Source organism: Populus euphratica, unplaced genomic scaffold (genome assembly GCF_000495115.2).
Source record: "Populus euphratica unplaced genomic scaffold, PopEup_1.0 scaffold85.1, whole genome shotgun sequence".
Lineage (NCBI taxonomy): Eukaryota > Viridiplantae > Streptophyta > Magnoliopsida > Malpighiales > Salicaceae > Populus > Populus euphratica.
This window is the reverse complement of record NW_011499898.1, coordinates 597,055-659,105: the sequence shown is the minus strand read 5'-3', so window position 1 is coordinate 659,105 and position 62,051 is coordinate 597,055. Positions and strand designations below refer to the sequence as shown.

Sequence of the window (62,051 nt, the reverse complement as noted above, 5' to 3'; positions counted from 1 at the left end):
TTGTATAACACTTGGTACAACAAATGCTTGGCACGTTCATAGCCCGTACTGTATGGTATAACTGACACCTGAGCTATGAAAGGAACTTGATTTGTTGTTAACATAAGTTATAATCATGAATGCTTGATGAGATTTACAAGTATTAGCATTAATCGAATAAGATAACTAATGTGATCATGTTAACAATTTATAATTTGATTGGAACTTTCTTTGTGTGTGGTTTCTAATTGAATAATAAGAGTTTATACTATACTTATTTGACATACCATTATTGGAACCTCTAATCTTGACATTTGTTATTATCATTGTTTAATCCTTACATTAATCTTACATGTCAAAGTTCTCTTTTTCTTCTCCTTCTTTTTTTATTATTATTATTATTGTCGTCATGGTTGTTGTTATTGTTATTATTGTTATTGTTGTTGTATTATTATCATCTATAATTTATACAATTAACCTTCCTGTGGTTCGGCCCCGGTCTTGCCGGGTTATTTATTACTTCAACACTCCTGCACTTGGGAGATGACATTAATCTTTTAGTCGTGTCAATGATGTCTATAGATACTTTTACTTCTCTCTTGAATGGCAACCTTGATGACTCATATAGGAATTCCTTCACTATAGGAATATCTTTCAATTCTAGTTCTCCCTTCCATTAATCTAAGATATAGGTTACACATCCTTTTTTTAACATTTTTTATGTTGTCATGACTGAGATTAAATAATTCGATACCATATTCATTTCTTCTCTAGAAACTATCGACACTCTATTTAAAGCTCGTAAGGTTATAAAATTAGCAAAATAGTGTATTCAAGCTTGGTGGATACACCGGTCTATCCAAAAATTTACATCAAAATCTTGTAATTGTAAAGTTAATAAATTCATCCATGTTTCATACCTTTTTATTTCAACTAACACTCCTTGTAAAATAAAATCTATATCTATTGATTCCTCTAATGGTGTACCAATTACTAAACCCCTCTAATTTTTCTAGTTGTACATTTGATTTCTTCACAAATTTATTATATAAAAATGAATAAAAACAATAATTTTCCAGTCAATAAAAACATAAACTACTTGATTACTTAATCATTGCCTACCTATACAATATTCAAAGTAACACAAACCTTCTCTTGACTTATATGGAAAAAGAAGGTGCTAACTCACATGCACTGTAATAGCCTATAATGCATTTAAGTGAGGCATCATATTAAAAGAAATCATGCTTTATCTTTCTTCATTTAACTTATTTTGGAATGAATTAAATATCAAAAAGATAATTCTTGAAGAACAAATTAAAAAAAGAAGAATGGAAGTGATATATTTCAAGATGTAAAACAAAATTAATCTCATAATTAAATTAATGATGGTTCCTTCATCACTATAATCACCCAAGTATTAAGTGACATTTTCGGGCTATGATTCAATATGCTTTTTATTAAAATTAATATTTTTTTTACTTCAATTTTTTTTAGTATTTTTAATTTTTTATGTGATGGTATTAAAAATAAATTATAAAATAAAAAAATATTATTTTAATATATTTTTAAATAAAAAATATTATATTTATAAACTTCTTTTTTGAACATGCGGACAAGGAAAAGAAAACTTGGGTTTTTGGGGATTTTGCTATCAGGCCGATTATCTCTTTATCATATGGCCAACCCAGCTTAATTAGTTGCGCGGTAAACCGGAACTCAAGGAAAGAGATTTATGTATATATTTCTTATATATATATATATATATATATATGTGTGTATGTACGATTTAAAAAGAGAAAGAGAAGGAAAAACAAAAAAACAGAAAAGGTGGTGGTTAGGAATAACGGAAATCGTGCCACAAGTCCCTGGAAGAGGAGAGAGAGAAGTAACAATGAAAGATAAGACAAGAACAATAAATAAAAATAATCTGTCTTAAAAAGGCAAGAGAATTTGAAGGAAAGGTCGTTAAACTTCAAAGTTTTTGAGACAGAGAGGGAAGGAGAGGGGATGAGAGGAGAAGGAGAAGGAGAAGGAGAAGAGGAGCGGGCATCCTTTACGCTTTTCCTTGGGATAGATGCTTTCTGCAAGCTAATATTCGTAATCCACAGAAATTTCTCACGTTTCCTGCACTTCATTCAATACCAGGTTCTTCTTTCTTTGTTTTTTGTCCCTCTTCCATTCGCTTCTTGGGTTTAGGATAAATAGATAGATAGGTAGATAGATTTCTTCTTTGAAGGTCCTGAGGAAGCACATTTTCAATGATTTCCCAATTTGAAGGAAATTAAATGAATTATATCATATGATTAGCAAATTGAGAATAGTTTGGGCTTGCTTCATCGATCTCTTCGCATGCATGTATGCATGCACGCACAAGGGGAAATAAGAAGAAGGATCTTGTTTATTACCGTCATAAAATCTCATAAATATTTTGTGAAAACCCATGCGATTTGAGAGGAACCCGACAATCCGTTAGGAAAAGGGGGGGAGAAAATAAAGCTATATATAATCATAAGGATAATGTCGAATTCGGTGGAGAATCCGCCGCCGGGTTCTTCATCGAACGAGTCTTTTCCTTTGCAAGCTGACACAAATTCCACCCTCAGTTTAGGCCCTTCACCTTCAGCTACTGATGGTAAAGAATCAGCGGCACTCGTTGATGTCACAGCTACACCACCGCCTAATTCTACTATTGTTGATTCCCCACAAACACCAGAACCATCTTCACCCCCACCCACCTCGAAATCTCCTCCTCCTCCTCCTCCTTCACCACCACCACCACCTCCCAAGTCCAACCATTCTCCACCTCCCAGCCCACCATTAGTCTCAAATTCAACTAAATCAAATTCGTCACCACCACTTAAAATATCTCCGCCACCAAACTCACCACCTCCATCACCTAATCCTCCTCCTACCCCTGCCAAGAAAGAGTCATCCTCTTCAGCCGTTCCATCCCCTCCTCCTCCTGCTACATCACCTCCCCCTGCTGGTAAATTTGTCCCGCCGCCTCTCTCTGGAGATGTACAACAATCTCCTCCTCCTCCAGCAGAATTCAAACCCTCTTTGTCTCCCCCCATTTCAAATGTGTCACCCAATAGCAATCCGTCAAATTCCGGGCGCGTTCCAACAGACTCTAGATTTCATAGTCCTCCCGTTCCAGGAGCCTCACCATCGGACCACCCATCATCGACTTCCACTAATGCAACAAATCACAATGTGCCCAGGACTCCACCAGCACCAGGAAATGAAAGTAACGAAGCTGAAGGCAAGACAATCATAGCTGCGGCTGTTGGGGCTGCAGTCACAGGTTTGTTTCTTCTAACACTAGTTGCGGCAATCTTTTTAGTTGTGAAGAGCAGAAAAAAACGGGTGGCCAATGCTTCTGGCCATTACATGCCTCCCAAAAGTTTTACTTTGAAAACAGGTAAAGTACTGTGCCTATTGTGATGCTTCTCATTGCTTAATTAGTATCTTATTGTGATTCATCTTTTTCTTTAATTTTTCCTTTTGAAGATGGATATCATTACGGACAGCAACAACAATCTGTGCGTCTCACTGGACCTGGAAGTCCCTCTTATCATTTGCAATCTGCACCCTCCGAAAGCCACGGAAGTCAAAGAGGGAATATGTACAATGGAGGGGGCCCTGATTCAGATGTTATTGGCACCGGTAAGACCTTTTTCAGCTACCATGAGCTGATGGAAATAACAGATGGATTTGCTCGTCAAAATATTATCGGTGAGGGTGGGTTTGGATGTGTTTACAAGGGGTGCATGGCAGATGGGAAGGTAGTGGCTGTCAAACAACTAAAGGCCGGTAGTGGACAGGGTGATCGGGAATTTAAGGCTGAAGTTGAAATTATCAGTCGTGTCCATCATCGACATTTGGTCTCTTTGGTGGGATATTGCATCTCTGACAATCAGCGCTTGCTCATCTACGAATTTGTTCCAAATAAGACTCTTGAGCATCATTTGCATGGTAAGGTGATTTTTCTTTTCCATTTTATAAATATTGATTTTAAGTATCCTTCTCCAGTGCTGCTTACTGGAACCTATGCTATGTGAGTGGTTATGTCCCTGATTTGTGCAAGCAGGAAAAGAATTGCCTGTGTTGGATTGGCCTAAAAGACTCAAAATTGCCATAGGATCTGCAAAGGGCTTGGCATATTTACATGAAGATTGTACGTATCCTATCCTTCTCCTCCTTAATTAACATAGGTTATGTGGTGTACTATTCCTCTCATATTTACTCAAAAACTTGTTTTCATCTTGTTGCTCAATCTGCATCTAGATCATGTTCTGAAAGTAACTAAATATACTGATAGTGAAATTCTTAAAAAAGAAGGTTAATTAAGTTTCCTGTGATCTAATTTTAGGTCATCCGAAAATTATTCACAGAGACATTAAGTCGGCGAACATTCTGTTGGATGATGCTTTCGAAGCGCAGGCAAGCCTACGACTTTCTATGTTGGATTCCCTTCAAAATGCGGTTTCTCTGTTAGCTCTGCATTGTTATTTGCGAGCTATTTCTTATGTGCAGGTTGCAGACTTTGGGCTTGCCAGACTAAATGACACTACTCAGACCCATGTGTCAACTCGAGTAATGGGGACATTTGGGTATGTTTACGGCAATATGTAATCTCCTTTCAGACTCCATGTCCTCTGTTCATGTGTTTACCTTCCTTACCTGTCCTTCATCTTCTCGATTTGGTGTAAATGACTAAACCCTCAACACCCTCAATGAACAAAATCTATCCTGGAATGTGGATCATAGTAGTAAAGCGAGATTCCCAATTATAAATGTTCCAAAGAAATAGAAAAAAATCATCCAAGTTTTGCCATCCAATCTATCACCTTCTTCCAAAACAAAATCTACAGTAATGGTGTTAATCATAACCCTATATTATTACGCAATTTGGTTTTCAGGTACTTGGCACCTGAGTATGCGTCAAGTGGAAAGCTAACAGATAGGTCTGATGTATTTTCATTTGGAGTTGTGCTTCTAGAACTGATAACCGGGCGCAAACCAGTTGATGCAAGTCAGCCTCTGGGGGATGAAAGCTTGGTTGAATGGGTATGAATTGGCATTGAAGCAAATGAAATGTATTATATATCAACCATCATCTGGCTATAATATGATATGGTTCATAAATCGAGCAAAATTTTTTAATACAAGCACTTAATTTCTTTCCCCATCTAAATGGTTTGCCTGTAAACAAGCCGACTTTATCTTGTCCATATCCATTTAGTTATGCCTTGAGCTAGACGACTTGCATATCCAAATTTTCTTCCCTGCAATCTACATATTCATTCAACAAATATATATACATATAGTTTTTTATGATTGTGGCAGGCTCGTCCACTCCTAATTCATGCACTTGAAACCGGTGAACTTGGTGAGCTGGTTGATACACGACTTGAAAAGCATTACGTGGAGAGTGAATTGTTCAGAATGGTTGAGACAGCCGCTGCTTGTGTTCGCCATTTGGCTCCAAAGCGACCGCGCATGATGCAGGTGATGATGATTATGCCTCTTGTCAAATTGTTTTTTCTTATATCTAATCTTGTCAGGAATATTCTTTATAGATGGAGAACAAAAATGAGCACAATTGCTTTTTGATTGTTAAATTTCCTGGAATACTCTTTTAGGTGGTGAGAGCATTAGATAGTGGAGGTGAATTGTCGGATCTCAGTAATGGTGTGAAATTTGGTCAGAGCACTGCATATGATTCAGGCCAGTACAATCAAGAGATTAGTAATTTCCGGAGGATGGCTCTTGTCAGTAATGGAAGCTCAGAATTTGACACTTTCAGTGGAGATTACTCTGCTAGAGACACATCCCGGGAACAACCAACTTCAGGTGATTACACAAGTAGCGATTCAGAAACTCGAGCCATGAACCGAACTGGCAGTTATGTTGGCCACCGGTTTAGATAAAGGTGACATGGCCAAACAGTAGATCTTCTTAAGATAATCTTTGTTTAGCACCACAGAAGGTTTATATCTCAAAGAACTTGCAGCTTATTTCGACAGACTTAATTAGCGTCGAGTTTTTTTCCCTACTCCTGTGAAATTTGACTGCAATGTTTAGCTACCTTAGAGGTGCAGTGAACTTTCAAGGACAGCTTGTAAAGTTCATCTTACTCGAAGCTTGTGTATTCACTAATGGGGTGTTACTCAAATGAGCACCCATGTCTGACTGATACCAGAACAAGATGGAAAAAAGTTTTGTTGCATTGCATATATATTTGCAAGAAACTTTTGCTTATGATGTAAATTTGAACATATTTTAACCTAAGCTACCCTTTTCTCTTGTACACTTTCTTTTTGTCTGGTATTTCTTTTTATTGTGGGCTGGTGTTTGGATTTAGTCACACATAGTTTCACAACATAATGTGAGAATCATGCAGGGCATGGTTACAATTACATGAAAAAGCTGAAATTGAGGATATAAAAGGATCGATTTCTTGGTTTCAGGCGTTGAAAATCTGTAAAAAGTACTTCCAGAATGGCTTCCCTAATCTTGCTTCTGTACAAGGTCCGGGTTGATGAAAATGTATGTACAAAAGAAGTTCCAATGAAGGTAAAGATAATAATGTTTCCGACAGATAGCTAATATTGATGTTAAACAAACGTTTAAACCTCATTGTTTTTTTTAGTATATCAATATAACAGCCCTGGCTGAATGGAGAAGCTGCCGACTTTCCCACTTTAAACTCTTCAAAATATGAAAGAAAAAGGAACTCCCTGATTCTCCTAAATTTGACTACCAAATGTCCGAATTAGGTTCCCTGTTAGCTCGATCAATGACTTCTTCAATGTCTTTGGATGAATGTCCTTATCCGCCTTGCAGGAGTAGATGCAAGTTAGTATAATTATCTACAATTATGCAAATAAATAAAGCAGAAAAAGAGAAATGGGGCTTCTAGCAGAGAACAGCTGAAATTCATCTTGTCATGGAAGTTTTTGCACTTGAAAATATTTTTGCAAATTCTTGTATTTTTGGTGAATTTATGTGGAAAACAAGCTTGTGTAGCTGAATTTATGTGGAACCCAGGTCTGAATTTTGATTCCAGCTGAATATCAGGATTCAGTGTTGTATCTTACCTCGACCTTGAGAATGTTCAGAACACTGCCATTAAATGTTGTAATATTGGCATCAAGGATTTGAAGCCCCAAAGAATGGATAGCTTCCATCAACCTCCCGAAACCTCCTTGCCTCTGTCCACAAAGGAACTTTAGCAGGAACTGTCTTTTGTTAATCTGGTCCACTTCTAATTGCACCTGGGAAAAGGTCAGTTAAGAAATTGATTGTCTCATGAAGCCTGTTAAACTTGAATGCTCAGCTTGTTTTGTCCAAAAATCTATGTGAATAATGATCTTAGGATTTGCAATAAAAACCGAACCAGGTTTAGAAAGCTCTCTATACCTCCGCCCCCTTCTTTTCTACAAAACCAGAAGAATCCTGGTTGATCTTAGAAGAAGACACGTGGTCTTCCTGAAAGATCTCCAGTTTTGAAGTCTTTAGTTCAATGTTGCTCGCTCTGCATTCCTCTTCTTCAGCATTCTTGATCTCATCCTGGAGGTTTTTCACCTCCTTTAGCAACTCTCCGATGTAATCAATTGCATCTCCAAGAATTGCAGCTTTATCCATCTGTAACATTTATAAAATGCAGAGTTACTCGAAGAAAGCATACAGCAACAACAACAGCAACAAAAACAACAGAGAATAGCTCTCTTCAGTAGCAGAAATATATCCAGCTATGTTAACCTTGGAAATCTTGGGGACCAAGGCACGCAGAGCAAATAAGCCAGTTTTAATCCTTGTCCTCCTGTTCCTTTCTGTGACGAGATTCTTAGATTTGTAGTCATCTCTTTCCGGCTTCCTCATAACTTTTGGAACTTTCTTGTTGCAATCTGCAGAACCTGCTCGTTGCTTCAGAATGTTCTCGTCGTGATTGGATTTTCCAACTGATAATTCCAAATGTCCATGTTGCGGCAGTTGACTCGCATTTGAAACAAATGATGGAGCTTCGTTTGAAGGATTGGAACCGCTAGATGATCCTTCAAAACTAATACAGTTACGGGGCTGCGTTAATGGGAGAAGAAACTGTGTCTGTGGAATTAGACTTAACAAGTGGCAGGAATGCGGCAAATTATCTTCAAGCAATGAATCAAGATGGTGGTCGTTGAAGCTCGAATTGGAATACCCATGATCAGTCACGGCTTCTTGTTTGACAGGGACATGGCAATGAGCTCTAAGAGATTCTATCATCTTCTCATCTTTTTTCATCTGAAAATATTGAATGACATTTTCACACATAAATCACATTAGCAGAAATTAATTTTCTATAGCAAAAAACCGAGTAAAAGACTTACATGCTTTGCTGCAAAAAGCTCAACAAGTCCACCAATTACTGGGATCAAGACTTGAGTTCCAGCTACTTCCTGAAGCAATGTTTTTCAAGTTACTATACAAAATGCTGTTAATAAATAACAAAACTATCACCCTAGTCATTGTCAAATCCTTTCAACTATGGGTTTAAAGCAATAAATGTATGGTTAAATTATCAATAAATTGTGGTTTTGCATATGATAGAAAGAAGCTAGTTTCTTACAAATGCCAGGAATTAATACTATATTATTGGAAACCAGAACAATTTTTTTCTTAACCAGAAATCGAGAGACTGAAGAAAAAACTCACACGTAGGGTATTAGAGTCATGAGTAGTGACCGTGGCATGGCATAACCATCTGGGCTCAGCTGATATCACCACCTCTCCATGAATCCTGTTTCTAGCAATTAGATGGTATTATGTTTGGCTAAAGTAACATAAATAAAAATAAATGTAGGAGTAGAGAAGAGAAGAGTACCCAGAATACAGAGGCATGGAAGAAGGGAACCGAGAAAGAGCCTCACAAGCCTTTGTTCTGACTGGATGCTTAAAGAAGACATCCTTACAAAGAGGACCCCGCCCAAATAGGTTGTCTTCTCCTCTGTCCCTTTCCACATTGAAGCCACCACCGCCACCGCAGCCACCGCAGCAGCAACCCACCCACTCAATAAACCTAAAAAGATAACAAAATCATCAATCAAACACTTTATATATAAACATCAATGTGCTGTTAATTTGTAGTGAGCACCTTGAAGGGTCATCGCCTAACTTCCATACAACACAGTAATCCCAAGCGTTGGAGTCAACAAGGGGTCTAAGCCGTTCCATTGCTCTGTTCAATCCTCTCATGTCTACCTCTAATTTTAGTATTCTGCCCTTTGCCTCAATGCTTATCAACTCTTTTCATGCATTCCTATATAGGAAAGGAAAATGCAGGCAGCGGCAATCCCTTTAATATTTATGCCAAAAAAAAAAAAAAAAGCACATGCTGTCGCTCCTAGCAGTCTAGTACACTCTGGGTGTAACAGACTGTATATATTTCTTTCGAATTTTGACACATTGCAGACGTGTACATTTCTTACTGGTTTATTCATGTTACTCATATAATTTTAAACCAATGCAAAACTGCCACGTCTCTGTTGTTATCTAGCATAGGTGTATTTACTTTTCTGGATTTACATTTTTTTTTTATTAGAAGTAGCAAATCTGTGACAGAGGGGGAATCTGATGCCTGCAGAGTGCAGAAAGCAGAGTACGGGCGGCAGCAGGCAGAGGCGACGGCAAGGACATGTCAGTTTTAACGGCCTAGCAGCAGAATCATCTTCGTCACCATCATCCTTCATAGTCAATTATAATTTTTCTCTCGATCATGTATGATAATTATGATATATTAACATCGCATTTCACTTTGGTTCAAATAGCTAAATGGACAAGATTTGCTGTATCTTGAAATCAAAATGGAAGAGCATGCATCTTGTACGTTTCTGCTATTGCTTATTGGCTTGGAGTCCCTGTTTGTGTAACTGCGCGTGGCTGCAATATTGCTACCAGGAGAGAGCCATGTTAACAGCAGCGATATTTTTTATGTAAACTTTATGTTTTGTCCCACAAAGATTCATCAATTTTGCAATTCTATCTCTATAGTTTTCAATTTAATAATGGTGTCCTTGTGGATTCTAAAGGGTTTTCCAAAAGATTTTTACCCTCACGGTGAAATAGCTTATAGAAAGCTCGCTTTTTTATCTTTTTTTTAGAGCTCATTTGGTTCGCTTTTTTATCTTTTTTTTAGACCTAATTTGGTATTTATTATAACAGTTAATTTTAAAAAAATTAAAAATACATTGAAATATTATTTTTTTATATCAGTATATCAAAATAATTTAAAAATATTAAAAAAATTAATTTCAAGTAAAAAAGATTTTTTTTCAAAAGGGTTTTGAAACCTAAAAACAAATATGCTCTTATACCTTTCTTACACCATTTTTTAACTGGGATCCTTATAAATATGATAAAACTTGAAAATTAAATTTAAAACCAGCTATTTAATGTTTAGGGATAACATAAAACTTTTTGATTGATACAAAGGGATTATTTAGAAATATTAGAAATCTATCTAATTTATATTAAATCTTAATCATTAGACTCAATTGAGATTTGAATATATATATATATATATATATAAAGAAATAGACTTCTACACTTTCTCATAAAAAAGAAAATAAATATGAAGATACTTACTATACTTACTATTGACTCCATCAAGGTTAATTTAAAACTCATGTAAGTGGGGTCATTTGATTACTCTTAATTAAAATATTTCATCATATCTCCTTTTCTTTCTTTCTTTCATTTTTTTTTTATAGAAACCAATATTTTATTGAGTTTTTTACTCATCTAAACTATAATCATGAGGTAACAAAATTATTCGCCAAGTAAGCTACGTACCATCAATAGAATAAAATCTCATGTCTGCTTCCCGGGGGTAGGGACAGAAAATAATCATTTTACCATTTTTTTTTAATGATTCTGTAAGATATTACTTTTGATCTTTGAAAATTATAAATCAGTCCCTTGAACCAAACATGTGTGTCTCTGAGGTGGGGGTGATAGTACCTCGTCCTCGTTTTCTTTTTCTTTTATATATATATATATATATTGCTGAGGTAGAAGTTCACATGTTAAATTTGATCTGCGAATTGATTTTATTGAAGGATGAAGTTACAGATTTCAGTTTTGTAAATTACAACAGAGGCTAAAGAGAACATATTACATGAATAATCAGGGAAAGTAACAAGCATTACTTTGACCTGTCACTCTCTTTTAACGTTTTCACTGATGCTTTTATGCTACAGGTGCTAAATTATTTCCATAAAACTTACTGGTCCTAGGATGTTTTCACCATGTTACTCTAGTGTCTGTGAACTTCCTCGGCCTGTAGTATTTCCGGTGGTACCAACGAACTTCCGTCACACCAAAGCACATGAAGGGAAGTTACAGCCACATCTAAGCTCGATAGACACTGCATTGTATGCTCTCGGTCCCATTTATATCCCCGTTCAGCGGATCATAATTTGTATCCGTGCCCAGGGATGCATTCACTGGGAGCGGCATCATTTGATTAACCACCAAATCATCAAGGCTATGCCTTTCATAGCTCATGAATGCCCCTAGAGCTCCAAGAAATCCTTCGTGCCGCAAAAACATTGCTTTTGCCTCACCTTTAGACCTGCCAAATTCAAAATAAAATAAAATGATTGGTGTATTTTCAATGCAGAGATCTGAAAGGAGAAAACATGAACTGGGAAGAGAAGGATAATATCACCAAACAATGATGAATTTGTTTTGGTTTTATCACGATGAATTTTGAATTAGTTGAGTGCATGGAATCTTTGGTAAGGTTTCATTGCATTTCACTTGTCATTTACCATGATTGATAATTTCTTTCACTTTCAATTACTAAGAATAGTTTTTTTTCTTTTGATGCTGTAAGCATATTTCGATAACAAGTTCCCTCTCCTTGCTTTCTAGCAAATCCCATATCATACAGGCTGGAAGGTGTTCATTATCAAGATATGAAGATCCACCTGAGAACTGCTCTACAGTCGCAAAAATCATTATGTTGTTGATAATGTGAACAATAAAATCCCAGATGATTACCAGAAGTGAACTGCAACGGCAATGGTGTCCATAGTATAAGAGTGACTCCGGATGAAAAATCCTCCAAAAAATATGCGCTTGAGCCCAAATCGAAGTGCGTTTAAGTAAGAGATCTGGGAGAAGAGGAGTAAAATGAGGCAATGAGATAACAAGAGTGCAGTAATTGAAAATAACCCAAGATATCTCTGTTAATTTAAGTGATCAATACTCAAGATCGATGACAATAAAACTTAGTGTGGCGTTTTAGCAACACAAACAAACTAAAAAAATGGCCAGTCTTAGAACAGAAGAAAAAAACACAGAGCAGAAAAATAATCAATTATGCCAAGCAGAGTTTTTGATATGTGCCATGTAAGGTCTTGAAAATTTTAAGTTTGGATATAGCTTGCAGCTCTCAAGTGTTCCATGCCCTTCTTAACAGCACTGTAAGGGACAGGAACCATCTTTGAGAATTAAATATCAAGGCAAGACGATTCCAGCTCCAAAAACCTTGGCCAATGGTTCTTATTTCTCCAAGCCATCTCAGTAAAAGGATAGAAAAGCTCTAAATCCGTAACAACCAATTGAGGTCTAGGGTTGTCAAAATGATTTGTTCAAAGAGTAAACAATACAAACAAAAAAGCTAAACAGTAAAATCTTACTGATAGAAATAGCATTTAATGCAGGGATGCCATTCCATGAGATAACGCTTAAATGGCAAGTACTAGCACCATACATCATTCGCCACATTAGTTTGCCAGAAATTTTTTGTATGTAAGAACTTTTAATTTGTTAAATTTCAAAACCATGCATCTCTTATAGCACACATCTTGACAACATACTATTCAATTTATAGCATACAACAGATCTGCCCTGCTGAAAGGTACCTGTCCAATATTATTGGAAATCATTCTTAGAAGAGACCACGAAATATCCTCAGGTTTATAATCTTCGAGTTCTTTACAGTGAGAAGTTGCCTTACCAAAGCTAGAAGCAATAGTTGTAGATGAGAGACCAATCTGTCATCATACCAAAGAACTGTGCAGTTAAATTATAAAGATTAAAAATCATTCTGAAAGCATGAAGCTGTTGTGACCCTGAACAGGCACTTCAACGCGATGTATGAAAATAGCTGAACTGGCAAAAAATAAACTTATAAATTAAAGAAAGGACTTGGATATACCTTTGAATAATCCATCCCACCATAGATATCCCCAACAAGTGTGTCTATAGCTTTGTTATCTCCCCGATGACTCAACTCCAGCAACTCATCAAAACTGAGAAAGGAAACACATCAGTGTCCACTAAATATGAAACAATGTATAAGGGAATTCATAATTGGCCAAAAATGAGGAAACGAATCAAACTACCTCTGGCATTTTGTTAATAACTTTCCCAAACCCCAAAAAGTTCCACCACCAACACTTGTTCCACTAACTCGCTCAAATTTTCCATCTCCATCCACCTGTATTAGAAGAAAGCTGAATTATTAGTTAATCTACAAAAAGGTTTTAGATACACAAAACAAAACATAAACGGATCTGATGCTGATATGGGTACCTTGATCATGCTAACTCCAGATCCAATATTAACAAGTAGATATGGATACAAATCATTATGGTTAATCTGCACAAATTCCTTCGAGCCATTCAGGTATGTAAAAGCTTCCTGATTGACTGCCTACTCAAAATAACAATCAGCATGCAGCTAGGATATTAGCGAAGTAAACAAGAAATGGAATAAAAAAAAATTGTTACAAGGCATGGAAGGAAAAAAAGACGGCATGGTAGGTAAGAAATTCCCTCCCTGAACATACACATGCACAAACAAGGGAAGTTTTCTTTTGGCTGAAGAGGGAAGAGAGGCACGGTTATAGAATGACAATTTCCAACTGCAAATGAACCCAAACAGGAGAGATTTTGAACCTCTTTCTTTTCTAAGATGTAGATGTGCATTTCAACAGTAACATAAGAATGCCACCTGCAATACCCTCTACCAAGAAGCCGGACCTAGGGCGAGATCTATTGCAATATTCTCAAACCTCAAGCATACATTTTCCTTGGATGGGGTTCATATTATCGCAACTTTCTAATATATGATAGAGTCAGCATAGGTCCAATGCGGCATGATATTTATTCTTCTGATAATTCAATACTTTCCAGAACTACCAATATTGGTGACAACAAACACATCATGCAAAAAATCTCCAAGTGATTGCATTGTTCAATTTTCTAAGATGTTGAAATCAGGAGCACATCCTTCCCCGGGTCTATAGCAACTAATACATAGCACTTACCGTGTTGCATCTATAACTTCTATCAAAAAGAAAAAGATCAACACAAACATTTATCTACAGTGCTTGACCAGTAGAAATGATCTTATGTACAAACCAAATGCTTGAGGGAATTGCAAGCAAGCTATTTGTTTTATGTGTATATACACTCAAGAATAATCAGAAACAGTGGGTTCTGATTAGACAAAGGGCAGGGGACTGTTATGCATGAGAAGCTTTTTTGATGTTTGAATGAAAGACAACAACTTGCTAATATTAAATGCATGCGACTATGTGGTGTTAGAATCCCACCTTAAGCAAAAAATTTGCTCCCGTCACAAGACAATCCATCTCATCTTCCTTCTCAAGAATAATGCCGAGCTTTTCTTTGAAAAGTTCAGAGAACTTGTATGCCCCACCACCTGTGGCCTTTCACATGGATTGTAACTAGTTAAATTTTAGCATGTTTAGTACCTCTTCTAAAACCCAAACTACCTTACAACATAACATGAATTGATCCAAAGTACAAAACACTAAACAATTCATTAGATTAAAAAAGTGTTTGATTCTCATGAGGGAATCAAAAACTTGAAGCTACCTCTAAAATACAACAGTTTAGCTTAATATGAAGTTATGTATGAAAGGCAATTTGTAAATTTTTTTTAAATTGCATTTTCTCTCAATAATTTTATGTTTATAACAATTATGAATTTTATTTTAATTTATGTAACAGATGACCTCTAGCGATTGAGCTTATTTCAAAGTCACAATTTGGCAACAAACAACAATTACTCCGACATCTCACCTTAATAAAGCTCATGCCATTGGTACAATTTTCTTGATGCTGGAAACCTGAGTTCACATTCATTTTGTAAGCAATTGCCGAAACCAGCCAAAAAGATCACATAATTGAGGAAATTATCAACATCAAGCAACTCCAAGGAAGAAGGCCTCTACTATGTAATGATCACAAATGAGTTACAATAGCCTGTTCAGAGCTCCCCTCAAGTTATTGCAAGTAGCGATTCGATTAAAGACCCATAAAATCAGTCCAATCACAGCGAACAATTCTCAAGATAGCAATAGTGCGATATATGTCTGTGTATGCAGAATTTGAGAAAATCCATCTGCATATGATGGCTTCCGCTCTTTATGCATTATCCCAAAAAGGTGTGTCAATGAAGTCAAATTACAAAAATGTGGCAACGTTGACAACCTAGCTTGGCCAAGCTAGCCCAAAAAATGCTTCAGGATATCTAATTACCGCATTAATGTACAAGACCACCAAGAGTTCAGAGCATAAAGAAACATATGCAAGCCAGGCCGAGTGTGAAAATAGCAGTTCAGCCTAAATCAAACTCAAAATCAGCCCTAAAATTTGCTAGAAATACAATACCATACCACACCGTTCTATCTTGAGTTTCAAGAAATGAGAAGGACAGAAAGAAAGAAACCACCGAGGATGGTCAATAGAGTGCACATACCACCACCAAGGAGAAGTTTGTTGGCACTAATAAACTGTAAGCAATCATTGATCTTGGCTGTCTCAAACATGGCAAAGTGAAGCCTTCCATTAACACCACTGGAAACTCCAACTTTATCCTTTGGTGGGTCCTCATCATCCCCAGAATTTCTCGAGAAATACACCAACTTGATTAGAGATCCTGCAAAGCAAGATCAACACTTTTTTGCTTTTGATTGATTGCAAAAGAAAGAAAGATAGAACATGATGATGATGATGTGTGTGTGTGTGTGTGTGTGTGTGTATAAGTACCTCCAATATCGAGGGCCAAGCGAGATATTTGAATTGGATTTGAATTCCCATCAATTTCAACCTCTCTGTTATGTTCCATCAAAGCAGTTTGTCTCCTCTCCCTCTCTATATCAGTTATGAAGGAATTATTGAACAGCTCTTTTAACTATTTTGTTGTTTCTGAGACTGATTCTTTGAAGCTAACGCATCACCTAACTAATGCTAGCAATACATTGGTAGTTTTCGGGACTGTGTTACAGTTGCCTTCAAAATAATATTTTTTTATTTTTTAAAATATATTTTTAATATTAATATAAAATTATAAACAAATTAATTTTTTAAAAAATAATAAAATTTCAAAAGTTTTTTATATGAAAAAACAAATACACTATGAGGTATTTGGTACTGTAATAACTTTTGTTATTATAATTTTTAAAAAATCATTTTATAAAAAATATTTATAATTGAGATTGGTTTGATATTTATATATATTTGATTAAAACTGTGATTAAAATTAAGGTTGGATAAAAAATAATTTAATATATTTGGTTAAAAATACTTTTCAAATTAAGATTATAAAGTAAATAAAATAAATATATATTAATATTAATTATTTTTAATTTAAATATTATAAATTTAACTACTATTATTATATCATGAAATAAATAATATTTTATATAAATTCATCCAATAATAATTATATTTTTCACTGTTTTTAGAGCGTGCAACAAAATCAGTAAAAATACTATTAAAAATAAAATTAGAATTACAATCAAATTTTATAAATGTTATATTCTCATGCAATCTCTTTCTAGTTTATCTAATGTTATTAAATAATATTAAACACTAATTTTTTAAATAAAATATAATTAAAAAATAAAAAAATTAATTTAATTTTTTTATTGAATTGAACCCAATCTAATATTTTTAGGTTTAGACCGAAGCTAGTCCAACTATAAATATTCAGCTAAATTGTGCATAGTAAATTAAATTTATTTTTTATTGTTCATTTTACAAAAATAAATAATATAAAGTAAATTAATTCATTGTATATTGAATTACAAAGAGCAAGCGGTGTGGAATGTAGAATTAATTCATTGTATATTGAATTACAAAGAGAATATGAGTTAATAAAAGGCAGCAATTTTTCATTTTAGCAAAACCAGTGGTATGAGTTAATTTTTAATAGGATACATTTCTAAATCAAAATTTAAATTTTTAATTAAATGATTATAAATTATAATTGGAATAACACACAGTTCTAACCACAATTCCAAACAAAATTTTTAAAAATAATGATAATAAATAGTTAGGGCTTGTTTGAAAGTATATTTACAGTTGTAATAAATAGTTAGGGCTTGTTTGAAAGTATGTTTACAGTTGTTTTTCAAATAGTTTTTCGTGCTAAAATATATAATAATAATTTTTTATTTTTTAAAAATTATTTTTTATATCAGCACATCAAAATGATTTAAAAATACTAAAATATATTAATTTGAAGTTAATAAAAAATAAAAAAATAAATTATTTTAGAAACACTTTTAAAATATAAAAACAAACCGGCTCTTAGTCTAGTATAAACAGGTAATAAGTTCGATACAAAATATAAAATTATTAATAATTTTAATATTTTATTTTTTTTATTAGGTTGACTTTCCCTTGGCCATGGATGAGACGAGATTACAATCAAAATTGTTATAAATTGAGAGGCTGTTGGTTGATTCAGCTTCATTTAATTAATCCAAAACTATACAGTTTTAAGATTTTTATTGTAAAAGTTACAATTAAAAAAATGTATATAAAAAAATCAAACTAAATTTTAAATAACTTAATTAGATTATAAATTAACTTATTAATCCAATTAAATCATCCTATACCAACTCTTATCTAGTTTATAATTATAAATAATTAAAGAAAAAAAATTAAAAGTTAGCTAAGTTAGTGAATGAGTTTTTTACATAATTTATTTTTTAAACCACACCATTTTAGATGTTAGTTCAATCAAATTCCTAATCAATTTGGGGGTTCTATATTATAGGGTTGTTCTAAGGTTTATGATTTTTTTTTTTTTTGGGGTCCATGTTCTAGGTAGTTCTAGGGTTTTTAATGACATAAATTATATCTTTATAACAAGCATCCAAACAAGTAGAATAACTTTAATTAATTTGTTAGGACGTCCCTCTACTTTCATAAATTTCTTAATAGATTATTCATCAATCATTTTTTTAATCAAAATCCTCATACGTGCTGTCCATCACTCAATCAAGTCCCCACCGTTTCGTCCAATTCAAGGTGCTGTTGACCTTGCGACATCCATTGCAAACGAGGTTTGACAGGTGATATTATTCATCCGCATATTCAAATGGTATTTTTTATATATATTTAAAAAGTGTTTTTAAAAAAATTTATTTTTTTATTTTAAATTTATTTTTTGTGTTTTTAAATAATTTTAATATGTTAATATTAAAAATAATTTTTAAAAATTAAAAAATATTATTTTAATATATTTTCAAGTAAAAAATACTCTAAAAAATAATCCCAACACCACTACTAATATACATAAGAAAAACAAATCGTAACCATCTAGATAGTGGCCAAGTGGTAAGGACTTGGGATCAAGGGGTTTGCTCCCTCTGTGGTCTCAGGTTCGAGTCCTTGGTTGCTCATATGATGGCCACTAGAGGTTTACATGGTCGTTAACTTCAGGGTCCGTGGGATTAGTCGTGGTGCGCACAAGCTGGCCCGGACACCCACGTTAATCTAAAAAAAAAAAAAACAAATTGTCGCAAACCAGTGCTTGGCCTAGCGATGGAAGGGGCTTGTCTCCTTCCACTGCACCTGGATTCGAGCCCTGGCGTGCACGCCTGTCACCTCCGCGGTGCCTTACATACCTACTGGGTTTGCAGGGTATTCAGTGGGCCGTGGGAATTAATTGTGATGCGCGCAAGCTCCCCGCATAAATCAAAAAAAAAAATCATCAATTGGTGACTTATTTTATTATATGTGTAATTGTACTAGTGAAACTCAAAGTTCAAGTGACGTGTTTTTAAACATATTTGGTTAGATTTAATATATTCATTTAAAAAATTCACATCTTATCTTAAATTTTAAATTAAATAAAAAAATATATTGACTTAATTTGAACCTAATTCCAATACAACTAGTCAACTTCATAAATTTTATTTAGAAAAATAAAATGACAATAAAAATTAACTGGAATTAATGGCAAATTAATCTATAACTTAGTAATCCAAACTTGATCTCATGTAACATATTCATTTATGAAATCCATCATTATAATTATATTTTAAATTAAATACAAAAAATTATAAAAAAAAATATTAAATTAATTTAAACTTGATTCAAATCCAACAGAATCAACTCAATTTTTTTTTTTATTGATGCTATTTTAATAAAAAAAATAAAAATAAAAATAAGCAAATTTAATTTAAAGATTCACTCTAAAATAATCCAAAACTTAGCAACCCAAACTTGTTAACATATTAATATCCAAACTGAATCTAATAACCATTATAGAAACAACTTTCAGTGTGAAGCAGGTAGAGTCATGTTGATCCGATTTCATAATTATCATGCCACTTCATAAAACCTGTGCACCTTCTCCTTCTTTGATTCTTCTTTACGGGCCAGAAACCCATGTTGCATGGGCTAGTATCCTGTTGGGCCAACCCAATTTAGTGCTATTTTCTTATGATATTTTATACAATATGCTCAATTTTCCATAATTAAATCCATATAAAACAGTACACAGAATATGTTTTACCATTAGATTGTGATTAGCTGCACAATTTCTGTTTCTGTTTTTATTTTTTAAAAGTGTTTTTGACTTGAAAAAATAATAAATTAATATTTTTTTAATGATTTTAATGTGTAATATTAAAAATAAAAAATTATTTTTAAATAAAAAATTATCATTAAAAAGCATACGTCATTTCAAACACTCTAAAATACACGTGCTGCTGCACACAGTTTCGGAAGGTTTACCTCTGATTATTATTATTATTATTATTATTATTATTATTTAAAATAGCATGGTGAGAGGGAAAATTTGCAAATAAATCAAGCTGGGATTTTTCAAAAAAAAAATAATACGCTTTTGTCGGTTCCGTTATTAAAAATAGCGCATCCAACAAATACTTTATTGATTGTTCAACACAATTTATTAAAATAATTTTTTTTTTTAAATTGCATCAATCCCATTAACACAACTTAAAAAAATTAAAAAGTTGATGCATGGATCTCAATCATAAAAGATTATTTATTTTTGTAATTGAAATCATATTTTATAAATTTTTTAATTAAAAATATTATTTTATATTTTTAGATATTTTAATATGTTGATATTAATTATTTTTTAAATATTTTTAAATAAAAATACTTTAAGAAATAACCATCACTATCCTCTTAAATACAGCGCCCAGCGGCTCTCTTTATAGATAACCTAAATTAAAATATATATATATATATATATATATTTTAATTTAGGTTATCTATAAATTGCGCCGCTGGGAGCTGCGTCATCTCTAAAATTGTTTCACTTTCCAAATTGTTTTTAAACATAATATTTACCTTCTTTTTTTTAACAAATGTGGTGCTGTGAAAAAATTCATTTTCATGCATAGCAATCAAATCACCGGGTCATGATACATTCATAGCCATTTGGACCGAAAGAGATGCCAAAATGATTATTATAAATGGTTTCTCTCTCCTCCTCTTTTTTTCTCAAATTTTCAGTAGCATTTATTTTTAAAATATTTAAAAAATATATATTTCTTATTTTTAAAAATTTATTTTTAATATTAATATATTAAAAATTAAAAATATTTTTTTATAAAACATCATTTAAATCGATTCCAAACATCACCTTGACCTAAATACAAAAACTCAAACCAAATAAGTTATGAGAATAAAAATGGAAAAGAAATATAGATTTTGTTTGTTTCATATATTTTTTGAAAAAATTATTTTTTAAATTTTTTTGTATTTATTTATTATTAAAAAATTGATCAATAAAAAATATTTTTCAATAAAAAAATCAAATTTAGTTTTAGAAAAGTATCTTTCTTTTATTTTAGGCAGAAAATATGTTTTAGAAAGTTGTTAAATTTTTTTAAAATATTATGTTATTTGCTAATTATATTAAATTTGTTTATCAAATTTTTGATTGTTATATATTTTATTTTGAATTGTTTTCAATTTCATCTCTTAGAATTTAATTTAATTTAATTTTTATATCAACTTTGATCATCATTTTTATGATTGTTATTTACTTTTCTCTTATTATTTTTTTATTAAAAATTTTTATTTATCAGATTTAATCCTGATTCTTTTGATTATTATTTATTTTATATGAAATAATTTATGAAATTATAATTTTTTTTTTAATTTTATCATCTTTTAACTTTTTTATATGTTAAATTTGATCTCCATTATTTTAATTTTTATTTACTTTATTTGAGATAATTTAATTATGAAATTAAGTTTTTTCAATTTCATTCTCATTTAAAATTTTGTTTTATACATTTTATTATTATTTTTTTAATTTTATCATCTTTTAACTTTTTTATATGTTAAATTTGATCTCCATTATTTTAATTGTTATTTACTTTATTTGAGATAATTTAATTATGAAATTAAATTTTTTCAATTTCATTCTCATTTAAAATTTTGTTTTATACATTTTGTTTTCATTATTTTAATGAAATTAAAAAATATTAATAAGTTATTTTTATTATTTTAATGAAATTAAAAAAATATTAATAAGTTATTTCCCAACTTATTTTTTATTATATAGCCAAATAATGAAAAATATTTTTCAATTTATTTTTCATAATACTGCCAAACATCATAAAATAATTTGTTTTTTAAAAATTTATCTAATGAAAAATATTTTTCAATTTATTTTTCGTAATACTGTTAAACATCATAAAATAATTCGCTTTTTAAAAATTTATTTTTCAAAAAAATTACTTAAAAAAATAATTTTCAATAACTAAATCTGGCCTAAAATGCTCCCATGTTGCAAAAACTTCGAATTTTTTTTTAATATCATTGTGGTAATGGTTATGGCTTTTATATTAATACATATTATCCTCGATTATTATTTACAAAAATGTACTTGAAAGAATGACCCTTGAAGCCGACAACATTTCCTAAATTTAAAGCTTGATTGATGGGGGGCTTCTTTTGCGTAACTCAAGATTGAAATTATATAGACTTCACAGTTTATCAAGAAGAAGAAGAGGATAGCTTCGTTATTAAAAGAGAAAGTACAAATTAGCTTCATTAAGACTTGAAGTTTAACCTTGGAAAATTAAAGAACAAGAAGAAGAGTAAGTAATAAAAGTAAGGGAGTCGCATTCTAATACTTGTTCTAGTGGTTCTAGTGGTGGAAAGGAGCTTGTTTCCTTCCATTGCACCTGGATTCGAATCCTGGCGTGTACGTCTGTCACCCCCGCGGTGCTTTACATAATAGCTTCGTTATTAAAAGAGAAAGTACAAATTAGCTTCATTAAGACTTGAAGTTTAACCTTGGAAAATTAAAGCACAAGAAGAAGAGTAAGTAATAAAAGTAAAGGAGTGCTAGTGCGTATATATGGTATAAAAGTTCAAATTACTGTAATACCTTTATATATTACCATGGTATCTTGCACAGTAGACGAAAATACTAAGGCGAAGTAGCCTGAAAAAGGTATATAATGAAAGACAAGATTGATTTTAAACTCTCTTAATTAAGAAGTTTTAAGCAGCAGATGGTGCAGGGACGTAGGATAAGGCAGGCTCAGGCATGGAAGACAAGATGGATGACCTCGAGAATGTTTCTTCTTCTGGAACTGAGTTTTCACCATTGAAATCGAGGGACTCATCATTATATATATCCCACCATTTTGCCACTAACATCTTGATGTCCTCTCTATCCATGTTAGCTTCCTTGCCGGTGAATCTCCAAGGTTTTGAACCCTATTTTTATTTTTTCAAGGATGGAAGAGAAAATTGAACCCAAATTAAGTATATATGTGCATAATAAATTAAAAATATAAGATAGTATTTGATGTTATTCAAAGAAGAAGACTACTTACAGCAGCACAGTAGTGAACCACTTTAACCTTCTCGACCTCCACGTTCTCAGGATGTCGCCATAACATGGCTAAAACCAGGTTGTAAAGCAGAGGGATTGGCTTGTATGTTTTTTGGAAAAACATATTTAAGAAATCCTGCCATATGATCCCCAAGCAAATCGGAAAAACATTAGAAATTAACAATTTTTTCTTGCTTCTCCCGAGTGTCAATCGATTAATCCATTTTTACTTTATTTTCATACGTGTGTGGTTAAATGCAGGTATGACTTACTTGCTCGGCAAAGGGGGTTGGTGGGGTGATCAGCAGTTTGTCAAGAAGGCTCTCATAAGTCAAACGACTAGGCTCAAATACAAACATCCCAGCATTGAAGTACAGGGGAGGAGGAGAGCCCATCTCAGCAGGCCATGTTATCTTGTCCGGGCACTGCTGGCAGTAGCCGACGGAGTATTGAGGGGAGTGGCTCCATGTTTTCTCACAGAAGCAGTCCATCACGGCGTAGAAGTAGCCATCTTGGGTGTCAAATAGATGGTCTATATTCTCGAACACTTGGATATCAGCATCCAAATATATCATCTTGCTGTACTCCTCAAACTGTGCATACAAGAAAATCGAGCAAGCATATATATAATTTTATACGACGATTGGGTACATAAACAACCATCTTTTGGCAACCGAACTTGTGTCGCCGGCCAAAAAAAAATAAATCATGCTTAGGTGACAAGATATTTGTCGCCTGAAATCATCTTAATGAATACAACCAATCAATATAATGCACTTTCTTAAAACTTTATTAGCATATTCATGATGAATTTTGTCATTGTAGAAAGAATTTGTTACCAAAAGCTATTGGGACATGGGCGACAAAATTGGTCACTTTGTTTTTCGTCACCAAAACCTTTGGTGATGAAAAACACTGCTTATGATGACAATAAAAAAAAATTCATGATAAAAAATATATCTCATCTATTTATGTCAATTTAATTATATAAATGAGAATTTACCATATAAATAAATGGTGGGTTTTGGGGATTCAAGCTCTGGTAAACATCATTTGATTATATATTTAGCTTGTTTAAAAAAAAATTATACACAAAAGTCACATCAATTCGAACATATTCCACATTTTCATTTGAGGTAAAAAGTGTCTATCTGTACTGTATAAATTAATACATAAATTATACTTATACGAAGTGTCATGGATTATATATATGCTTATAGAATTACGTTGATGCATGTTTAACTTACATTCCAAATTCGGAGCTTGGAGTAGTTGATCACGTAGTAGGCCATGGCAAACTGAATCTGGTTCTCAGGTGGATAAATAGGCTCGATCTCACGAACAATGCAACCTTGAGACCTCAAAATGTCACGGTGTTCCTCAGGCACATCCGGCAAGATTGCGACGACAAGAGGGTATGCACTCTTCACCTTGCGCAAACCCTTAGCCAACCCAACTACCCCTTTAACATAATCCCCGTTGCCGGCTAAAAATGTCACGTAGGCCCTCTTAGAATAGCCAGTGTTAACTGTGGAAACCTTCCCGGTACCCAAAATATTCCCATCTATAGGCACTCCTGGGGCCATATTAATGAAGATTTATTCAAGCTTGACGTAGACTATATATATATATACAGTACAAATTAGGTTATTTGGAATGTATAGAGAGTCTAAGAACAATGGTTTTGAGGATTGTTAGGAAAGTAAACCAGCAACGCTAAGGATGCTACTCCACCATCCTTTTTAGTCCCGAGTTCTTCAAGAGTGCTCGGGCCTCCTTAAATAGATCTAAAATTTAGTCTAAATTCATGCCAAATGAACTCCAAATGCAACTCCATAAGTCCTTTTCATGTTTACGAACCAGTATTGTTTTGTGCAATAGTATATGGTGGTATACAATTTTTCATGAATTGAAAAATGAATGAACACCGTTTTTTTGTAAAATTCACGTTCATAGCCTTATCATCACTAGCCTTATCATCAAAATGAACGGTTGAGTTCACAATATGTATTTGGTTGGGGTCGTCATCGATCATGATCAATTGGGTGATCGATGCCATTAAGAATGTCTTCGGATGTTGTAAAGACACCAATTCATTGGGAGTCATTTTCCACATGAAATTAAAATTAATTAATGGAGATCAATGGAAATGGAGTATGTAGTTGGTTTATGTGGGCCTTTCAGAGAGGAAGTTAAGCATGCAATGCCAAATTTTGGATGGTTCTACTATGTCAAATGGCAATCGAATTCCTTTGTGGAGTCCCAGGTAAGATACCTGGAATTAATTGGCTCAAGTTGAGCCATTTTGTATCTTGATGGTTTGGGTTTCATTTTGGTCAACTCAAAAATAATATAAAAAAATATTTAAAATTTTAATATTTCTATATAAACATTTGATGTGAATGGATGCTATAATTAAATAACTATCCCATATAAAAAAATAATAAACATCTCATATATATATATATATATATATAGTTATCTCATACATAAAAATTTAAAAATAATGCATATAAATTGAGGAGGTTATATACATAGTTATCACACATAAAAACATTAAAAAAAAAATTCATATGAATGATACATATCCCACATTAAAAAATTAAGAAACTTTCCATATAAATGGAGGCTATATATATATAGTTATATCATATAGAAAAGTTAAAAAAAAAAATTCATGTGAATATAGACAATAAATATAATTATCCCACATGAAAAGGTTAAAAAATATTTTATGAGAACATTGACTATAAAAAAAAATATAAGATTAGGTATTCAAAAATTAAATTTATATTTTTTAGATTTTTTAAAATATATATATAAATCAAGTTTTATTTAGATAACATTAAATCAATCAGGTTTTGAAGTCATCCATAAAACTAATTACAAACCTAAGTTTTGAACATTTAAAACTCAGCTATAAAAACTTGAGTTCTCAAGTGAACCTATGAAACTGTGCTAGCTTTATATATATGCTTTCGATAAGTTCATGCAAATGACTTGAAATTAATTATAGCAATGCATAAAGAAAAAATAAAATAAAAATAGAACTCAACTTTAACCCAAGTCCCAAAGATAGGAAAAGGGGTTTCCATTTGACTAATCGACACTTGTTTGCATCATGCTATTAAGATTTAGGGCTCATGTACCTTCACCATGAATGCAGTAAATTTTTTAGTAAGATCATGTAATTTTACTAAGGAATCAATTAGTGTGATTGGGACATAAGCTAGAGAAAAACAAAATTTACGAAAGATTATTGATTCAATATTTACCTTTGGAAAATCCCCTTTATCCCTTTTTTGGTAGAATAAAAAAAAATTCCATTTCCTTTTCTTTTTCTTATCTAATTTTAAACTTAAGAAAATCTTTTATTGTCTAATAATATTTTGATCTAGCAAGGAAAAACAATTTAGACTTTAAAGATATAATGTGATATTATTATCATCTTATTTTTAAGATATGGATTGTTAAAATATAAAGATTTTTTTGTGAATATATATAAATTTATATGTAAGTGTTATTTAAGAGTGTAGTAATAATTATGATTTAAAATATTTTTTTTGTTAAGAAATATATTAAAATAATATATTTTATTTTATTTTATTTTTATACTAACATATCAAAACGATATAAAAATATAAAAATTAATTTTAAATAAATTTTTTTTTTTTTTTAAATATAGCTTGAACTATATTTTTAAATATTATTCAAAACTTTTCAAGTTTTGACATGTTAAATTATTAAATTAGATATTTAAATTTAAATTTCATCTAAAAATCTAAACTTTGTAATGGATGATTTATATATTAATCTTTTATTATTTATTTATTTCACCTCAGATTTTGCTAATACAAACAAATATGATCGGAAATGAATATATATATATAAAAGAAGAAGTTCAAACTTTAAACCATTTATAAAGAATGATTATTTCTTTCTAATATCTATAACGCGGTGTATTATAGCATAAAAAATTAATTAGTTGGACTTATACAGGCTGTGAGAGGGAAATGGATCAATGTTGAATTACATATTTGATTTAAAACGAATCTCTTATATTTTCTAACATGTTGAAGATTTATTTTTTAAAATATTTTTTATATTAAAATAATATTTTTATTTTTAAAAATTTATTTTTAATATGAATACATAAAAATAATTTAAAAATTTCAAAAACTTTTAAAAATATACTCAGATCATAATGCCAAGGAAGGCGGAAAAGGAAGCATCAATCACGGTGCTGTTCTTCTTTGATTTTCTCCTCTGTTTGTGCTTCTGACAACATTATCTTCCATTGTACTCCTTGGAATGGATTTTAATTATCGGGCTCCACGCCACATCCATCCTTTCGATCCTGGATTTTTATTCTCTCTTTTACATTATTAATTGCAAGTGTAGAGAATAATATCTTGCATTTTCCACTTTGTGTCAAGCGTTTGATTAGTTTTTTATTTTAAAATATATTAAAATATGTTGTTTTTTTATTTTTAATATCAACATATTCAAATTATTGAAAAAAATTATGTTAATTTGATACTTTTTAAACAATAAATACTTTTAAAAAACATCTAAAAATAAAAATAAAAACACTATCCAAACAATAAGCGGCAGCAGAGAATCAATTGGGTTCCTGCTGACTTCGTTGAGTGTAAAGAGAATCAGGAGCCAAGGCAATGATCAGGGTAACTCCATTTGGGTTTTCATGCTTACCATATAAGTAAAGAAATGTGTAATATAGTGGAAAACAATGAGGAAAAAAGAAGAAGACAAGGATAACATTTGAATGTAGGGATCCATGTTATTTAAAAAAGAGAGAGTATATGTACATTTGTTTTTAGCATTTAAAATTCAACACAATTACTTCTAAGTGATGATATTTGTAATCCTAAATTTACAAAAAAATTATTCTAAATGGAAAAAATACAAAATAATAATTAAAATTAAACATACATATTTAATTGAAATTCAACAAAAAAATTAAAAAAATAACTAAAATTCAACAAAATAATGCAAATATTATTTCAATAACTAAAATTCAACACAATTATTAATTCCTAAAATTACTAAGATCACAAAAATGAAAAAAAATAATGCAGAAAAAAGAAAAAGAAAATGGAAAGAAAAATTCTTACCTTAATGATGTGTTTAATTTTGGTTCAAAATTAAAAAAAATAAAAGAAGAGAGATTATTAATAAAACCAAACAAAATATAAAGAAAAATGAAGAAAAACAATATACCTAGGGATGAAAAGAGAAGGGAATTATTGATTTTGACCAAGAAGGAGAAAGAGAAGAAAAGAGAAGAGAAAGAAAGAAAAAGAAACATGACTCTAAGAGAAGAAGAAAGAAGAAGATGAATCTCTGTTTATTCTGATTCTGATATTCTAATTTTTATTATTAATAAAATTATTGATGAAATATTAAATATTAGTATTTTTTAATATTTTTGTTATGATTTTGTTTGTAAAGTCAAATGAAGTTTTTGACTTGCATGAAAATTTTCAGAAAACCCTCCAAATATTACTGATTACTTTTTATTCTGTCAATGATTACATTGAGAAAAAAATAAATAATCAAAATATCATTGAGAAGTTAACAATGCTTAAAGTCATTAAAATATATTGATGGACACATTCTGTTAGTATTGCCGAATGTAATCAACATTATAAACAATGCTAGGAACAATGAGAACAGTTTTTATAGTCATTAGAATATATCAACAGATATATTTTATCAATATATCTATATATAATGTACAGTCTGTTAGTATTTTAATCGGTATAAAATGGTTTATTATTACAATATCTGGATCAAGAAACTTTTTATTTTTACAGCTCTTGTATAGATATCTAACATTTTATAATTACTAACTACTTTTTATTTTGTTGGTGATTAAATTGAGAAAAAAGTAAACAATCAAAATATCATTAATTATCAGCCCATTTAGAAGTTAACAATCCTTAAAATCATTGAAATATATTAACGGACACATTTTATCAGTATTGCCGCATGTAATCAACACTATGAACAATGTTAGGAAGAATGAGAACGGTTTCCATAATTATTGGAATATATCGATGGACATATTTTATTGGTATACCTATATATAATGTACAGTCTGTTAGTATTTCAATCGGTATAAAATGATTTATCATTACAATATCTGGATCAAGAAACTTTTTATTTTTACACCTCTTGTATGAATATTTAATATAACATTCCGCAATATGTCTCGAATTAGATAATGCATAATTAATAAAAATTTGAACCTCTTTATAATAATTCATCATTTGAATTTCAATACATCCATAAATGATAATCTATTATTTATATCAAATTTATATAAAATAATGATAATAACATGTATTAATTAACCACGTTAATTAAATAAATTTATAAAAATATTAGTTTAACTCAAATTTATTCAATTTAGTTTAATAATACTCTTAATTTTTTTATTATATATATATATATATATAATTTTTCATTTTTTTATTATATATATATATATATAATTTTCCATACATTTACCAAAAATTTTAACTCAATAATAAAATAAATAAAATATAAAATATACTCATTAAATAAATCATTGTTTATTTCATTCTTAAACTACCGTCATCCAAATTCCTAGTAGTTTTTAATCCAACTCAAACCCAATCCTGGTTCCTTCTTGATATTCAGAGTCAATTCCCACCAATCATCAGGTTAATCTAGGCTTGTTCCTTTTAGCTCTCAAAACCTGGTTTTGACCCCAGCCTTGTCTTGACTTGATTCCCAAAATGCTTCAAACCCAGTAATTACCCATCCTCAACATTCTAGATACTATCCTGAATATCTAGGTGTCCTAAACTCGGTTTTGATATGATTAAGATCTAAGTCCAGAATCATAGATTACTGGTGTAGAACAAGTCATGAAAACTATTTTTTTAAAGCTTTTGAAAACCTATTGTAAGTTTTTATTTTTTTAATTTATTAAAAACAAACAAGTTTTCTTATATTGTCTTATATCTAAAAAACAAAAAAAACAAAAAAACAAAAAAAAAACGAAACGATATTAAAACGTGCCTAGCATTTTCAGCTTTTCCTCCCAGATGGTCCCAAATTACGCGGATTGAAGATTGCAAGGAGATCAAGAGGGCGAGTGGAGACAAGCCCCTTCCACCGCTAGGCCAACCCACGCGCATAGATACTTGATAATGAAGGTGCTGCCCTTCTATTCCAGGTAATTCGAATGCGGTTCCCAGTCGATTGGCTCCGTTCGAAGAAAACAAGAAATCAAGATGATTCCGAAACCAAAAAGAAAAGTCGACGCTCAGCCTCTCATCAAAAGTGGTGAAATATCATCCATGCAGTGCTGTTTAGCCCCTCCACCATAAGATATCCGGCAAGTTCGTGTTCCAGACATTTTCCAGTATTTATTATACAAATTGTTGAAAAGGGCACTTTCCTGGTGTTTTTGAACGCCATCTGTCACACAAAAAAAAATAAAATAAAAATCATTTCATTTCAATTCAATTTAATTAATAATTTAAATTATTAGATAGATGGGTTATAAAATATAATTTATATTATTTTTTAATATATTTTTAAAGTGAAAGTCTTTTAAATTTGAAACTTATATATTTGTATTTTTTAATATATTTTTAAAGTGAAAGTTTGAAACTTATATATTTTTTTTATCAAATAAATAAAAATGATAAGATTTGAACTTGTGACTATTTGATTATTAAGACACTGATATCATGTCAAAAAATTATTTCAATCCAATAATTTAAACTATTAGGTAATGTTTTATAATATAATTTATATTATTTTTTAACACTATTTTTATTTTTTTAATATGAGTATTTGAACTAGTTTGTATATACCTTAATTAATTTCACGAGTTTCTAAAATTAACAATCATCTATGTTTATGTAAATTCAAGATTTGATCAATTAAATTTCACCATTCAGAATTAAATACTTATATGATTTGATAATTTTTTTGTTTTTTGAAATTCTTATCTTTTAAAATATAATTCATGAGTGTTCCATTACGGGTCATTTTCAACATCAATAAACTTTTGAATCCAAATAATATATAATATATTGTAACCACAAATGGAGAAGGGTTTTCGTGAACAATTATACATGTAAATAGATCATTTAATCAATAAAAGACAAGCAGGGAATCTTAAATCAAAATTCTAGAAGTAAAGAAGGGTTTTGACAGAGATTTCAAGTGTTATAATTCATGAGAAGGGGGGGGGGGGGAGCAAGAAAGGGAAATTATAATATGTTAATAACTCTTTCCTTTTTATCAATTTCATGCTTGTTTTTAATTTATATTGCTTTTTTTAAAATAAAAAGAAATAGAGAGGAGAAGTATTTTGGGGATAAAAACTATTAAAATAAAGACTGTCAACGTTGATCAAGGAGTTTTTTTTTTTAAGTAAGGATTGTTGATTTACTTTTTGATACTAGAATAATTATTTAAAATAAAATACAAGGACCAAGTAAATAACTAAGGCCTGAATCATTGTAGGCCCAAAAGCAAATCGCGTGCTTACCCAAAAATCAAGGACGCTAAAAGCCCTAAACCAAAGGCTTGAATCCCTCTAGGCCCAAAATAATGGCCCGAAGCCCTTCTTCTTGTCCTCTCGCATTCAGTACGCTGTGTCTACTCTCTCCCTCTTCTGAGTTCTGCCACAAGAAGAGAAGTCTTTTGCAAACCATGCTAGACGAGACCACCCAGGGATCCTACGCCAAAATTATAACCCACGCCACTCGCTTCCAATACTGCCTGACACAATAGTGTGTCAGCGTGCCCTCTTTTCTTGATCCAACGGACTGCATTGAGAAGAGAAATGAAGGGCAAGGATGTTGCCAGAAGTGTTGATAGGTAAGGTCTTTAGGGTTTCTGTCCACTGCCCACTTGTTATTAGCGTCGAAAGATAGAGAAGGAAGGGTTTTTGAGTAGAAGAAAATTGGGGCTTCACGAGAGAGAGGGTTTCAAGGATTATTCGCAAGGGTTTAAGAGAAATGGATACTGGAGTGAGGTTTCAAAGGAGGAAATCAGAAGTTATGGCAGAACAAAGACAAACCTTGGGTTTAGCAAGCAGATGCTGCCAGTTGCAAAGCAGGAGGATTTTAGCAGATCTTGTTTAGGTATAATTTCTAAAACCATGAGATCCATTCGGGTTCAAAGCTACATTACATTTTAGTTTCTGGCTTTGTTTTGGATTAATGGGAACAGTTAGTACGAATTATTTAAAAGACGGACTCACTATCTGCCTTTAGCTAGTTGTGCCTTGATTTCTTGTGCTTTGCTTGTAACTTCTGTATGTTTGTGTAATCATCTAAATTGCTTCATCACTCACCCTTATACTTGACTTCACTTGTTAAGTTTTTTATATGTTTCAACTTAAATGCAGAAACCTGTTGACACCTCCTTTTTGAATTTTGTGACTTGTTCGTAGGTTTAGTGTTAAGTTTTGACCGAAGTCAACTTAAATGAATTACAAACACTTTATGATTGATATACAATGGATATTCTGATGACCCTTGAGTGGTATCAGGATGCATCGAATGAATTCGCTGTCCTGTTGTTTTCTTTGTACTGATTTCTCGAGCTTAGCCTGTTAGTAATAAAATGCTTTTGTAGTTAGCCCTGAAGCATAGGAACCAAGAATGGCAACCTTTCTTGGAAAGGATGTTTAAGGGCGACATTAGATCTTCTCTTCACATAATCAAAATCCATGGACCATAGAAATTCTTAGTTGACCACTAGATTAGGTTTTACCTACGCTACCTTAAATTAGGGCGACCAAATCTACTTTAGTTTGTTGAGTGAGTCCCAGGTTGCAATATTGACATGCATCAACTTCCCTTTCCATTTGGATTTAGTTATCATCACAATTGCTACTTGGAAGGATTAAATCCCATCTGTCTTTCCTTCTTCCATGGGTTTTTGAAATTGTTAAGATTTATGTTCCAGGCTAGTAATTATTCACTCTTATAATACCCCATTCAGGCTTTCCATCATCGCGCAGAAAGGTGATCTTAGGTGCCCCCACTTTATTATTTTCTTTGGTTAATATTAAGAATAGAAGGAATGCTTTTTATAGCAGCAGCAACCTTATTATCAGATTGAATTAAATCTTTTAAGAAATTAATAGTAGGAACTGTGCTGTAGGTGTTTCAAGTTTCTCTGCAAGAAAGAGTTTTTTTTTTTTTTCCAGGACTGTGCAGAATTAATTTTGGGCTTGTTTAGTGAGGTTTGAGATTCGAATTCCAGAGAAGCTGTAATTCTTTAATAAGGAAATAACAGATTCAGGTTTGCCTGGGGTTTCAAATATGGACAGGCCTGGAAACTGATATTACAGTAAATTAGACCATTTGTACTTTTATTATTTGATGAGGTGTCTGGGAGATGGCTATATTGATTCCTTTATTGAGAGGGATTGTTTTAGTAATTTATATAGCAATTTTAGGGCTTTAGTGCAAGCTGAACCCACAGAAGTAAAACCTTTAGTTTGTGTTGTGGGGTTTTAACTTTCAAGAGAACTAATAAGCCTGAAATTGAGTAAGTACTTACTGATTTAGGAAGTTAGAGAAAATTGAGAAGGAGAGCGTTTAGGAAGGGAAGAAGAGCTACAAGCTTTGTTTGTGAATGATCCTCGTCAAGCTATTCCAATGATCAAAGTCCTTTGTATACAGTCACCTTGAAAATTTGAATATCCATTGAATATTTTATTTATTAAACATATATTAATCTTATTTATTAAACATATATTAATGAAGCACCAAATTTTACAGTGCAAAACAATCCATTATATATAGTAGCAAACCAGACATCCTCACACTCTAATATCTTACTATAGTAAATGCTTGTATACACTCTCACACAAAATAATTCTGCTAATTGCTAAAGGAGGATTCCTTAAAAACTCAATTGAGTAAATATAACTTTACCTAATAAGCTAATGGCGTGACAGGGGTTGGGAAATCATACCAACCACACAATTCAATACACCAATGGTTGACTGGTTGAGATCAACATGCATCATAATCTCTCTGAGGATGGTTGCCTGATGGCTTGCCAATCTGTAGGCAACTAATTGGAGGCATGGTAGGAGTTTTCAACTCTCCAAAAGTCTGCCAGCAGAACGGATCGTAGAGGTGATACTGTTTTTGTAGTGGCTTTAACTCTATGGTAGTTAGACTGACATCCATGCATGGTAGGGCATCACTGCAGGCAAAGTGTACAGGTTTTACTGTGTATGTCCCTCTTATGTTTTCATAGGTGATTCCTGATAGAGCTACTGCTGTCGTTTGGTTTTTGCATTTTCTTTTGTCGCAATAGAATTGATCAATCACAATTGGAAGTTGAACCTCAGAGACTTGAATGTTTGAGAACAGCACTCCCTGTACAGAGCCTGATCCACCCTGCAGATGTTATAGTTGAAATTGCATGTGAGTCACACCTTGAGCAACTTGGTTAAATTGGAAATACTGCAATCTAGTTTACGGAAACCTTGTAAGCTAAATACAAAATGGCTCCAGCAGTTGCTTGAACCAATGAACTTGGTAATATCATGTATACGAAAAGACAGAACATTATGTTTAGATGTTGAAAGAAACTCTTTCTGATTTTTAAGTTTCAGCGAGAATGTTCATTCTAGTTTCTAAAAGAGAGAAGGTGTCTCAGAAGCTTCTCATTCTGAAGCTTTTAATAGACAAGGGTGTGTGCAAGAATATTTAAAATATCGTGGACCTTTCGAAGCTGAAAGCTTCATTTTGATTGATATCTTTGTTAATTATATAATGTACTATCAGTCTGTGTGGCTTAAAATGTGTTTTGGTTTGTAAAACCCCTACAAATCAAATAGATTTCTGGTTGCAGTTAGCAAATTTTGAATAATATGGCATTGCAGATATTAAGAATACCTGCCATGTCTTGACTCTGACACCTGTCATTGTGCCATGCATAACAACATCTCGTACAGTGATATTTGAGACACAGGCTTTTGTATTATCTTTTCCCAGACCTCCGATGCTGATTCCATGTCCCGGTCCGCAATTAACATTGTGTATGTATACATTTGAGCATCCAGTTTGTATAGAAACACAGTCATCTCCTGCATGACATTTAAACATTTCATTTTGTAATGATTATGACATAGGGACCTCTTAGGTCTGCTATCTAGTTCAAATTAACTGTCTTTGAGATCGAAACTCCATTGCCTACTTGGATTCCAAATCGTTTACCTATATTTGAGGTGTTGTCATCTCGTACTATTGCTGTCATTTCTGGTACATTATGCTATATGTTGTGAGGATTTTCTAGAAAGTAGAGTAGTATAAAAAGGATGGAAGCAGAAGTTCTGATCATTGATAAAGTCAAGAAAAATTGGGAGCGTGCAACAGAAGGTGTGCTCTTGTGCCTTTGGGGGCAAACCTAATCCTATATTGGACTGATAATGATTTAGGGTATGATGTGTGTCAAATGAATTGCAGCCAAAATACTCGAAAGTGTGGAGGCTGTTGGTTGCCATGTGTCAAATAAACTGTGGCCGTTGAATGTCTGTATGAGAAGTTCACGGAAAGGATAAGGTGGTACCAATTTTTAATCAGAATCCTATCCCAGTTATCTAAATTATGTGGCTTTCTTTTGTCTCTGATTTCAACAGTACCATCAAGTGTTAAATAATTCCTTTTGTAGTGGCTGAGCCTCTAAACCTTCTATTTGACTCTTCAGTTCCTGTGTTTGTTTGTCAAGTTCACCCTACAGCCCCACATTGTCTAGTTAAATATATGATATGACAATATTATTTATCTTCAATCAATGTAATTACCGCAAGCAAGATATGTGCTATGAATTAACACGTCTTTGGAGTTCTGTAGGTGGATTCCATCTGTATTTGGACTGTCTCCGGGAGATGAGACTCTCATATCATGCACAACAACTCCTACGCAGTTGTCAAACTTGAGGTGGCATTGTGGGCTGTTTTGAATTGTTATGCCTGTGACTGTCACATTGAAACTTCCATAAAATCTTAGTGCCTGCAAAAAGAAAGCTTGTCAATCATGTTATAAAGTGCGTGCTCATGAATTGCGATAGAAATCTTCATGAAGTCCATACTGTGGGCTTGATGCTTGGCATTTTCCCGTTGAGCTCGTTTCTTATCTACAACACAATTCAGAAAAGAGGCACGATCAGTTTCAGATGTATACTGCAGATAATAATTGCAGTGGAAGGTACAAATTGAAGCCAATTACCGGCATTGGTGGGTGTTGTTGTACTGTGTTGTTCAGTGGAATAATGAGTTCCGATTCACTGTCTATAGGATCTTCAAATGGGTAGTCTTGCCACCAAACTGAGCCACTCCCATCAATGGTGCCTTTTCCCTGAATTGTGATTCCGACAAGCTTGGTGAATTCAAGCCACTGCAAGAGACCTCTACCCCAGGCATTGGCGTTTGATGGGGCAATAATTGTGCCATCCAACTGAGAAAAAAAAATCATCGTATCATCATTCATTAACATGAATTGCTGTCGTTTTCTCTGCACACAAATTCTGTATTTGATACTTACTTGAAATACAATGTTTGCTTGGCAGTACGGACCAGAGAAAGAAATAGGTCCCACGAGGAATGCATGTTCTGCTGGAACAATCAACGTTGATGCTGCCACTTTACAAGCTGCTGCCCATGCAGCTTGGAATGCCTGCGTAGCACCGTAACACCATGTCAACCAACTGTATAGTAACTGTATGCAATATTTGTTCATTTTTAAGGAATGGACCCCACCTTGGGGTGGTTCTGCTGTCTTTTCCTTTGTATTATTTGTCGGTGTTTTGGAGCTGTTTCAATGTGTAATTCTGTAATTTTGGTGAAATCAATTTGGTGCACAGCATGGCTGCAAGAACTGTGGAGTGTGGAGCAAATATCTCACGAGTCATGGCTGGTAAGGAGAGAATTAGTCCTGTTATGTAATTTTGAAAATTTAATTGACCTTTGGACTTGTATGAACCAAAGAAAAAAAACTCTATTGAATGCAGCTGTAATGTACTCTTGGAATCATGGAGATATTTTTTTTTGGTGTTTTTTTATTTTAATATACTTATTCATTTTTTATTAAAACTTTTTAAAAAATTAATTGTTATTACACTATTAAACACTCTCAAATATCTCAAATGTGTTAGAAATTGTTGTTAATAGTCTCCCTGAAACGCATGAACATTTTTACACTGCCAAATCATGTTTCGTGGACTAAACACGTGGAATGTGGGCATATGAAGGTGATATTTCGTAGACTAAAAAGAGATTCCATATTGTTGCCCCTTAATTTTCCATGCCCTTGTTACTCTGCGAAATTTCTATATATATATATATATATATATTAAGATAAAATTGAAACCTGTGTTGTACCAAATTAATATTATGTAACAAGCAACTTAATACCTTTGTATCGTCGCTCTTGCCATTACCCTTGGCCCCAAAATCAAGCACATTAAAGGTGGTGGAACCTTTCTGTGGTGGACTTGGTTTTGGTGCCTTTTCTTTCGGTGCAGGAGGGGGTAATGCTGGAGCTTTATGTTTAGGAGCTTTTGGTTTTGGTACTCCAGTATGGTGTTGGTGATGGCTGTTGCCATGGATTTTCCCTTTCTTCTTGGCCAGAGAAGCCGGGTTTGATCTGCTTTGCCTCCAATGCTTGCCTCTCCTAGCAATGCAGGTATCAAAACTTGCAGACCAAACTAGAAAAACAACGAAGAGCATGAACGCGAGGCTTCTAAAGGTAAACCCTCTCATGTTTACCATAGAAGTGGCTCAGTGTAGGACACACACAGAGAGAGGAGAGAGAGAGAGAGAGAGAGAGCTCTTGAGAATGCCAAATAATAAATGATGGTAGGGTTTATATAGGGGGGGAGTCCAAGGCTCATTAATCTGTATGTTGCGCTCAAAAGCAAAGATTATTCCGAATCTTCTGAAAATTATACGTTTCAAAATTATCCATCCTTTTTCTATCTTTTTCCCCTTTAATTGATAATCTTCTTTTCCTCTCTGTGAATTTTGGTTGGGCAACAGAGTGATCCTATGCCAAGCGTCAAAGTTTGTTGCATGTGACTCGTCCACTTGTGTTTGTGTGCGAGCACATTCTTCATAGATTATCTTTCCAAGTTATAAGAAAGAAATGACAGCAAAGGCAAATTAAAGCGAGCTATTTTAAATCTCGTTGTCCTGATTTGAAGGTTTTTTTTTTTACTCCTGATTTGATTACCACTTGATATTTCCAAGTCTTTATCAAATTATAAGAAAGAAATGACAGCATAGATAAAATTTATATTTATTTTTTTAATTATACATGCTTTTATCTATTTTATATCTATCATTTATATCCTGTCTTCATATATTAACCAGACAAAAAAAAATTTAATAAGAAAGTTAATGTTTTTTTTTCAATTCAAAAGCACTTCCAACAACACTTAACAAAACAGCAATGCCTACCTAAAGCGACCGATAAGACTTTTTTTTCCATGTAAAAGCCAAAAAGAGACATGTCAGGGGGTCTACAAGGGCACTGATTATAACAACTCTTTTATGGCCACATGCACGTTCACGGGCTAGAGTTTTGCTCTGTCCTCAGCATCTCCACTCAACCATGGCTGCAAACTTCAAGCTAGCTTCCATTTTATTTTCTTAATATTCTGTTTCTTTTCCCTTTAAGCAAGGGGGGAGAGAGAGAGACAGGGAGGCATTTTTTTTAACGTAAGGAATTAGAACTACCCTATGTCTTAGAAGACAAAAGATGACCTCACTTGACGGCCACATCTTTTTTTATTCTCCTCCTGCCTTCTCCGTCTTGAAAAGATAAGGGAAGCAGGGATTACACAACCCATGGAGCTCCAATGCATCACGTACATGGCAGAAACTGTAAGAAGGAAACATCCAATACGCCCATGGTTTTGCCTTCTCCCTTGGATGATTACGGTAAATTTGATCAATTGGGGCTGGGCGCATGGAATGACAGTGTCCAACTACCAATAATGCAGCACAGCAGCAAGCCAGAAGATGGAAAAAATGTCTTTCCTGAGGTCGTGTTTAATCTCACCTTAGAAATTAAGCAGGATTTAATGAAATTAATTCAGATTTGTGATCAATACGCCATCCATTTCGAGTAAAGCTATAAGGAGAAAAATAACATAAAGAATTAATTATTTGTAAAATACGCTCTCTTAATCACACCATTGTATAAAAAAATCCATCAATCACAACCTTAGCTAGGTTTAAAATCATGGATTTTGTTGATTTCAGGTAACATATTAGTATTAGTCTAATGTATTGGTTAATTAATCTTTTCTATGTTCGACCATTCATTCATTGATCAACTTAGTTTTATAAAGGGGGCTGGAATCTTATGATCATATGTAGAATTCAACCTTTAATTAGCTAGCTGTAAAGAGAAGTTAATCTCTCATGTAATTCAACATATCATATGTAGAATTCAACCTCTAATTATTAGCACTTGAAAATCACAAATAGGACGAAATGTCCCTTTTTTCATATACCTTGTGATCTGGCTTCTCGTATGCCGACGGATACATAAAAGCTACATATTCCAAGAGAGAAAATTACATTACTGAAACTAGAAAAATAGGCCGAAATTATGACTCGGCAACCATTGAATTATATGATTTAGACTCGTCGAAAGAAAGGATTGCTGTGAGGGGAATTATTGGCCGTCTTTTTGTGCATATGTATAGGCTCGTGAACTTTGAGTCATCATCTCGTGAACTTGGAGTTCCTTCGTCATCTCCATTATCAAATTGGGAAATTGCTTCGGCCACTAACCGAGGCATGAAACTTCGTACGTTATTTTTAGCCAACATGCATTTATGCTTTAATTATCCATATATTTCAACACTTCACTTTTGGAAGCTTAGCTAATTTTCCCTTTCTTGGATGTATTCCTCCAATCCTTGTTCATATTCAGATTTTGTTCACATGCAATTGGACGTTTAAACTGTATTCCTGTTATATTACATGATTTTTATAAAATAACATGGATAAGTTTGTGTACAATTCTATTTTAATATTATAATTAATTTTAGATGAACTTAATTATGTTTTTTTAATCGGTTAATTTTATCATTTTTTGAATTAACCAAGTTGATGGAACTAAAATTTTTTTTTTTAAGAATGAAGTATAATATCAAATTTAACAATAATATTAAATAATTCGTTATAATTTAGATATTTTTTTATATTTAATTTTTTTTCCCTTGCCGCGGTGCAATGTGGATTTGTAAACTAGTGACATCTATGTAAAGTCCACAAAAACTCAGCTTTGCCATAGTTTAATTAAGCCATTCAATTTTATCATGTGCTTTGCTCATATTCAGAATTACACCTAATATATTCTGTCTAGTGTCTGCCTCCGGTTCGTTCTGCATATTTTGAGAAGTCTTAAAGGCATTAAAGAAACCTATCAAGCCTCCAATTTTTATTTTAGGTGCAGTCAAATCTATTTTATATGCCTTCCAATCAAACCAACCTATTTAATTATAAGGTATCAAAGTTATTCAAATTTAAAAATAATTCATTTAATATAATAAATATTAACATTTATTCACTTATAAATAATTTTAAGAAATGTATTCTATATTAGAAAAAATTATAAGATATATAATTGAATATTACATGTGCCAAGAAAATTAAATTATATAAATTGTGTTATATGTCTAGTTATGATGATTATTCGTGATATTAATTTCAAACAATATTTACTTAGATCGACTAATGTAAAATAGCCAAGAATTGCTATTAAATTTAACAGTTTTACCAACAAAAAATTATATCAGTATTTATACTAATAGTCTATCTGTGATTATTTTATCAATGATATGGTGAATGGAAATGTCTGTCAAAAAATACTCACTAGTAATTTTTGGTTTGTCGGTAAGTCTATCGTTAATAAATTTACCAATAATAGACTTACCGATGACTTTACAAAAAAATTAATCATTTCATTTTATCAGTAATTCTCTCAGTACAATTTAACATATCACCGATAGAAAAATATTATTTAATTTTATTGGTAAAATTACATATCATCGATAAAATATCAATAATTCCATCGGTGAGTTATTAGTTACAGTGATATTTGCAGTAATTCTTTTTCAACTCTCTAAAATATATCGACAGATTTATTCTATCGGTGTATTAATAGTAGCAATAATATTTGCTGTAATTCTATTCTTTGGAATATATCAATGGACTTATTTTGTTAGTGAGTTAACAGTAGCAATAGCATTTATTGTAATTCTTTTCCAACTCTTTGGAATATTCTGACACAGTTCATCTGTCGGTAATACCATCTTTAATTATTTAAAAAATATTTTTTAAAAAAATATATTAAAATAATATAAAAATTAAATATTTATTATAAATTTAAATATTTGTACATTCAAATACAATAAAACTAAAATAGAGGTGATGTTGGAGGAGGAGGAGGAGGATGCTAGTAGTTGTCGGGATTGTTGGACCAATTAGGAGGTGCAAATATACTACCCATATGTGATCTCATTTCTATTCACACTCAGTGGAGTTTTCATGATCTGCTATGGGTCGTTTATATTTTTTATTGAGAAGAGTCGTCCGATCATATACACGAGTCTAACATCACCTCAAGCTCTAAAGTTTGAGTTCTTGGGACTAATTGCGAGTTTGCAAGTTCTTAGTCATAGTGTGAGAGAGTTCGTATGCTTGATTTCTATTAGGTCTATTGAACAATTCTACCTCCAATCACAAATCTGGATCGATGCTCGGGTAGGTTGAAGGATCATCACCATATCTCTCCTTCAACCAACTCTTATATGTTTCCTAGAAAGAAAAAATAAATTCATTAAGTTCAAGTAAATAATAACTTAAGAAAAAAACTAGTTGAAAACCAACATACCACAAAATATTGAGCTCAGCTACCTATGAATTACTACATTTTTTTTTGACATTCATCACTTTGCACATGCATTTTCATATTAAGCTTCATTGGGCTTGGTTCACGTTCAAGAACTGTATCCTGTAAGATAAAAATATTGTCAGTTAAATATATTTATAAAAAATAATAAATAAAAAATGGATGTAATTAAAAAATTACCATCAGCTTTGCATGCAAAACGAACAAAACAAAATCATTAATGTGCATGGTAACAGAACCGTGAACACGCTAGCTCTGGTTCCTCGCACAGGACTATGACGTACCGTCGAGTAAAATACTAAATAAGAATAAGAATATCATTTTCACAAGATTGAGTATCTAGTTTATTATATCAAACTATATTTATTTTACCATTAAAATTTAACAATCTAGAAATCAATATTAAAAATAACAAATAAGGTTTAATGTTGATTAATGTGTAAGCTTTGAAAAAGTGTAAAATTACTTGTTTGTTATTGTGGTAGTTTTTATTTTTTTTTAATTTTTTATCTGAAAATTATTGAATTAAAATTTTTTAAAAATATTTTTCAATAATTTTTATATATTAAAATAAAAAATAAAAAAAAATATTTTAAAAACATTTTAAACTACAATATTAAACATTGAAAAGAAAATTACATAGCTTTCGTATTCCACAATGACGCAAGAATGTTCTCACTCTTTCGTGTATAATGGATTTCGTTTGGAAAACAAAATGTTTCGTCTTATTGGAAGGTTCAGATCCGGGTTTCAAAAGTCAAGGCACCATATCTTGAAAATGTGCTCATGTCTATATATATATATATATATATAAAAGGAATCATTCGTAGTGCTATAATTAAATCCCATTTTTATAAACAAACTTGAGATCTCAAGTACGATTGTTCAAGATTTATCAAGAAAGAATGGTTGAATAAACCATGTTTTTTCTTAGTAACTGTTCTAGATATAATTAAAGATAATTTATGATATGTCAGTCTGGATATTTGGTGAAATTATTTAATTTATTTTTACATTTCAGATCCATCTTCATCTCTATTTCTTAAACATGAATATTAAACCTCTTGAAATTAGAAATCGTTTATACAAGTAATGAAAAAAACATATTTCATATATATATATATATATATATGATTCTAATGTGTCTTGATATAGCTTCACTCATTTATATTAGTATTAATCGAATTTGAATTAAATTATAATGCCTTGCTATTTGTTATTTATTGAAGCAATTGATATTCAATTCAAATTCAGTTTGATTGGTGATAACATCTCTAAGTCATATCATGCAAAGCTCCATTAATCTAACCTATCTAAAGGAACAAATCAATAACTTGTTAGGATGGCAATTAGGATCCCATTCATGAAAAAAATAAAATTTGCCTGATATGGGAACTCTTTGGCTAGCAATCACCTATTTTTGTTGCGATTTTCCACCTTATCTTCAATAATGAATGCTTGATATTTTATTTTCTTGTCCTATAGTCATGTTATCTATAAACTATAGAATTTATGGGAATTTTATTTTTAATGTTTTATATATAAAATATTAAAATACTTATATTCCTTATTTTTCAACATTGGAAATCTAGTCTAAAAATCTCCCCAAATGAGTCCAATTGAAAAAACAAAAAACATACACACAATAACAATTAAAGATTTTTTTTTTTTGCCCACCATTTCTTTTTTTAAGCTCATTCTAAATGTTCAAAAATTGTAAAATAACTATTTAAGGCTCAGCAACCATTGGAAATCCATCATGAGACTCAAACTTGGCTAGTGGGATTTTTTTTTACATAATTAATGAAGAATTTGAGTTTGTTCCGTGAAAGAAACTCACTCGTTAACGACCACCAACATCACATTAATTTGCTTGACACCAAAGACATCATTGTTGAGTATTTGTAGTGATGGTGAAGTTTGTATTATATGTTTAATTCATCAATTATTTGTCAAGGAAAAAAATCTAGATATCTATATTTTATTCATTGAGTTTCATATATTTATTTAGTATCTATTATGCAAGTATAATTTATTATTAAAAATTAAATAAGAAAATAATATACATAAATTATACATGCATTACATAACAAAATTATAAATGTTATATATGCATGAGTCGTATGCGTGTGTCTTTTGTATTAATATTGAAGTATATATGTATTGGACTATATATATATACACACACACACATATATAAGTTTATTAAATATTTAAAATACTAATTTGCTTTTTTTTTTTGTTACATTGAAAATCTAGTCTAAAACTCTCCCTAAATGAATCCAACTAAAAAAAATAATCAAAACACACATGATTTTTTTAAGTTAATTTAAGTTAAGTTTGAGTAAACTCAAGTTTAATAATTTTAATGGATTCTTGATTAGATTATCATATTTAGATAGTATTTGGTATTGCATAATTTTAATGGATTCTTGATTAGATTATTTGGTATTGTAACAATAATTTTTTATTTAAATTTAATAATTTTATCAGATTTTAAATTAAACCATCATCTTAATATTATGATAACGGTTGTTTTTTGCTTGTAAATATTTGAAAATAAAAAATATTTATTTTTTAAAATTTATTTTAATCACTTCATTAAAATAATAATAAAATATAATAATAATATCAATATAAAGTAAAAACATTATTATTATTTTTTAAATACAAGCAGAAACAAACATTCTCTAATAGCCTCCCTGCGGCATCTCTACCAGTCCCGGGATCAGCCGACATTATCTGGTGGTCAAGAACTATGGTCTAACAAGCTGCCACGCTATTGGTCCTTTTCTAGACAAAATCAAAATTAATAAAACATTATTTAAGGTGGGGTCGGGTCACGGATTATTATAGAATTTGAAGACATGACGCGATAATTTTTTGTTGAGGTTACTTTTAGTTGTATTATATTTGTTTTATAACTTGTTTGGGTTTCTTTTTTAGTAGGTTATCAAAATACTAATTAAATATATTGATATTTAGTTGGTATTTAATTTTATAAATATGTATTAATGTTATTATATCATTAAATAATTTTTTTAAAAACAAAGTTTAACTTAATGAGATCCATGATCCAGGATACGAGTTTGACGAGTTAATTCACAAAGCTAAAATCAATCAAATTTTACTTTATTTTAATATTAAAAAAATATTATGTTAATTTTTTTTAAAGCCAAATTATACTTATATTATCTAGATTATCTTTAGACTTACTAGTAGTTTAATATACTCTATAGTCAATTGATTGGTTACATGCGACAATTATTATATTCATATAAATATATATTTATAATTAATAAAGATTTAATTTATCTTTAATATTCATATAATATTTTATTAATGAATCTAGAGTAAAGATAAAATTTATTTGATAAAAATACTTTACATGGAAAATTATAAAATTATTATAATTATAAAATTTATATTGATCAAAACCTTATTTTTAAAATATTTTTTATCGATGTTTTCTTAAATATTGAATATTTATTAGTTTCGTAGAGACTAATACATATTATTTTTTTTTTATGTAAAGAAACAGATGTTCTTATAAGCTGAGTTATAAGAAATACTTACAACTAATATATAAGTTTTTATCATTAGACATGTATATTGAACTAACTCACATAAAAATTTTATATAAAAAGATTTATTTGATAATTATACTATAAGTTTTTATCATTAGACATGTATATTAAATTTTATATAAAAAGATTTATTTGATAGTTATATAAGTGATGTTTAAATTTAAAATCACTAATTTATTTTTGCTCTCCAATTTATATGCTATCTTAATGGAATGAAAGGTTATATATTTAGTATAATATACAAAATAAAATTTTATGTTATCCATATTAGGAATTAATTCAACGTGGGAAATAATTTTTTTTCCCCACAGACAATTTTTGCTCTCACAATTTTTGAAATAAAAAAAATGTTTTAAGCCTCGATTATTATTCCAACATGATTGGCTATAGCTTGGAAGATTCGACCAGAATCTGGAATTCCAGTCGGATTTCAGTCAATGTATAAAAAAAATGTGGTTGCGCCTCCATCAGAGGTAGCAATTGCACTTCTAGCGTGAATAGCCTGTGTTACGTGTATAGGCCAAATCACTTGAGGTTGGAGAGCAGCAGCCAAGAGCTGCTTCTCCCTACAATGCAACGTCAGTTTGACTAGCGCTGCTCAAGATGCAGCACGAGGCAGTAGCCTCGCGCTGCTGCGTGCAACGACGACCTTTGTTGCCGTTGCAAATAGCTGTTGTCGGCTTAGGCAGCCCATGCCGCTAGCAACAGCTGCAGGAAGAAGAAAAGGCAAAATTTATGATTCTACCTTTACAACCTTTTTAGGGATAGCATTACAATTCTACCCTGCAACTTATATCTAATCACAAGTACATTTGGGGTTGAAATTATGGTTTTAGCCTTTTAAATATAAAATAATGATTTTATATTAAAATTAAAATCATAAATTAAATTAATTATAGAATTAATTATTCTAATTAGATTAGGATTTAATTAATATTTTTAATTCAAGCTTTTTGAGTTTTGTTATATCCTAATAGGATTAGGATTTAATTAAAATGTTTAATTAAATATTGCTTAGAAAAATGGTTTTTCTAAAGTAAAGAGAGTTGCTAAATCAAAATTTTATTTAATTAATCCTAAAATAGTTTAGGATATTAATAAGAATTCTAAAGTGATTAATTTTCTTATTAAATCTTGAAAAATATTTTTCATGAAATTTATGTTAAATTAAATTTGTATTGTTTGGGAAATTATCAAATTAGATTTGACTGAATATTTCTAAGTGTCAGAAATATTATTTTATAAAGCCAATAATTAAAATTAAAGCATTTAATGTAATTTATCATGATATTAAAATGTTTTTATGCATGATTGATGATTATGAATATTAAAGACCAATGTGATTGTGTTTTTATTTGATTGTTGAATTATTGTAATTTTTATTAAATAAGGCCTACGTGTCTTGTCTTGTTTTTATTTTTCTTCTAGGTTGTAATTTCTTTTCTCGTATAATTCTCATTGAATATAACTCGAGATTTCTTAATTAATTATATACATATTATATAATTTAAAAATATAGAAATATAGATGGAAAATTATTTTGTAATCCAAGACGAAGAAAGAAATGACGATGAAGGCTACTACCAAGATGCTTGCAAAGGATTTATGAAGATTTACAACAGCTACTTAGGATTTGACCATCTAATTCCTTTCAATGACTCAAGAAGATTAACTTAGATATATATATATCCTAGCATTGTTGATCTAGTTATCCTGTACTATAATAACAATAAAGTACTTTAAAAACTCCATTTGATTTGATAAATCAATGAAATAAAGTTGTAAAAATAGAGCAAGTACCTATCTAAAAGAATCTAAAAGATCTACTAAATCACTATCTATGCAGAAACATTAATGCTACATGGAGTAATATGGTATTAAATACATAAGTGATTAATTTTAGTGCAAGTAGGAGATTGCTAGTTTAATATACTTTGTAGCTAATCAGTTGGTCACAATATTCATGTAAATATATATTATCATTAATAAATATTTAATTTATTTTTAATATTCATATAATATTAGATTAATGAATCTACTATTTGATTAATGAATTTAGAGTAAAGATCAAGTTCATGGGATAAAAATGCTATGCAAAGAAAATTATAAGTTATTATAATTATTGAATTTTGATTGCATCAAAGCATTGTTTCTAAAATATTTCTGGTCGATACTTTCTTAAATTTTGGATATTCATTAGTGTCATACAAACCGATACCTATTATGTTTTTTTTTTTTATGAAAAGAAGCAAATGTTCTTATAAACTGGGGTATAAGGAATACTTATAACTAATATACAGGTGTTTGTCATAAGAAATGTATATTGAACTAATCCACATAAGAATTTTATATGGAAAGATTACATGTGTCTATGGAAAAACTATCATGACAGTTGCGTAAATGATCCTTAAACTTAATATTATTAAGTTATCTTATATATAAAGTTTTATACTTTGATCCTGCTATATTTTATTTTAATCAAGGTAACGAAAGTGCAGACATTAAGTATAACATGAATTATACAAAGGTATTTGAGTGAACAAGAGATGAATCATCACTCTAGTTGAATTAGAAAAAATATTTCATCAGTTCTTAAATAGAATTGATTGAGAAATCCTTTACCAAGATAGAATAAGATTTGAAAATTATTTTAAATATTATTCAAACAATCAATGACTATTATGTAGAGAACACACATGATTTAATATGGTAGACATACTTCATACTTTAATGTTAAATAGAAATATTATTAATGAAAGAATATTAAATACACTGAGAAATCTATAATTGAAAAATTAAGTCAAACTACTAATAATTTTTCTAATATTTTAGGTATCATTGCGCGTTAATAAACGATGCACCATATCTTCAAATATAAATTAATCAATTGTTTAATTGATAATAAATTAAATTATTTAATTTATTTAATTAGAATTATAATTTATATTTGAGCCAATATATTAGGAATATAATGGGTTACACACATTAAGAATCATTAGTAAAAAATTAAACCTGAATGATTTAGTTAAGCATGACTTGATTAAGATATATTTTAGAAATTAAGGGCTAGAATATAATTAATATATGAATTATATTTCTAAATTTAGAAAAATCAAGTAAGGACTTGATTGAGTTAATTTCTAAAATTATCTTGAATAAATATATGGATATTATTCAGGTGATAAATTGATATTTTGCCAATTTATAGGGTTTTTTAGATTTTTCTATAAATAATAAGTTATACCTCTTATTTTTAATATAGAGTAATTGTTTGTTAGATAGAAAAATTTTGTAAGTCATAAAATAGAGAGCTAACACTTTAAGCATAACAATCACTCTCTCTTAAATAAGGATTCATGAGATTTCTTATTAGTGGTTCGTATGAATTATCGTTAAAGGCTGGATAATTGGATAACTTATGATTTGTGACAATCTAACATTTAAAAAATTATTCAAAGTCAAAGAAAATTAGATCTCCAGGTAATAAATTCTCAAATAATTTTAGATTTGTATAATGAGATCCTAGGGACTCCTGGATAATTTTTTTTTAATTTATTGTTTCCATTACGTGTATGATATTTGAGAACCCAACACTCACTAAGTTAACAGGTTACGTAGGGACAACTTTCATATAAGTTAATTTTAAATCCGAGTTAGGTAAGGAGTTAGTCTAATAGAAGGTTGACCATCAGATTAGACTTAATAACAGTGTCAAATATTTGTTTTGAAGAAAAATTTTAACTTTTTATTTTTTTTATATATTTTTTTTTTGTATTTCATCATTTAACATTTGGTTGATTTTGAATTAGTTTTTATAATTTATTTTGATTTATTTTCTATAAAGTTATCACAGTTTTAAACAAATGTTTCAATATTTGGTTGGTACTCAACTTTACAAGAATCTATTTTGTTATCAAATCATTAAGTAAGAATTAGTCTTAATAAAACAATGTTATTAAACCATATGTAGCTCAAATTATTTGAGTTGCGGGTTTGACGAGTTAATCTGCAAAGTTAGGATTGATCTATAATATATCTATATTTCAATATTAAAAAATATATATTATTTTTATTTATTTTTTAAAGTTAAATCACTTTTTTTATAGGTCATTTATGTTATTTTTATACCTGCAAAGTTTACTAAGTTATTTTGAAATGACTTTTCCTCGAAGTAATTTTAAACTTAATATAAATAATGAATCCGGTAAAAAAAATAATAATATTAACCTAGGTTTAATAACATTAAATAGTTTCTTGTTATTGTTTTATTTATTTATTTATTTATTTTTATCTTGCCTTGCAACATAGTACAGGTCTGAAAACTAGTGCACATCTAAAAGATCCTCGAGGTAAATTAAAGTAGTCTTAAAACCGTAACATTAATAATGATACCTTATGTATTAGGTAATTTGTAACCCTTTATTCTCTTATTAATCATAACTACCTTTACAGTAGGAAGGTGCTGCTTATGTTAAAACTAGACAAAATTTGTATAAAAAATGATACATAAATATTAATGTATTATTACGGTCTAACAAAGAACTTCTTTCAAACACCTAAACCCAACAACTTTTGCTTTCATATTAATTAATTAATTAATTAATTCAATTATCGATCTCAGCCCTTAAAACAACCATTAAACATTCTTAATCCATTTTAATGATCTATAATCCAATTTAACTTTCAGATTTGATTATCAGATGCAATTTATTTATTTTTTGTTAAATTCCACGAATCTTGCATAACTTTTATGATTAGAAAATCTTAATCAACACATCACAGTCTTTGATCAAAAGAGAGACAAGCTACTCACCTAATGATAAATAAATCAATTGTAAATCTTCTATATATTGCTTGTGATCGATCTCGTTTTGGATCCTTTTTTTGTCTATACAAATAGGAGAAATGATCTGCTAGGGTTTCTTAACCATCATGTATGTGCTGGCGTGCATGCACTTTTGTATGGTTAAAATAAACCCAGCTCATAATTAATGTTTACTGTGAGTTTAGTAATACTCTAATGGAGTGAGTTTTGACATAACCTCTTAATGTTGATAATATTATTTTGAATTACAGGGAAGTAATGTTATGATATTGTACCTACTATAAATATAAAAATTATAATTTCAGTTTTTTTATAAAAAATAATTATAGTTTTAATATATAGTAAGAAGATATTTTTATTTTTTAACAAATAAATAAATATTTAATCCCTATTGAAAAAGAAAAAAAATAAGAAAAAAAATATAAATGAATATTGAAAATGATGTTTTAGTATTTCTCATTTATTTTGTTCCTCCATAACTTATATATATAATTATAAAAGATATTAACTAGTTACGTTTTAAATTTATTTTTTAAAAATTATTTGTTTGAATTTTATAAATTTTAATTTTACTAAAAAATTATATAATTATTAATTTTAAAATTTATAAAATTAATTAAAATATACATATACTCACGTGAATTCCTATGTTAAAAATCAAAAAAATTATGCCGCCAGCACAAGGCACGTTTGTCACGGAACAACTGCACTGTTCATGCACATGGAGAAGTAACTTTTCTAGTTGGAATGTTGCTGTGGTCAATGTCATATGAGGCCCCAGTGATCACATTTGCATACGTGCAATGCCATATTATTAAAATCAAGCTATATAGTATACTTTACAAACTAAAAAACTTGTCGGAATACAAACTACGGCCAAGTCAGCCGGATAGTTAGCGAAAATCTCGTATATTTAATTTTAAATCTTTACTAAATAATGGGTCGGGACAAATATATTTTATTTTTTTATTCTTAAATTTTTATTTTGATATTTTTTTATTCTTAAATTTTGTTATTTTTTTAAAGTTCACTTAATCATATTAGGAGTAAATTCTACATATTTAATTTTAAATTTAAGATATGTAAGGAGTCGAGTTAATAGATTTGATTTTTTAATTTGATTTTTAATTTTTTTTAATTTAATTTAATTTTTTAATTAATCAAGTTAATTGGATTATATTAAAATAATTAATTTACAATTTGATTTTAAATCTAGACTAAATAATGAGTAAAATTAGAATGTTTTTTAAGATATATTTGCCAGGCAGGATTAAATGATAATATTAAATAATTTTTTATAATTTTAAATATTTTATTTTTAAGTTTTATTTTTTATTTAATTAACAGATCACAAGCTTCTAAACTAGTATTTCAACTAATTAAATGACGATGAAAGTAAATATAAGACAGAATTCGTGACTAAAAATTTGAGTGCATACTTCTTTTTTATTGTTTCGTAACAAAATGGAATAAAAGTTGATGTTATAAACTCTTTTTTTAAGTTAAGATATGTATTGAAATTTAAATTATTATTTCAAATGAAAACTTGGCTGATTTTTTTGAGCATTAAAATTTAAATTATTATTTTCAATGAAACTAAATCATTGAACATTGAAAACAAAGCTTCAGATGGTTAAAAAAACCTTTTTATTTATAAACAATAAAATAACTCAAAGAGGAATATCTCGCAATGTAAGTACACACTAATCCCCTCCTTATGCCAAGCAGCTAGGGACAGGGCATAACCACAAGAAGTTGCGAATGAGAGTCTACAGAACCTCTTGCCTGCATGCCCTGCTTGGAGTTTTCATTGATGTCTCTCTCAATCCTTCCAATTATTAATATAATCAGAATTATATTCCAATTAATTACATATAAAACTGAGTTGATATGACTGACTTGTGATTGATTTTTTTTATATAAAAAATAGCATGAACTCGTCTATTCTGGGGTTCGGGTTGATTTTAATAACTATATGTTTTGTTAACTTTATTAATAATTTATTGATTATTACCTAACACCAAGTAATAGATCCTGTTCATTTATAATTAAAGCAAAGAAGATTTATTTGGGAATCCTCAATATTTTGTAAGCATACAGATATGAAGAAAAGAAGAAGTGCTCGAGAAATACCAAAATAGTAGGTGGGGAGTGGAGGTGTGCTTGAATTTTCACACGACACAAGCTGAACAACTGGATCAACTTCTGCTTATAAGACCTTCATTCACTGGTTCAATGATGATAATACATGCTGATTTACGGGTCAACTATTCAATTGTGTGGAAGGCAGCATTAGTTCGGCCAGTTTAACAGGCCCATTTAGATATTGCAAGCACCGTTAAGTTCGATGTAATGGAGTAAATATATGTAATCTTAAATTAATTGTTATTAAGTGGAAATTAACCTCGTATAACTTAGTTGATTTAATAAATCAATTTATAATTTAATCAATGTGGTAAAAAATTGATTTGATTTTAAAAAACGATATTATTTCAATTTTTCAAAAAGAAATCTTGAAACACCACTTCAAATTATTTAAAATTAACTTGTTTTAAGTCGTGTGTCACATCAAACCAAATTTTAAAACTTTTTTTAAAATATCTAAAAATAAATATATTCAATCTTCTTTTTATTATTGGAAGCTTAATTAATTGAATCCCGTTATGTTAGAATTTTTTTTTTTAAATCTCCTTAATGCTCATACAAATTAATCAATGATTTGGAGCAGAGGAACATGGCTTTGATATGTTATTCAAAACAATCAAACTCTCGTCAAGATATAATAAAGGGATTCGTGTGAATACAAAGATGCAAAATAGTTATTTTGAAACTGTTTCAAAGAAATTTAGATTCTTTTTTTTGGAAAACAATACATACATTTTTTTTTACTTTTGGCTTTCGATACTTGATGAAAATAATGTTTATAAATTGGATGTTTCATATCTTTTTTAAAAAATAAAAAAACCCCATATTCCCTCTCTCATGTATTTTAGATCTTTCCTCTACTAGACAAAATTTTCCACACAAAATTTTCGACTTTCCTCCTAACTTCAAGAACTCTCTTTGTTACTTTTCCTCCCTCTTTTATTGTTAAAAATCCATCAGTAGCAAGAACCCATTGTCATGAGTGATGATTCGCTAAGAAATAAGAAGAAAATCTTTATTAGGGTTTTGTCTATAATGCCTCAATGAGAAATTATCATATTATAGCCTTTTAATGCAAACATGAGAAATTGTTATATTGAATGCATATAAAATACCTCCTAATACAAGAATAATTTTTAGTAACAGTGAAATATAAATCTTTCAAGCAAGTGTGCATTCAATTAATGGGTGGACTAGTGAGAGAGTCCAAAAAGTTATCTATTCTAGAAACAAGAGTCAAATATGTTATAAAGTGGAATCAATGTTAAAAATTAAACTTGATTTCTGGTTTTTTTTAAGATTAGAGGAACCAGTCCACCGAATGGATTAAATGAATTGTTTGTCTAGTTCAAAAATGGTCAACTAGTTCAATCGGTCAAATACAATTCATGTTTATATTAGGATTTCCTTGTATTAACTTAATTTCTTTATTTTCTAGGATTTTATGCCTATAAAAGACTTGTAATTCATCATTATTAAGAAGCACAAAAGAAGAAAGAATATTTAAGAGAGCTTAGAAAAAAACACTTAATAAAAGTATATCTTCCCCTTAATCTTCTTCTTGTTCTTGAGTTTTCACTTTGCATTATTGTTTCTGATCTTATATCACACTTATTTTCTTCCAATAAATGGTATTAAAGCTTGTTTTGATTGTTTATAATGGTTAATCCACACTTCTCATTTTAATGTCCTCATTTAACAAAGGACAACTACAAAACTTGGTGTATTAGAGTAAAAGTTTGGCTAGATTTCCAAGATGCGTGAGAAATAATTAAGAAAGACTTTGAGAAATTCATAGAAGAAACAACATTAACTTCAGCCTAAAGAGAGGCCAAGTAAAAATCATAAAGAAATGATCAACAAGAACTGATAATCATCCATCAATGTTTGGATGATGTCACTTTTAAGATAGTGGCAAACACAACCACCATTAAACAAGCATGAAAAGTTTTGTAAGAATTAAACCGAGGAGTTGACAATGTAAGAAAAATATATCTACAAAAGCTACCTGGTGACTTTGAAAAGTTACATATGTTTGAATCAAGGAATATTTCAGAATACTTTGCAAGAGTATTGGTCATATATAATAAAATGAAGAGATGCAGAGAGAATATAAAAGAGACGTGTGGTAGAGTTGATCCTACACTCACTGTAAAATAAGTTAGGTGGTTGTGATAGAAGAGTTATAAAATATGAATGTTCTTTCAATACAAGGTCTTATAGGAAAATCATAAGCCTATAAAGAAAGAGTTAATGAAACTTAAGAAGATGTGAGTGCGAAAACATTTTTTTCAAAGTAAGATGGTTTTGGATATTCCTAAGGGGGTAAAGGATATGGACAAAGTATAGGAGGACAAGGAAGAGACAAGTTTGGAAGAAGAGGTTGTGTTAGTCTCAATAGGTCAATCGGTTAATCATATGAAACAAATTGATTGGTTGGTTATACCGATAGTGGCAATCTAAAATCTAGATTTGAAAAAAAAAGATTAAATGTTATAATTGTCTAAAGGTAGGCCATTATGTTAGGGATTGCTAGAATCTAACTAAAAAGGTTAAGAAGAATGTCAATCTTATTGTAGAATAAGAGAAAGATGTCACTTTATTACTAGTCCATGATGAATGAATGCAAGCTACAAAGAATATATGGTATCTAGACAATGGTGTCAACAACTATATGTGTGAAAATAGAAACAAGTTTATGGAGTTTGATGAACCAATTAAAGGTAATGTCAACTTCGTAAATTATTCAAAGGCTTCCATCAAAGAAAAAGATACGATGCTCATAAAATTGAAAATTAAAAGTAATCAATTTAATGGTGATGTCTATTATATCCTTATTGTAAAAAATAATATATTGAGTTTGTTAGATAATAGTTATGAGATTAAGATGAAATATCATATATTGACATTACTTGATACTCATAGATCTATGATTGCAAAGGTAACCATGACAAAGAACAAAATATTTTTGTTAAACATAGAAACAAATGTGCCTAATTGCTTAAAAACATATATGAAAGATGAGATTTGACTTTGGCACATGAGACTCGGGTATGAAAACTTTGATAACTTGAAGATAATGACACAAAATAAGATATTGAAGGGTCCACCATCCATTATACATCCAAATTATTTGTGTGAAGAATGTTTAATGGGAAAAAAAAAATTCTACAAGAGCTTTCCAAAGAAGTTTATATCTAAAGTAAATCAATCTCTACAAGATATGCATGCAGATGTTTGTAGTCCTATTAAACCATTTTCATTTAGTAAAAATATGTATTTTTTATTTTTTATTGATGATCATAGTATAAAAACTTGGATACACTTATTTAAAAAAAATAATATGTTTAATTATTTTTAGAACTTTAAGGTATTAGTTGAAAATGAAAGTAGTTATTTTATAAAATCACTTAGAACAAATAGGGGATGAATTCTATTCTAATAATTTTAATGAGTTTTATGAAGATTGTCACGGGGTCACACCGACACAACATTATTTGGCGATGGTGTAGGCTTTTTGGTTATGCCTTCTAATGAGGTGTATTGTAAAGATTTTTGGATTCAATTATAAAATTATGATTAATGTTAAGGAATCGCCACCTAAAATTATGATCACTAGGAATTTATGGTATGCGAGAGTCTGGGTAAGGGACTAGTTGTTAAAAGGAAAAGACACATCACTCCTAGTGCACCCTATCTAAGGTAGCTACATTGTTGTTTAACTGTTTTCTAGGTCAAGTTCCTATTTGTTGGTCTTTTCTAAAGTTAAAAGTATATATTTCTTTATGATAAAATCTCTATCTTATTGGGTTAAATTCTAACCATTCTATACTTTAAATTTTAGTATCACATGTATTTATATCTTGTATTTTTAATACTTGAGGGTGTACTTTATCATGTAATTTTACACTCCATAAATATTAAAGTCTACTTTTAGACCCTAAAAAAAAGTTAGGAAAAGATTTTTGATAGTTTGATCAAATCCTAATGGATGATCATAAACTAGTTATGATATCTATTTTTTGGATTTTCAAAACATGAGAAAGATGAAATTTTTTATAAAAATATGTTTGGAAAATTTTTAGGATTTGACTACATGTATCAAAATAATTTTTTTTTGAAAGGAAAAATTAATTTAAAAGTTTTTGAGGTTTTTTTGAAAATGTTTTGATTTTTTTTAATATTTCAGAGAAAACCAAGTATTTTAATACTAAATTTGTATTTTATAGTGTAAATATACAACCCGAGATTATGTAAAATTGTTAGAAAACTATTTGAGAAAATCATAATTTTTTTAAATGACTTTTTGAATTTTTTTAATATTATAATATTATAGTATATATTATATATACACACACACACACACACACACACACACACACACACACACACACACACACACACACACACACACACACACACACACACACACACACACACACACACACACACACACACACACACACACACACACACACACACACATTTGCTGGCCTGGCCTAACTGACTAGGTCGAGCCCATGAACATTGGGTTGGGCTGATCTTGACCCAACAAATCCTTTCCTTTTCTTTTCACGGTTGGGTCAAACCCAAATGGTTTAGCCCAGGCCCGTATGGTTGCTAACTCGACCTAATAACCATGCTAATTAATTCTCGTTTTACATGCAACAACTTGATTACAACAATGAAAGGGTGATGTTACTTAACATCGAAATGCTTAAATGAAGGCCTAGCTAGTCGTGACAGGGAGGGGCTAACATGAGGATGGTGGCTGTGGGTGTGGCAGAGATGGTGGTCGATGGCAGAGCAAGAAGAAAGAAGGAGAAGAAAACCTGGAAGGGGAGAGGGACTGGTGGTTGCAGCGGCTGTTCTGGCACTGGTGAGGATTTGGGTTCGTAGGGAGGTTGCATTGCCGTTTGTTGGTGAAGGAGAAGGGTGTCTATGGGGTTTTCAGGGGCTTAAGACATGGTGGAGAGAGAAAAAAGGTAGGAAAATGTTGGATAGGAACTGGGAATGACTAGTTTTTTAGATGCCTTTGGACCTAATTTTATCATTACTCAGGCTATGAAATGCACCCCTACTTATAGAAGGTGGAAGAGGGACATTTTGTCTTTAATAATGCCAAATTGTGGCCTTTTGTTTGGTTAGAAAAGATCCTAACTATTGGTTCAAAGTATGCATCTTGAGTTGTCAAATCTTTAGGAAAAGGCTGCATGAATTGACCTCTTTAGACCGATACTGGGGTTGATGTCATGTTAATAGGCTTGAACGAACCATACTCAAGAATAGAGGTATGTTAGTTGACCATTTTGGTGCATGTTTTGTCAATTTTGATGGACATATGAGCTGTTATTTTTGGAAAAAATCAGGGAAGACAATTAACAATGACTAGACGACCTCTTTTTCCTTTTAAAAACAGCGTTATTTTAGGTTAATTAAAGGATTTTTTCCCTAACTTCAATTAAGTCCTTTTGCTTTTGTATTTGTTCAATTGCACCCCTAATCAACCCTCAACCTTTGGTTTAGGGTAATTTAGCCCCTACCAAACAACAATTGGAACCCTGAATTTACACGCCTTTTATGATTTGGTCCTTGACCTTAGTTTTATGCAATTTAACCCTTAAATTACCATTACACTTTTAATTTCTTCAGTTTTATCCCTGTTTTTTGTTAATTAAGTCTTTATAGTTTGACGTCTCTTGTAGATTAGTCCTTGGCTGCTAATTTTGTCAACTTAATCCCTAATTGACCCCAAAACTTTATTTTTCTTATAATTTTATCCCTGATTTCAATCAATTAACTTGATAAAATTATATTTGATCTCTTAAAATTTGAATCTTCTTAATTAAGCTCAAATTAGGCCCTCAAACTTAATTTTTTACCAATTAAGCCTAAAATAAAACTAATTTGACCCATTTAAAGTATAATTAAGTCCTTGCACTTAATTAAATCCTTCAATTAAACCCAAATTAATTCTTAAACAAAATTAAATTTTAATTTATCCCATGATTATTAAAAATTTAATTATATCTTTGAACTTAATTTTTATGAAAATTCATCCAATGATCATTTAATTTAACCTTGAATTTGTATTTTGTTTTTAATTTTTAGGCATAATGGGGTACAATTAGGCTTTAAATTTCCTTCAAAATTACAGCTTGGTTTTTATATATTTTTTTTCAATCCTCCTTTACCTACTTCCTTAACGTCATCAACCTTTATTTTAATTATTTTATTTTTTATTTAAAAATAAATAAATTTTAGGGAATAATCTAGAATTGAGTCTGTTTGGAAGTGTGGTTGTTGTTGCTTTTCAAATAGCTTTTCGTTCCAAAATGCATGTCAACAATGTTTTTTTATTTTTTAAAAATAATTTTTGACATCAGTACATCAAAATGATTTGAAAACACTAAAAACATATTAATTTAAAGTTAATAAAAAAATTTCAATTTTTTTCAAAAGTGCTTTTGAAACACAAAAACAAATAGGCCCTTAGGTTACGACAAAGATCATGGTATAAAATACTCCTAATAGTGCCTAAATCCCCACAATAAAATGATGTGGTGGAGCAAAATAATGGAAGCATCATTAATGAGTCAAGAAATATGGCTTAAAAGCAATAAGATGCCTAAAGAGTTTTGAGCTAAAATTATAGAATGTGTTATCTATTTGTCAAATAGGTGTTTTACTAAAGACTTGAATGTCATGAGTCCATAAAAGGCATAAAATGGAAGAAAGCCAAGTATTGTTACTCACTTGAAAGTATTTTAAAGAATTGACTATATACATGTAGATGATCAAGTAAAGACCAAGCTAGATGACAAAAGAAAAAAAATGATCTTTGTAGGCTATAATCAAAAGTCTAAAGAATATATGTTCTACAACCTCAGAAAAGGAAAGATGGTGATTAATAGAGATGTTGAGTTCAATGAAGAAGGAGCATATGATTGAAAGGTAGATGATGATGAGAAATATTATTTTTTATTGGTTCTTGATAAAAAAATAGAAGAGCTATTAAGATCATGAAGAATAAATTATAGCTCTATAATCACTAATGGTGTCATCTTTGTCTTTATCTTTTTTTTTTCTAGTAGAAGCTCAAGTAGTCGTAGCCAATCAAGTTCACTATGAAGGATGAGAAGCCTTGATGATTTATATGAGGTAACTACTCCTATTGATGATGATATAACACTATATTATCACCTTACTATATATGATCCTATAATATTTGAAAAGGTAATGCAAAATACAAAATAGAGAATTTCTATAAATGAGGAAATTACATCAATTGAGAAGAATGACATATGAAAATTAGTTCCTAGACTAAATAGAAATAGGCTAATAGACTTTAGGTGGATCTATATAGAAAAGAAGAATGCTAAAGAAGTTGAGAGATACAATGCAAGGTTAGTGACAAAAGGCTATAATGAAAAGTATGAGATTGACTATGATAAGGTTTTTGCTCTCGTTGTTACATTGTTAGATTTAAGACCATTCGATTAATCGTTGTCATAATTACTCAACATAAATAGAAAATCTATCAAATGAATGTTAAATCAGTCTTATTGATTTTCTTGAGGAAGAGGTCTCCATTAAGCAACTTGTGGATTATGAAGTGAAGGGATAAGAAGACAAGGTATTAAAATTGAACAAAGCCTTGTGCAGATTGAACTAAGCCCTAAGGGCTTGGTATGCATTGATGACTACTTCTTATAAAATAGTTTTGTAAAATGCCCCCGTGAATATACTCTCTATATAAAGATAAAAGGAAGTGGTGATACTCTTATTGTATGTTTTTATATAAATGACTTGATCTTGATAGGAAACAATCCAAAAATAATTAGAGACTTCAAACAAACAATGATCAAGGAATTTGAGATGATGGAGATGACGAACATTAGTCTTTAGACATAATACTTAGGGATTGAGATCAAATAAAGAGAGGATGTGATCTTTGTAAGCCAAAAAAACTTAGCTAAGGAGATTAACAAGAAGTTCAAAATGAAGGATTATGCTAAAGTGAATACTCCAATTGAGTGTGGAGTGAAGATGTGAAAGAATGATAAAGGAAAAGAAGGTAGACTCTTCAACATTCAAACCCTAGTTAGGAGTTCAAGGTATTTGATATGCACTTGACTGGATTTTTTTTTTTAGTGGGGTTTGTGAGCAAGTTTATGGAGACATTAAGTATGATACATCTTAAAGCTTTGAAGTGAATTTTTTTAATATATCAAAAGTATTGTTGATTTTGGCTTGTTTTACAGATATTCTAATAACATTGATCTTGTAAGTTATAGTGATAATGATTGGGCTGTGTTACAATATAGTGCATCAGATTGTGACATTTATCATGATCTCAATAAAGTAGCCAGTTAGTTAGAGAGTTAGTCATTTGAAGTTGTTAAGTTTATAATTTATAACTTTAGATATAGATAACTATCTTGTGAAAATAAAGAGTAATGAATAATAAGAAGATTAATCAGTCTGCTCTTTCCGTCTAACTTCTCTTTCATCTCTTAGCTCTCCCTTACTATATCTCTGATATTAATCTACAAAATTTTAGTTTCTGTTTGATCTGTTAACAAAGTTTAACATGGTAATAGAGTTATTGTTGCTTACATTTGAATTTTTTTCTTATTGATCCTCTGTTGTTTCTGCATTCTCTGTTGTCTCTTCTTTGTTCTTTGTTTTGGTGTATTACATATTGATCTTGAAATCATGATTATGATTGTTTCACAACTCTAGTTGCTTCAATCTTCAATTACAACAATCATTTCCTTTATTCCCACACCTGTTAATGTCAAGTTTGATGATTTGAACTACATCAATTGGAACTTTAATATGCAACTTTTGCTTGAAAGCAATGAAATTATAGGCTATGTTGTGGTTTGATCCACTATCCACCTCAATATAGTTCGACCTCAGGTGAATCTGGTATCACTTTTTTTTCTTAGATTGATGAATATATAGTATGGAAAATGCATGACTAAGCTATTATGTAATTGATCACTCCCACATTATCACTTGTTGTTATATCCTTTACAATTAGTAGCACTAGCTCCAAGGATTTATGGATTAGGTTAAATGAATAAATTTTCACTATGTCTAGAACTAGCATTTTTCGGATGAAATCTAATCTGCAAACAATTAAAAAAGGGCCACATTCGATTTCACAATATCTACATCGTATTAAACAAACTAGAGACTATCTTTTTGCTATTGGGGTATACTTTATGGATGAAAACATTATTATTCTTGCTTTGAATGGTTTAGTTGTTGAGTATAACATTTTCAAATGTGTTATAAGGGGGCGTGAAAGTGTGATTTCACTAAAAGATTTCCAATCGCAATTACTTACAGAGGATACTAGAGGTTTTAAGCCATATAATGGTTGCT

General features: G+C 30.6%; 5 protein-coding genes across 8 annotated transcripts; 1 reads left to right on the top strand and 4 right to left on the bottom strand.

Annotated features, from left to right (window-relative positions):
- The first annotated feature begins 1,932 nt into the window (after window positions 1-1,932).
- Window positions 1,933-6,289, top strand: LOC105132363 (proline-rich receptor-like protein kinase PERK13). The gene is made up of 8 exons (XM_011035824.1): window positions 1,933-3,403; window positions 3,493-3,957; window positions 4,073-4,159; window positions 4,355-4,425; window positions 4,519-4,595; window positions 4,905-5,052; window positions 5,332-5,493; window positions 5,628-6,289. Exons 1-8 carry the CDS (start codon window positions 2,500-2,502, stop codon window positions 5,913-5,915), a joined length of 2,202 nt encoding a protein of 733 aa, XP_011034126.1. The 5' UTR covers window positions 1,933-2,499; the 3' UTR covers window positions 5,916-6,289.
- Window positions 6,290-6,564: 275 nt separating this feature from the next.
- On the bottom strand, window positions 6,565-9,285 carry LOC105132365 (basic helix-loop-helix (bHLH) DNA-binding superfamily protein). 2 transcript variants are annotated; one of them, XM_011035825.1, is made up of 8 exons: window positions 9,122-9,285; window positions 8,852-9,046; window positions 8,683-8,773; window positions 8,358-8,426; window positions 7,750-8,271; window positions 7,408-7,632; window positions 7,086-7,262; window positions 6,565-6,824 (listed from the first exon to the last, which is right to left on the bottom strand). In XM_011035825.1, exons 1-8 carry the CDS (start codon window positions 9,220-9,222, stop codon window positions 6,735-6,737), a joined length of 1,470 nt encoding a protein of 489 aa, XP_011034127.1. In that variant the 5' UTR covers window positions 9,223-9,285; the 3' UTR covers window positions 6,565-6,734. The 2 variants fall into 2 exon arrangements, with proteins under 2 accessions (XP_011034127.1, XP_011034128.1); XM_011035826.1 differs by having other exon boundaries at window positions 8,683-8,767.
- A 1,764-nt stretch (window positions 9,286-11,049) lies between these two features.
- On the bottom strand, window positions 11,050-16,261 carry LOC105132366 (pantothenate kinase 1-like). 2 transcript variants are annotated; one of them, XM_011035827.1, is made up of 10 exons: window positions 16,056-16,261; window positions 15,766-15,945; window positions 15,087-15,133; window positions 14,594-14,710; window positions 13,570-13,689; window positions 13,380-13,474; window positions 13,193-13,286; window positions 12,897-13,028; window positions 12,031-12,143; window positions 11,050-11,599 (listed from the first exon to the last, which is right to left on the bottom strand). In XM_011035827.1, exons 1-10 carry the CDS (start codon window positions 16,132-16,134, stop codon window positions 11,377-11,379), a joined length of 1,200 nt encoding a protein of 399 aa, XP_011034129.1. In that variant the 5' UTR covers window positions 16,135-16,261; the 3' UTR covers window positions 11,050-11,376. The 2 variants fall into 2 exon arrangements, with proteins under 2 accessions (XP_011034129.1, XP_011034131.1); XM_011035829.1 differs by lacking the exon at window positions 14,594-14,710.
- A 6,392-nt stretch (window positions 16,262-22,653) lies between these two features.
- On the bottom strand, window positions 22,654-24,894 carry LOC105132362 (galactinol synthase 1-like). Its single transcript, XM_011035822.1, has 4 exons — window positions 24,381-24,894; window positions 23,406-23,726; window positions 23,135-23,269; window positions 22,654-23,015 (listed from the first exon to the last, which is right to left on the bottom strand). The coding sequence occupies exons 1-4, from the start codon at window positions 24,717-24,719 to the stop codon at window positions 22,797-22,799; spliced, it is 1,014 nt and encodes a 337-aa protein (XP_011034124.1). The 5' UTR covers window positions 24,720-24,894; the 3' UTR covers window positions 22,654-22,796.
- Window positions 24,895-33,914: 9,020 nt separating this feature from the next.
- On the bottom strand, window positions 33,915-38,286 carry LOC105132361 (Pectin lyase-like superfamily protein). 2 transcript variants are annotated; one of them, XM_011035821.1, is made up of 7 exons: window positions 37,586-38,283; window positions 36,717-36,848; window positions 36,402-36,629; window positions 36,265-36,309; window positions 35,978-36,185; window positions 35,070-35,260; window positions 33,915-34,568 (listed from the first exon to the last, which is right to left on the bottom strand). In XM_011035821.1, exons 1-7 carry the CDS (start codon window positions 37,940-37,942, stop codon window positions 34,176-34,178), a joined length of 1,554 nt encoding a protein of 517 aa, XP_011034123.1. In that variant the 5' UTR covers window positions 37,943-38,283; the 3' UTR covers window positions 33,915-34,175. The 2 variants fall into 2 exon arrangements, with proteins under 2 accessions (XP_011034123.1, XP_011034122.1); XM_011035820.1 differs by having other exon boundaries at window positions 36,402-36,848; window positions 37,586-38,286.
- Window positions 38,287-62,051: the final 23,765 nt, after the last annotated feature.

Coding starts and splice junctions, on each gene's coding strand:
- LOC105132365 (XM_011035825.1), bottom strand. CDS start 9,222: ATGAGAGGATTGAACAGAGCAATGGAACGGCTTAGACCCCTTGTTGAC. Junction 8,427..8,682: donor ATGACTCTAATACCCTACGT/GTGAGTTTTTTC, acceptor ACATTGCTTCAG/GAAGTAGCTGGAACTCAAGT. Junction 8,272..8,357: donor AGCTTTTTGCAGCAAAGCAT/GTAAGTCTTTTA, acceptor CAATATTTTCAG/ATGAAAAAAGATGAGAAGAT.
- LOC105132366 (XM_011035827.1), bottom strand. CDS start 16,134: ATGGAACATAACAGAGAGGTTGAAATTGATGGGAATTCAAATCCAATT. Junction 13,475..13,569: donor CTGGAGTTAGCATGATCAAG/GTACCCATATCA, acceptor CTTCTAATACAG/GTGGATGGAGATGGAAAATT. Junction 12,144..12,896: donor TTTCCAATAATATTGGACAG/GTACCTTTCAGC, acceptor CTCTTCTCCCAG/ATCTCTTACTTAAACGCACT.
- LOC105132361 (XM_011035820.1), bottom strand. CDS start 37,942: ATGGTAAACATGAGAGGGTTTACCTTTAGAAGCCTCGCGTTCATGCTC. Junction 35,261..35,977: donor TAGCACATATCTTGCTTGCG/GTAATTACATTG, acceptor AATGTCATGCAG/GAGATGACTGTGTTTCTATA. Junction 34,569..35,069: donor TCAGAGTCAAGACATGGCAG/GTATTCTTAATA, acceptor TAACATCTGCAG/GGTGGATCAGGCTCTGTACA.
- LOC105132362 (XM_011035822.1), bottom strand. CDS start 24,719: ATGGCCCCAGGAGTGCCTATAGATGGGAATATTTTGGGTACCGGGAAG. Junction 23,270..23,405: donor CAACCCCCTTTGCCGAGCAA/GTAAGTCATACC, acceptor ATCATATGGCAG/GATTTCTTAAATATGTTTTT. Junction 23,016..23,134: donor TGGTTCACTACTGTGCTGCT/GTAAGTAGTCTT, acceptor AAATAAAAATAG/GGTTCAAAACCTTGGAGATT.
- LOC105132363 (XM_011035824.1), top strand. CDS start 2,500: ATGTCGAATTCGGTGGAGAATCCGCCGCCGGGTTCTTCATCGAACGAG. Junction 4,426..4,518: donor ATGATGCTTTCGAAGCGCAG/GCAAGCCTACGA, acceptor TCTTATGTGCAG/GTTGCAGACTTTGGGCTTGC. Junction 4,596..4,904: donor CGAGTAATGGGGACATTTGG/GTATGTTTACGG, acceptor TTTGGTTTTCAG/GTACTTGGCACCTGAGTATG.